Source organism: Adiantum capillus-veneris, chromosome 7, assembly GCF_014529385.1.
Source record: "Adiantum capillus-veneris isolate H3 chromosome 7, ASM1452938v2, whole genome shotgun sequence".
NCBI lineage: Eukaryota > Viridiplantae > Streptophyta > Polypodiopsida > Polypodiales > Pteridaceae > Adiantum > Adiantum capillus-veneris.
In genome coordinates, this window is record NC_140937.1 from 141,317,068 (window position 1) to 141,389,156 (window position 72,089).

At 43.9% G+C, this 72,089-nt stretch overlaps 1 protein-coding gene and 1 long non-coding RNA gene across 6 annotated transcripts; both read right to left on the reverse strand.

The window, feature by feature from the left end:
• Nucleotides 1-2,680: 2,680 nt before the first annotated feature.
• On the reverse strand, nt 2,681-3,552 carry LOC147454715 (uncharacterized). Its single transcript, XR_015188778.1, has 2 exons — nt 3,086-3,552; nt 2,681-3,016 (listed from the first exon to the last, which is right to left on the reverse strand). It is a non-coding gene; the product is annotated as an uncharacterized LOC147454715 (long non-coding RNA).
• An 11,012-nt stretch (nt 3,553-14,564) lies between these two features.
• Nucleotides 14,565-58,392, reverse strand: LOC147454716 (O-fucosyltransferase 39-like). Of its 5 annotated transcripts, XM_086516575.1 has the most exons (12): nt 58,075-58,392; nt 57,810-57,875; nt 57,633-57,716; nt 28,229-28,300; nt 27,959-28,047; nt 20,529-20,738; nt 19,268-19,636; nt 19,052-19,190; nt 15,872-15,895; nt 15,695-15,776; nt 15,464-15,485; nt 14,565-15,369 (listed from the first exon to the last, which is right to left on the reverse strand). In XM_086516575.1, the coding sequence occupies exons 1-12, from the start codon at nt 58,279-58,281 to the stop codon at nt 15,255-15,257; spliced, it is 1,479 nt and encodes a 492-aa protein (XP_086372701.1). In that variant the 5' UTR covers nt 58,282-58,392; the 3' UTR covers nt 14,565-15,254. The 5 variants fall into 5 exon arrangements, with proteins under 5 accessions (XP_086372701.1, XP_086372699.1, XP_086372698.1 ...); XM_086516573.1 differs by having other exon boundaries at nt 15,695-15,895; nt 58,075-58,389; XM_086516572.1 differs by having other exon boundaries at nt 14,565-15,485; nt 15,695-15,895; nt 19,268-19,612; nt 58,075-58,387.
• Between the last annotated feature and the right edge of the window lie 13,697 nt (nt 58,393-72,089).

The window sequence follows — 72,089 nt, forward strand, 5'->3', positions numbered from 1 at the left end:
GAAGTTTGTGAGTGGTGGTTGAAGGGTACGTTGATATAAGCAATTGTGCAATGGGCTATTGAGCAGGTATAAGATTTGCTTGAGAAGGATCTCGCTTTACACGGTTGGGAGAATGGGGCAAGTATGCATGGTATGTTCAATGCGAGTGATGATATGTCTGATGACAGCGATGATGCACTTGGGGGTGTCTTTTTTCAAGCGCAGATGGGTGCTTGGCGCAGTGAGGATATGCTATTGACAGTTTGGATATGTGGTTGGCTATATGCCTTGGTGCGGCACTATGTGACCTGATGCACGTGGATGGGCATGACCTATGCCAAGTGTTTGACCCAGGTGGTGTCCATGTTGTACATCAGGGTGCTGGGCACCCCGTTTGAGCAACAAATGCGGGTGGCAGGAGATAGGTTTTGTACATATGTGTGTGTTTTTTGGTATACAGAATGCTTGTTTGGGTGTGCATGTTTTTTAGGTGCAATAAAAATGTGTGTTGTTGAACATAAATGTTCAACTAGGAGGTGGTCAATGATGATGCAACCAATGTTGGTCCATGCTAGGAAGCAATGCTAGGTTAAGGGTGCTAGCAGGTGCATGACAAGATGCTAAAGCAGGTATCAAGACCTTGGGCAGGCAAATTGTAGCAGAGATGTATGCATGATGCGATTTTTTAGACCAAGAAGGCCCTAGAAAGTGCAAATTGGGATGGAAAGTCAAAGTATCCAAAGTGCAAGGATAATGCTCGAACATGTAGTGCTCAAAATGCTCTAGAAGCTCATCTAGACGTCTCATCAAATGGAGCCCCGGTGTGAAGGATACGGGTGTCCAATAATGGAAGGTGTTGCAGAGCCCTGACGAACAAGGCAGGTAGGGACATGTGGTCATTTGGAGTCAGCGGCGGATAGGATTAAAGAGCTCGAGTGTAGAGCATGTTGATCTTCTTGCATCATCAATCAGAGCAGCGAGAGGAAAAGTTATTATATGTGGAAGATTTGTCGGGGGTCCAGTGTATGCCCACTTGAGAACATCAAAAGACGTGCCATTTGATGGTTTTTGGAGCTTCAACCAAGTTCTAGAGGGTGGCCCATGTTACTTGAAGTTGATAGGAATTAACAGCTTGACAATCGAAGTTGCAGTGATCAAGTTATGCTAGTTGGGATTTTGACAACAGTCGCCGGCAGGGCGGCACTAAGTGATTTTCTTGGTTTTTGCGGCCCAGGTTTGTGACCTTGGCAAAATTCAAGTGTGGCATGGATTGGCAAACTTGGACTCCGGGTATGCAACTTTTGGTAGCATTTTGTAGCTTGAGAACGAGTGCATAGAGCACGGGCAACATGGGGTACAAGGGGTTAAAACCCTTGGTTATTAAATGTAAAGGCAAAAGGATGGACTTGGGGAAAAAGAGAGACGAGCTTCAAAGCTAAAGGGGAGTGAAACAAATAAACGAAATTTAGTGAGAGCTCTAAATGTTGCTTGTGCTTGGCCATTTTTAGAATGTTGAAAAAGAAAGGAAAGTTTGGGGACGGTTAAGGAGCGAACTCAGCGAAGCAAGCTTTGGAGCGAGCTTTTTTTTTTTCATCCCACCACCACTACCTCCCATTGCTGCCCTTTAGCAACCATCACCACCAACCACCCTAGCCCACCACCCACTGGTGGTTAGTGGTGCTAACTTACTACCACCATGTGCCGCCCCTACTCCTGCCACCACCGCCCATGGCCGCCCCTCTCTCCTAGTGGAGTAGCCAAGGACCTCTCTCTCTCTCTCTCTCTCTCTCTCTCTCTCTCTCTCTCTCTCTCACACACACACACACACACACACACACACACACACACACCTACTGTCTTCCCTCTGTGCATGTGTCTCTCTCTTGCCCGCCACCCCTCTCTCTTGTTGTCTCCCCTCCCACCCCCTACCCCCTCTGTGTGTGTGTGTGTGTGTGTGTGTGTGTGTGTGTGTGTGTATATACATACTTTTCTATAACGTTAAAATTCTCCTCTCTTTCTCTCTGTCTCTCTAAAAAAACCTAAAACATTAGCAATTTTGCTAGTGCCTTTAGTTTTTTTTTTTTTTTTAATCAGACCCTCATTGCTCCCCTGCTCTCCCTCTGATGATCTCTCTAACCCGTTCCCCTCTCTCTCTCTCTCTCTCTAGCCCACCTCTTTCCTCTCTCTGGACCCCACCTCTTACGTAGAGTCCGCTCTCTTCCCTAGCTCCGATCCTCCCCCCCCCCCCCCCCTCTCTCTCTCTCTCTCTCTCTCTCTCTCTCTCTCTCTCTATATATATATATATATATATATATATATATATATATGTGTGTGTGTGTGTGTGTGTGTGTGTGTGTGTGTGTGTGTCCTCCTATCTTGCTCTCCCTATCCCTCTCTCTCTCTCTGCCCCCCTCCACTTGCCACCTTTACTCCCACCACACCACCCCTCGAGTCCCTCCAACCCTAGAGAGAAATGAAACAAAATGGAATGAAATGTTGTATTAAAAATTTTCATAAGGTAAAAATGACATATGAGACCAAACTCATACAGTCTTGATGGATATAATACAATGCATGGGTACAAAGGAAAATGAGAGAGAAAGAGGGGGGAGAGGGGGGGGAGAGAGAGAGAGGGAAGGGAGGGGCCAGCGGGGGAGGGAGAGGTAGATAGATAGATTTTTTTATCGTATGAAATATGGGACCAAAGTTACATGGGACATATGGGATATGACATATGGGACCAAAGTTACATGTGATGTAGTATTTGTGTCGCTGACGAGTGATTCTTGATGGTCCAAAATTGTGGTGATGAGAGTCGCAATGGAGAGCCCACACTATGGCTGGGAGAGGAAAGTGTGTAGGTCTAGGTCATGGCTGAAAATGTGAAGGAAGTAAGTTTACATGTGACCAAAAGCTGAGCACTCTAGAAGTGTGTGGTACTCAGACTCTCGTATCAGAGCTTGGTCGGATTCCCACTTTCCTCTTCCATCCCAAGTGTTTATCCCTCCTTGAACCTTTGAAGCTTTTGAGTTTGAAGCTGCAGGAGAACCCGAGCAACTCGTCAAGCAAGATCAAATAGAAAATCGAAGCATTTGGTAGATCTCACCAATGCAGGAAAGAATCGAGACTGAGGTGGTTGCAAATTAAATCGTCAAGGAAAGGTGTGTGTTGACCGAGAAACTCTGTTGAGTGAGCAAGGGAGGAGCATTCAAGATGTTGCAAAGGAAAGCTCTGCAAACTGGGAGCCAAATTGAGTAGGTCAAGAGCTGCAAAATCGAGCAAGGCACTCGATAATACTGAGTGCGTTTCAAGCTTGGAGAAAGCGAGTTTGCAGGCTTGGAAGAAAACGAGTTGCAGCGCTACAAAATCAAAGCTCTCTGGGCGGCACTAAAGGAGCGCCATTCAAAGGCCGAGGAGCACACACATAACGTGCAGCAAAGCAAGGCAATCCGAAGGAGGAACGGGGCAATGAGGTCATGGGCAACGCTGGGTGAATGAGGGTTCTGTGATCAGGATCACAAGCACAATCACACATACACCCTTGTCTTTGCTATGGCTCGTCAAACAAGCAGCTCTCTGCAAGTACTCGCCAAGTCTATGCTCGTCAGACAAGCAAAGTGCAGTAAAATTGATTTTTTTATTAATAAAAGTGACTTACACACTTTGTGTGTGCAAGCCCTTGTTCCCATTGTTGAGCCTCACCAAGCCTTTCCCGATCCTTCGACACCCCCAACTCTTCGACTTCTTGACCGCTCACAAAGCTTAACATCAGTACCAAGCTCAACAGTGGTGCTTCACACATCGAAAGACAGCATTGGCTCAAGATCCGATCTCCACATATGCAACCATTTTTATCGGTATCCAAATCGGGCGAATTTTTTTTTAGGCTTTGGGCTCATACCACTAAGACAACATTACTTCTTCAAGTTTTTTCAAAGATGGACGTCCTTATTCTCTTCCTTCACACCAAGCAAGACGGGTTCTCTCTCGAAGCAAAGGAAAGTTCTAAATTGTTTTCTCAAACGCTTCGAAGCCTCAAGGTAAATACGCAAGATCCACATAAGGGCACTAGTTTCCCATGAAGGCGTGCTTCATGATTCTTACTCATGAAGAGTGACTTCACGAATCAAAATTATTAAGCTTACACCTGCACTATTTTGTAAATTGGGCAAGACACTGTCATAGAGAGAGTCTCTCTGCCAGTAAGACCAAGTCCCTAGCACTTGCACCATGGAAGACAAAGGAAGCATGAAATTTAATGGGGAGGGTTTCCATATTTGGCAAACTAAGCTAAGGGGATACTTAATGAAGAAAAAATTATGGGCCGCAGTAAAAACATCTCTCAGTGATCACGAAGGCACACTGGGGCTTCTACTGCACTCAATCAAGAAAAAAATGAACAGGCACTTGGCATTATAATTACTGCACTCCGTGACAATTATGTACATTTTATAGATGAGTGCATACATGCATACAAGGTATGGCGGGTTCTAGAAGAGAATTTTGCAAAACGAAGTAAAGTTAGCTTGAAACGACAACTTTACAAACTCATTATGCTTGAGGGGGAAGACATAGCCAGTTTGGTCAATAGGCTTAAAACCATGATTACACAATTGACCTACATCCAATGCGAAGTAGAAGAACACAACAAAGTTACAGTCCTCCTTAGTGCACTTCCTACCAACTACGACCACATTGTCACTATTCTTGAAGAAAAGGAGCCAACTCCAGCACTTCAAGATGTGGTAATCTTACTTCAGCAGAAGAAAGGAAGCAAAAAAATCCACCCACACCGTCAAATGGGGCTTTTATAGCAAGAGAAGGTGAATCATCCATAGATTCATATCATCTTCCAATGTCTGAAAATGCTATGACTGTGGTAAAATGGGTCATATAGCTAAAGACTGCTATATCAATAAATTTTGTAGCACTTGCGGAAAGAAGGGGCATCCTACTTCTAGGTGCTATTCAAAATTTTAAGATAGCAGCGGCAACAGTAACAACAAAGGCAGAAAGCCAGTGAGAGGAGCGACACATATAGTCCAAGAAGAAGAAACTAAGGATGAAGGGGAAGTTTCTTTTGTTACAGATGTACTTTAAAGATCCGTTTTTACTCTCTCTAGTTTAAGAGGAGGTATTTTCATCCTACGTGGATAGATCTTGTCATCCTGTGTGGATAATTGGGTTTTCACATTCACATGCCCAGTTGAAAGGTGGACATGGGAACTCCTTCGACACCTAGTTCAATTTTTTATGTGACACATAATTTATATATGTGTGTAGCCATTTGAAAAGGCACCTGGAGATATGAGCTGCCAGATACTAGCTGTGAGACCTTTTGTACATAAACCCTTCCTTTTATATATGAATCATAATGTATGTTGTAAATATGTTGTATGTACACTATGTTCTATTGAGTGTGATTCTCTCTCTTCTCTCTCTCTCTCTCTCTCTCTCTCTCTCTCGCTCTCTCTCTCTCTCTGTGTGTGTGTATAGCCATGGTTTTCCAAGCTTCAAACCACCTTGAGCTCATTGTATCAATTCACCCACCCAAGCCTTACAGTTGGCTATGGAGGGAAGAAGTAGAGAATACTTAGAGATAGGAGAAAAGGATTATGTTGTGGAGGGAAGAAAGAGAGGGAGTGCAGCTCAATCTCCTTTGCATTCAAATTGTTGATCATGAGTGTAGAGACAGAAATGTTGATGCACACAGAGGTAATGGAGTTTTCATTGCTCTTACCTCGGGCTAGAGCAGGAGAAGCATGAGATAGAGGGAATGGGAGAGAGAAAGACAATAAAGGAAGAGAGAGTGTGAGAGAGAGCATATCTGCAACCTTGGAGGATCTGCACTTTTTGTTAAAAGTAAGCAGCAAAGAATGTCCCCTCAATGATTGGGAGGGGGAAGTGACAAGAGAGAAAAGAGGGGGAAAGAGAGAGAGTTGGCTCACGTTTTGAAGAGAGAATGCAGTGAGAGAATGTGAAAAATCTATTTTTTGGCAAGGGGGCTAGAAAGTGCTTCCTTTAATGAGATCTAAGTGAGAGAGAGTGTTTTATATGTTAGAGGGAGAGGAGAGGGGTGGGAGAAATACATTTTAAAATTCATTTACCCACCTCTCTTTTAGATTACTAAATAGACTATTTTAAAATACAAAATATGAAAATGACTTTTTTTAAAATCCAAGCATAGGCCTTTTTGCCCTCTCTTTTAGGCTTGGTCAAACTTGGCTTAAGCTTTAAGCATTCACTTAAACTGCCAAATAAAGAGGTCCTCCTATACCCCATTCACTTCCTAATGTGTGAAGCATAGGCCTTTTTGCCCTCCCTTTTACACTTGGTCAAACTTGGCTTAAGCTTTAAGCATTCCCTTAAACTGCCAAATAAAGAGGCCCTCCTATACCCCGTTCACTTCCTAATGTGTGAAGTATCATGTTGTCTTTCAAAGTTTACCAAATATATATATATATGAATTAATTTATACTTTTTTATCACACGGCCATCATCCCTTGTAATCCAAGTGTGAATTTTTGTCCTTTTGAAGTGTGAAGTAATCGAGACATGATCCACATTGCCAATCCATTTCAAGATGTTTTTGAATCAACTTCCAATCCTCTTAAAGCAGATGTTTTAAAATACTTTCACCATTTTATTCAGTCATCACAAGCCAAATCATTATCTAGCCAAATCCTCATTCGGTCGGCAACTTGTATTAGACAAGTAAATGAGTTCAAAAATAACCCAACCATTGGGCCATAGTTAAGAACCTAAAGCCACAATACATATTTACAGGAGTGAAGAATACAAACCAAAGTCCTAACTATATTGACCAAGTCCTAACTTATACTTAGCCAAAATGGTTTTCAATAAACTCTTACAATCCTGTAAAAGGATGCATGTGTGTTGTATGCTTGCCAAAAGAGGCTCCAAGTAAGTGTCAAGCTGCCACGTACACATACACTAACGTAAGCACATTGACTGAAAGTGTGTTATGTGCAAAACCAATGGACTCCGCATTTCATAAGTTGCCTTGCTTGAAGGGAGAATGTCCTCAATGTGTGCTTTGTCCAAACGAAACACTTGAAAGTGCAGCCCAAATTTCTGTTGAGGTGTTTGAAGACGTTGCCTCAACCCACCCTCAAGGCAAGAAGCTTAAGGATCTTCTGGTGAAGGAAATGGGATGCAAGGATTTTACAACTTTTCTTCAAAATCATCTGACCACTTACGTCCAACAAAATTTTATTGCCCGGTGGCAATCTCAACAGTTCAAAGATTGCATTGATAGGTTTCCTAGAGATGTAGTGGTCTCTGTTATTGACTTTACGGAAAAGTACTCATTTAGGGAGCAAAATGAAATCCAGTCAATGCATTGGTACTCTTCACAAGTCACCATCTTGGTGCACATTACATACATTTGAGACGAGAAAGACCAGGTGTTAAAATATACACATTTGTATATTTATGCTGACAAAGATCATGACACGCTCTTTGTGCAACATTGCTTGCAACTGCATAGTGTTTGGCTTCAAAATCAGGGATTCAACTTCTTGAATCAGCATTGGGTGTGGTCAGATGGATGTGTTGCTCAATTCAAGTCATCTAGACCGTTCTTCTTCGTGTCAAGGTACGCCATGTTTTATTGCACCTCTGATGAAAAGTTTCCAAAAAAAAAATTCTGCCCAGCATTGAAGGTGGATCATTGTTTTAAGTTCTACGGTTTGACTGGCATTTAAATGTTGAGTTTCTTTGCCTCGGGCCACGGCAAAGGGGATCATGATGGGGCAAGGGTAGTTGTTAAGAGGGCTTTAACACATGAGCAGTTAAAGTAGGATGCATGGAACATGAAGTGTGCCAAGGATGTTGTTGGCTTCTTGAAGCATAAATTTAATGATGAAAGTGGTCACACAGGGGTGAATCGGACTTTTTGGGAGGTCCAAGCAACTAAGGTGCCAAGGGAGAAGAAGTGGAATTGCAATCGAGTTGAAGGCTCACGATCAATACACTATGTCAATGGATACTCCAAGAGTGACAAGAGTGCACTCCATTGCACACTTCTCTCTTGTTTTTGTGAATTTTGTATGTCCCAACGTTGGAGGCAATGCTTAAAAAACACACATGTTGAGAACTGGGAGTATCTAACCCTTGAGGTATTGGATGGTGACAATGCAGAAAGTGAATATTTCAGCGATGATGAAGGATCAGATCTGCCAATATATGGTGGGCACCATGACATAATTAGTGATGCTCTATGCATTGATGGTACCTTTGCCACCAATGCCAATGAAGATGGAGCTGACTTCTACCTTTTGAGGTGCTCACAGGGGAAATACAAAACAACAAGAGCCTTGATTGATTCCTGGGGAAACATACTTTCTGCAGGGAGCTATTTGGTTGAGGGGTACTATTACGAGCTAGTGGAAGGTGTCGAGCATATCTATTACATGCCTGCTAGTCAACCAAAAGTGCTTCTGGCATCACACTTGGTTAGATCGATTAAGATACCCTTGGACCTTAGAAGGAGAGCCACATAAGTTCAAACTCGCTGCAGAGGTATACAAAAATGTGTACAACAATATGCCAATAGTGATATAGGTTGATGCCCAAGTAACTTGTAGAAGTACCAGTAATTAGCTTCAAAGTACCATGCTGCTATTCCATAGGTGGTTTTTGTAGGAGCCTATCATAAGTTTCAAAACCTCTTGCAGGCCAATCCAAACAAGCACTTGTAAACGTTTTTGTCTACTTGAGTAACAAAGATAGCATTTCAATTCTAGAACACAAAGTACCAGTCTGCCAACCTAAAGTACCTTACAGGTAGTTCACAAGCACTTCTGTTAAAATATGTAGGAAACAAGCACTTCTAAAAGTTTGTCTACCGACCCAAAGTACCTTTAAGGTAGTCCTCATGTGGTTTCTGTATGTTAAGATATATATATATAACAAGCACTTGTAAAACTTTTTGTATGCCATCTCAAAGTACCTTATAGGTACTTTACAGGTCTGCCAACCCAATGTACCTTACAGGCAGTTCACAGGTGGAAATTGTCTTAAACTATGTAGAAAAGAAGGACTTGTAAAAGTTTTTGTATGCCAGCCCAAAGTACCTTATAGGTAGTCCTCACGTGGTTTCTGTACATAACAATCTGTTAAGTTTTTGTATGCCAACCCAAAGTACCTTACAGGTTGTCCACAGGTGGTTCCTGTAGGAAACTGTCTTAACTGGGAAACAGTAACAGAATCAAATAGCATTTCAATGCTAGGACACTTGAACAGTCTTAAACTACTTGAATCAAAAAAATAACACTTCAATGCTGGGACACAAAGACAACCCATCCAATCAATTGGAATATATTACATCTTCATCAATTTGACATCAAGTCATTACATGAGTTACAATGGCAATCAAAATGAAGCCAAAAAATTGGTTTCCACATGGAAAGTAGCATATAAATATACAAGGTTCTGCCATGGGTTTAGTTTAGTTACAAAAGGTACATAAAGAATCTATCATCCTAAAAAAAGCAAGGGACTTCATCGTCGCTTGCACTCTATGGGCATGAGCTGCGGCCCACATAAGTACGCATCATACGATGTCTTTTCAAACCCTTTTGCATACTTGTCGTCATCAGTAGGTTTTGATTTGCTAAATGTGTCCGCCAAGGCACGGCGATCTGTAGAATGCTACCACCCTTCTAGCCAGGCCTTTATAGGAACTGTTGTCAATTAAAAGGACATTGCAGGTATCATATTGATGCAGCTTTGCCAAAAAATTCTGAAATATCTTGAAAAATAATGGTCTTCCACCACCAAAACAGTAACTGCCCACATCACAAAACTGTTGTCCAACCCATCCACTAATATAGCTGTGAACCTGGGGAAATAATCTTTGAATTCTTGAGCCCACTCTGCTGAGCATTGCATTGCTCAATATGTAGACATTTGCCCATGTCACAACCCATGCAATAAAATCTTGTGCATCTTTTGGAACAAACAGGTACTTGCCATCCGCCTCCTCATGCTTGACAAATAATGTAGCCTCAATATCGGGGACAGATGAAGGGTCATACTTATCAGGTGTACATGTAAACCATTAAAATCTAATATGAGGGTTGGTCGGGTTGGATCATCATATGGCAAGGTGGAGATAGCTGGGGGAATGTACTTTGGGGGATCTCTGATGATGATAATTTCCTCTATGGACAGCTTGAGGGTCCCCTTTTCCTTTGGACGCTCTGTAAAAGATAGCATTCAACATTGAAAAATAAACACGGGGCAATATTTGACATAAAAGAGAGATGCCGACAAAAACATAGACACTACGCTTATGAAACATAAAAGCGACAAAAACGTAGAGGCCAACAAAAAAATTTCTTTTGCATTCAAAATCAAGAATCATAGATTCTTGTATTACAATTGAAGAGTGACAATTTCTTGCAAACTCGAGGCTTGGGGGGGTGGGAAACATTAGAAGGATTGCGGAGGGGAGTACTCTTTCTGGGAGTCTTCTTCACGGCAGGAGGTGATCTGGGTGCTTCCCTCTCTCCCATATCTCCATCTGCATGCTGAGCATGCTGCTTTGAACGTGTGGACTCCGAAGGTCTATGCTTTTTGGAAGGTCCACCTATGTCGTAAATCAACACATCAGCCCCATGCAGACATTGCATAGAAGTTGACAAGTCCAATACCATTATCACTTACCATCACCGTTTTTCTTGCGCTTCTTCGACACCTTCACCATGTCACTCAAAAAGAGGGGAGAATCTAGATCCTCATCACCAGCAACCATGCGTTGCACTGCATCCACTCCCTCTTACGCTATTGCCTCCGCATCGTCAACCATTGCATCCTCGTTTGGACTGCTTTTGCTTGGTTGTGGCTCAACTGTTGTTGTGCTTACATGGGGATCTACCTTCACAGCTGGAGTGCCCTCACTGGAGTTCACACTATGGGCTTCAGGAGTAGCTTGTAGTACAACCTTTGGCACATCATCCTGTATCGGTTTCTCTCTACTAGATTGATGCGCACATTACAGGAGATGGGAGTACCCATAGAGCTCATTTGGGGATCATGGCATTGTACAGATCAGTAGTAGGGCATGTAGGCATCTATGAGGGTCTATCTACACCGGTTCACTCCACTATTGGGGTGAAGCAGGGCTGTTTGCTCTCTCCTACTTTTTTTAGTATGTATGTGGATGAGGTTTCTAACTACATTGAGAGAGATGGTGATAGAGGTGCACCGCTGGTGGCAGGGACATGGATTCCGCTATTGTTATATGCTGATGATATTGTGTTGATCTCCGACTTTCTGGAGGGGATGCAACGCCACTTGGATGTTTTGCATAGGTTTGCCCATGAAAGTGGTTTGTCTGTCAACCTTGGCAAAACCAAGGTCGTGGTATTTAATACCACCCCACAGTGGATCAGGAGGTCAGCGCCCGCATTCACATACGGCCAGGAGACATTGGAGTATACAGATGCTTACCTTGGAGTGTTTTTTAGTGGACCAGCAGTTTCATTGAGGAGAGCGGCAGAGACTAGATTGACCACAGTCCATGCGGCATTGGGTAGATTGGAGAAGATGTGTTCACAAGTTCAATTTCAGGAGCCTCGGACGAAGCTCTGGCTCTTTGACACTCTGGTGGCTACTGCATTGCTCTATGGAGCTGCGATATGGGGGCCTTCATTGGATCATCACGTGAGGATAGGTCGCACTAATGGATGGGGGGACATGGAGAAGCCTCTGGTCTCTATGATCTCGTGCCTTATTAGAGCCAAGGCCACATGCCATTATTCGAGCAGAGCCAGTTGCCCCCCCACTAGTGGTTGAGGCACTCATACACCGCATGTGGGAACTTCCTAGAGACAGATACGTCCGCCTTGCACTTGAGTCTTGTCGACAGTTAGCCATGCAAGGAGATATCGCATGTTGGTATGGGGAGATGACATCATGGTTTCAGGGGCATGGGTTCAACATAGACAAATTGCCGACTTCCAGTCCTCACTAGATGCACCCTCTCTGACTCTTACACAGTCCGAGATCACCAGGCTCATCCGCCAGGACCTGACTCAGCTAGACACCAGAAGGACATGGATACAAACAGCACAAGAGTTGGGCACGAATCTACAGAGAGTATCTTCTCCAGCTTGCTTACAGAGGACGGTTTTGTGACGAGGCCCAGATATATGGACACCCACTTGTCTCATGGGATATGATGTGCTATTGGCCAGATACACACATCTTCACACCAGCTGTGGATCAAAACTGGGAGATACAGCGGAGTACCAACAGAGGCCAGGACATGCCCCCTGTGTGACATTGAGCCTGAGACAGAGCTACAGTACACATACCACTACCCTGTCTACTACGAGATACGAGGCCACTTCCACTGCTTGTTCAGAGATGGCTTTGGACCACTCTCCAAAGTCATGAGGTACGAGGATCAGAGATGCCTCGATTTGTTTCTACTCGAGCTGCGTAGACACAGAGAGAGCGTGATAAGAGGAGAGGCTAGCCACTCTCAGAGACACATCACAGACTTCTTTAGAGCAAATATTGGACACCCAGAGAAGCTACTACAACAACAGAGATTGTCGCCTCACACCAGAGACACGCTGATCGATTGAGCGACTGAGTTAGGGAGATCTAGACGCCCACAACTACGGAGGATTACACAACATCGAAGGAGGCTACATCAAAGGATTTGGATCACTTTGGCCCGGCATGCACGATGCCCGGTCAAACTGCTGACCATGGAGGAGATTGATGAGATCCGCCAACGCGACCTATGATGGATCTCATGTGATTTCGCTATCCAGCTAGCTGCTTAGTTCACACCTACCAGTTTAGGATTCCATAGTATTTTTATTTTGTCATTTTGTCATTTTGCTACCACATTGTAACGTTCTGGTTTCATAGGTCACTTTGGCCTTTTGAAGGCGTTAATATAACATTTCAAATCTCTCTCTCTCTCTCTCTCTCTCTCTCTCTCTCTCTCTCTCTCCGTGTACCTCGCTAGCAGATTCCAAGAACCGATGCACCGACTTGTTCCTCTCTATTTCACACAGACGCACACTCGAGCAGTGGGCATGTTGAGCCCGCGGGATTGTATGAAAGGGCGAGGTAAGAGAGAGAGAGAGAGAGAGAGAGAGAGAAGAGAGACGTTAAACTAAACGTCTTCAAAAGGCCAAAATGACCTAATAGAATCTAATACTCTTTTTTGAAAGCTGTGGAAATAGAAAATGAAGAGAAAATCTAAAATTTAGGTCATACATTGATGGGTAGGTTGGAGGATAACACAATAAACATGGAGAACAGATCATATACATCAATACACGAGGAGTGGGGGAATATGGGGTTGCGCACAATAGCTCGTCTCAAGAGATCAAGGCCCGATCAAGCATCGGCCTCCATCGCAAGGTGTCAAATGTCCTCCACGCTGAGAAGCCTCACAAGTCATGGTCGATGACAATCAATGATGATCCTAATCCACCTATGTATACGTCTTCGGTGATGTTATGATCCTCATATCTTCAGCGTCTAGCTGTACACCCACACACACAAAGAGAAGAAGAGAGTTTTAACATCGTAGGAAACTATCCCAAGAGACCTTCAAGATCTAGCCAACGAGGAGAGTCGAACTCAAGACTTGTTATTCAAAAGGGAAATGGCATAACTAATCTACCACACTTGGGTGATAGAAAGGTTATACCACACACACACACAGAGAGAGAGAGAGAGAGAGAGAGAGAGAGAGAGAGAGAGAGAGAGAGAGAGACACACGCACACAATTTTTCATAAAAAAGAGTTGCAACCATGTCATCTAAAATTGGACTTAAAAGCTTGTAATAAAACCCCAAATTGTTGTTTCATCATCTTGTTCTGCCTTTAGTTAGAAACATTTCAGGTGTTTCAATTTCATCTTGTCTCAAGGAGACAACTAGCTTTCATATGACTATCCAAGCTATTAAGCTCCCTAACAGGGTAGAGTTGCTTAGAGGGGGTCTTGAACCCCCATCATAGTCCGCCACACCTAAAAATGCATTACAGATTTTTTTTACTTTTTTAAAATCTGCTTGGCAAGCTCATGCATGCCACTTAACCTGCCTCTTTTCTTGATAGTAAGAATGATTGAGCTTGCTTCTTCCCTCACTAGCACTAAGCATGTCCCATTGTTTCTGCTTTCCGCATCAGTGTTCATTAAGCATTAAGCGTCATTTTCCCAACCATACATAATTCCTATTTACCAGTTCTCTTTAAAAGAAAATTGAGCTACTGTTTACTATATTTCTCAAAATCTAGGCAGTATTTTTCCTCTTCCTCTTGCTCTTAATCGGCATTTTTGAATTTCAAAGCAGCACGATTGTAAGCTGAGAAACACTTTTCCCAAACACTGCACTGCATTCAAGGCACATCATGTGTTTGCCTTAGTGAGATAGTCAGTCCAACCCTCGTTGATAGCAGAAAAGAACAAGGTTACTGAAAAGCAGGTTTTCCTATGTGACCACTTTCAACATAAAACTTTATGTAACTTACATCGTTTTACTAAATGTACCATTGAATTCAAATAATAATGCAGTCAAAGCAAGACATATCAGTTGTATTCCCTTGTCATTGATTAGATAGACAGCCATTCACAAGTGAAGACATGGGAACAGGGCAAGGGAGAGGCGGACAAGCAACGGCAACAAAGCTGACCGGACGACGCTGGTGGCGCTCTGCTGAGGCCATGTCCCCAGGGGTTTTTCAGTAACAGAAATCATCTCTCAACGTTTGCAAAAGTAAACATAACTTGAGTCTTTGCAAAAACAAGTAATAGTGATTAAACTCGGATCCTTGCAAAAACAAGTAATCGTGCTTGAAGTCGCCTTTTTGTAAGTTACACATCCTATTTGTATTGAGATCGTATACTGTTAGAGTATTCGACTCCCTCCCTCCAGATGTCAGCATCGTTGAGTCCCTTCTTCTATCTTGGGGACATGAAGCAGGGTTTCAAAATTGATGACCTCCTTCCTACTTCACTTATTTGACAAGGCATGTCTTTGCTGCCGATACAATGATTAGTTTCCTCTCCACAAACCACAACTTCTGTGAGTGTTAAAAAAACAAGTGTCAACTTTGGGTTTGTTGGTCTTATTCTAAACCATGTCAACCTGGATGGCTACAATTTCATAAGCTCAGGACAGTAACCTATGCCTTCTAAAGAACCTACAAACCAAAATGTATTTCCTGTTATGTCGATGTTAGGTAGTAGTTGCTACATGGGCATGTACCACTCCCTGTTAAATGCTGCTCTTCGTAAGTTCTCGGCACATGCAATCTGGAGCAGGATATCTATAACTTGAATACCTCTCTTTTCGAGGAGATGGTGCTCCCTGTCGATCTTTGTGGATGAACCTGGCACGTTCAGAGAATGCATCCCAAGTTAGTGATGTGTTTGAGAACAGTGCAAACAGACCCGCTTTATCTGGATGAATGGATTTCTTTGGACCTTTGAAGGTTCTTTGACCAGTCTGCACAGAAGATATGTTTATTCCATCAACAACTTGTTCAGATTACCGAGTTGCAACCATACATCGGCAACATATACAGACTTCTACCCTATTGGAGCCATACATACATTCAAATCAGAACTAGAAGATGCAATAATGGAACGTAAATTTTCCACCTAAAAACCGCCATCATTCAATTGATATGTTTATGCAAGAGTAAAATCACTTACCAGCACATTTGGGAAATTTCCTGCAGAATTGGATAAAAACGCATCGCTCTGTAAAAGAACCATGAAGTCCAAGGCAGCCAATCTATGGGAAAAGGGTAGAAACCATTGCAACTCCATCTTTGAAGCTAAAGAAACCTTTGTTTCAAGATACGGAAACATATCTCGTAAAAGCTTTACCCTGGCTTCCCCTCCATAAGAATTCTGTAGACAAACGAGGCACGTCAAGCAGAGTGGCAATCAATCACTGTTTCAGTTCTTTCTGTAGATTCTAAAAGACAACATTTTCCCCTCACACAGCCCTTTTGGAAGGCCGCCAATATCTACTCAGAAAAAACCTCTGCATCATTGAAAACAACTTGGCGTCGCTGATTTCTTCCTTTCTACCCTCCCTTTGCTTAACTGATTAAACAAGGCGCACTCAGGTACCTTGTCACGTCAGTCAGTCTAGGACTAGTATTTGTTGTCACATACAGGCTGAAATCGCTGATCAATGATGTGTGCAAGCAGCCGCATGTCTTGCCCAGTGTGTTCTTGCAGTACTTTTGGTGAATGTCCAATTGAGGGTCACTTGGCACTACTATTTCAGGACTTTCCCTCAACCTAACCTAGTATCTAAGAGACCCTAGGGTCCCATTCCTAGGGAAAACTAAAAGAGACTAACTAGTAGCAGTCAGAAAGAGTAGCAGTTTGGACAAGTGGTATTCAGCCAGGTGCTAAAAGGGCGCCCTCCCTGGCCAGCTTCTCTGGCATTTCTGCCAGATTCTTGCAGATGTGCTACAGGCACATGAGCGATTCATTTCAATTGTGGAGTGTGGAGAATGCAAAGGCATACAGCGTGCTGAGAAGGTGACTACTATGAAAGCATAGATGCAGTGGGATAGGAAAGTCAAAGCTATTTAAGTTATGCCTATCCAAAGGGACATTATTTCCCGGCATAATCCATCGCTCCCCCTGGCAAGCTTCTCTGGCATTTCTGCATCAATTCTTGCAGATTTGCTACAGGCAGTATTGGGTGACTCCCACTGCCCTAATGCGGAAAACCCTACCTCATCAGCCCCACCTGCGCTGTGGGATCTTCGTCTTGACTGGTCCTTCCATCACCTAAAGCAAGCCATCTAATAGTCAGCAGAAGGCCGAATAGATGAGCTCTTGAATCAGCCAAAAGGGGGGGTCCAGTAGGCCTGCTGCTCTGCATCAGCCCTAAACCTGCAAACATTTGCGGCCCTTACAAGTTATCTTAGAAAAACCAGACCATTAGCGTTTTTGTATAACACAAGGTCACCTAGCTACACCTGGGACTGGAACTCCGCCACTCCGGGCCTGGTCTCAAGTCTGAAGTTCTCTTTAAGTTCAAGTAAGGTTGTGCTAAAGCTCATTCCAGTTGTTCTTTCTGATCGGCACGTGGTGCCCTTCCGGTTACATTGGTGTACACCTTGGACCCAAGGTATTACAGGACCATCATGATTGACCACACAATGGCCAAGCTCTGCAAAGCAATATTTGAGGCAAAGCACAACTCATATGCAAAGACGGAGGGACTCATAGCCCCCGGCCAAGCAGCTTTCAGACGAGCCTTCTCTACTATAGATCATATCTTCATTCTGTGATGCCTCATTGATGGAGCAAAAGCGCGGAAGAAGAGACTGCACTGCTGCTTTGTGGACTTCCACAAAGTGTTTGATAAAGTTCCGCATGGCTCTTTCAGCACCACTTCACAAATGACTTGGCTATATATGCTTCAAATGAGCACATGACAAGGAGAGTACGATGTCCCAGAGTCTCTTGAAACTATAAAAGCACAGTTTTCTTTCCATCTTTCACAGATCGATCCTACAGAAAAAAAGCAGCTTTGCAGCCCCCCTCCTCCTTAAAGTGATTCAGGCCATCACCTCCTACTGCAGAGCCTCTTCCAGGCTAGTCAAAGGCTCTCTCTTGCCATCAACACACAAAGCACATGCTCTATTCACACACACAGTCACAGATTGAGAAAAGACACAAGCACAAGTATGAATGCGGGAGGCTTACACATGTGAGCGGCTTACACATGTGAGCTTGCCTGAATCATAAAGCATGTCTGCATTTGCATGCACATGCACACGAGATGCAAAACACCACCATAGCATAAGTACACGCCACAGTAGAGTCAAGCACATCTTTCTCCAAATAGAGAGACGCAAGGTGACACAAAAATTCAACTGAGAAATGTCATAAAATCTAATATCTAATATCTAACCAACCCAAATGATTTTCTCATATTAAATTGATCACTTAATGTGGGAGAATAAACGGGAACGTGTTAAGATATAGACATGTGCTTATAGATCTATCTCAACACGGGGCCAATAGTAAAAGGGCCCAAATGAGAAATGGTCTATCAAAGAGCAAGGCTAACAAATGGAGCATAAGACCTTAGGATTAGCTTCATTGAAGACCTCCAATAATGTGTTTAAAAGGCCTTTGACCTTAGGTAAGCTAGGGCTGAGCTTGAGGCGTGGGAACCCGACCCAACTCGAGGTGCTTGTCATGCTTGATGACTAAGGTGCTTAAGGTGCTTGATGATTGAGGTGCTTGAGGTGCTTAATAATTGAGATGCTTGAGGTGCTTGACATGCTTGAGATGCTAGGGTTGCACTTGAGGTGAGAACCCAGCCCAAGCTTAAAGTGCTTATGAGCCAAGCTTGTGGTGGGAACTGGGCCTACGCATGAGGGCTTGAGGTGTCAAAAAGTCAAAGATTCAATCCCTACAAGGAGGGGGCGAGCCCTACATGAGGGGGGATGAGAGAGAACACCCACACACTCACACAAGGCATGCATGATACAAAGAAAGCAAAAGGGACACTTGTCAAGTTCCTCCTCATGTTGCCCTCATGGTGTGCCTGAAGCCTACTGGTTGGCCACCCAAGGGGTCCAATAATAATTTAGGAGATTTAATTAAATGATTTAGCATTTATCTAGCCCTCTCTCTCAAAGGGGAAAGGAGGACACTTGTCTCAAGGCTACCCTTGCTGCTTGTAATGCCTCCTGCTTGTTATTGGCTAGGCCTGGAGGGGTCCAATGAGCTTCAAGCATGAGCTACAAGGGGGGGTCGACCCAAGCAAGCTAGGGGGTTGCTTAGGGGGTATACTCACCCACACACACTCACAAACACTCTCATTGTGTGCTATGCAAAGTGCAAGAGCTCCCTCTCCTTCTCCAAGCAAGTAGAGGTTGAGAGCCTACAATTATGTTCACCCGCTATGCTCACAAAGTCATTTCTCAAAAGTACTCTCATTCATTTCCCCTACTCTCAAATTAAATAGGCCAATTCCATTACAAAAACCATCATGAAGGAGAGACCTGTACGTGTAGAATATCTGACCTTTCCTGCAACATAAATAGGAGTGACATTTTTGAATCCCAAGCCTGCAAGTAACAAGCCCACTTCTTCAGGTGTCAAAGGGCAGCTTCCATTTCTCCTCAGGTATTCTGCACTAAATTGGGCCTTGGGCACAAAAGTCCTAAAAATGGAAACCGATTGGAAATAAGCTTAAAGTACACTCAAGGTGCCAGTTGACCAAATCAATTAAATCTTTACTTGAAAGTTTTGCGGCGGTAAGATGCAAGAGCTTGTCGCTCCGCTAGTCCTCCACCATAGTAGCATGCTGAGTGTGCAATCATGTCCTTCTCAAACCTCAAATGAAGCCCAAGGAAATGGCCATGCAAATTGTTTACTAATGTTTGTGTTCCATTAACATATGGTGAGAAAAACTTTGCACCTCTATCCTTCTGCAGCAGTTTAGCCTTCAACTGTAAGCGCTTGACCAACTTGCGGGCAAGGTCAACAATGGGCCTCACAAACCTGAGCGAATAGAAATTGGTCTTGCAACGCAGCTGTGTAGCCTCACTGGGAAGCCCCTCAAAAGCCAACTTGTGGTGATATCTATCAAGAACAACCACACCATGGCTGTCCAACACAATCAGGAAAAGGAAATTTATTTTTTTGCAGTAATGCAGAAAATGCCTCCAGTTTGAGGTCTGATAATATAGCTTGATGATAAACACAAAACAGCTTCTTAACCAAATTCAAACTACAACACGCATTGCTTTTGCAACTAAACAAACGATGACCACGAACAAACCTACTTGCAAAAACAAAAACTCGTAAAAACACTAAGCCAAGAAATATTGGTTGAATCCTCAAAACAGAGAAATGAACATCTGAATTGCACCAAACAATTAACATGGCTAGATGCCACAATATAACTGCATGTAATCCTTATGCTCTTGGGCGAAGAATATCTAACCAATAAACTTAAAAGCAAAGAGACATGTTCAGACACAATACTCATTCGAGAAGTTGGACATGAGTCTACAGCATTGTAGATTTGCAAAGTAATGCTGAACCAAACATAAAAATAAACATCACTCCACAAACATACCCTTCATGGACGCCAACGTGGAGAGGGTACATGATCCCTTCAGACACTCAAAATGCAATGCAAGAATTTGGGACTGATCTGAACCAATATGTCGACCACTAATGCACCCTAACCCTCTTTGTCAGCAGTCAAGCCTTCAAGGAAACTTCATTTGAAAGATGACCTCAAAGAGGACAAGGATTGCAATGGATTGCTAGTGGGACAGTGAATATTGCATAGAAGTAAAGATGAGACTAGTAAGGATGTACATATTATATATGCATTCCATGACAGTATTACAATAACCCTAGCAGGCTGCAGAACTACGAAGAGACAGATCCTACCAATTCCAAGGAAGACCAATGAATTTTCCCTTTGAACATATTTGAGTTACATTGTAGTTACTAGTACCTTTCAAATGTGAGTTAAATTGTGTACCTTTCAAATGCTGGTAGAAGATTCTCAAAGTACCATTCTTTCCTTGCATGCTTTGGAATGAAGAAGAAACAATTTGGTCGTTCCAAACACCTCCTCTCATAATATTCTGGAGTACTCCAACTAAGCTCTGGAGGTAGTTGATAAACTACATGAACTTCTTTCTTTATAGTTGAAAGGAAATGGTCCAAGTCATATATATCCTCAAATACACTGTTTCAAGGCACAAAATCTCTCTCTCTCTCTCTCTCTCTCTCTCTCTCTCTCTCTCTCTCTCTCTCTCTCTCTCTCTCTCTCTCTCTCTCTCTCTCTCTCTCTCTCTCTCTCTCTCTCTCTCTCTACAGAGGAGCCAGGCCGCCCTCTAGACGAGCTCACTCAGATCTTGACAGATACACTACATGCTGCAGCAGTCGAGGCATACCCTCACACCCAGCCTGAGTCCAGACACCACACTGGGAGTATGCCCCAGAACAGCTGGTATGATGATGAGTGCAGAGAGCTGCGAGCTACACTTCAGAGGGAGGTACTTTTAGGGATTATCACACACAGACAGTCGCAGGTTCTCTATCGACGCCTAGTACGGCGAAAGAAGAGAGCATATCTTGCTCAGCTCGAGGAGGAGTTATATCAGCTTTTCTTGAGCCAGGACTCAGGGGAGGCGTGGAGGCATTTTCACGAGTATTCTTCTACACTTGCCATTACATCTACAGAGACTTGGGGTACATAGGCAACCTCTCTCTACTCGATCCCAGGGCAGCAGTCCTTACCTGATCCCCCAGAGCCTTGTCCACAGACTTGCACTTTCTTCACTGCTGAGATGGTAAAGAAAGCCCTTGACAGGATGAAGACTGGGAGAGCTTATGACCATGATGGTTTGGTGGCCGAACACTTTATACATGCTAGAGATATGCTTGCAGAGCTGATTGCAGTGATGTTCAACCGAGCCATGTGTGAGGGATTTCCTAGCACTCGGAGCTTATCCACTATTGTGCCTATCTTCAAGGCAGGAGACCCTATGGAGCCAGGGAACTACCGTACCATCATGATTGGACACACTTTAGCTAGGTTGTATGCATCTATTATCGAGCATCACCTCAGTAGATGGGCAGAGAGACAGGGCATACGGGCTTCAGGACAGGCTGGCTTCAGGAAGGGACTCTCTACTCTTGATCATATACTGACGCTCAGAGCTATCATTGAGGAGGGTAGAGCGCACAGCAGGAGGATCTACTGTAGCTTTGTGGATTTCCGCAAAGCCTTTGACACGGTCCCTAGAGCCAGGTTGGTGCACAGATTACATGAGCTGGGTGTGCCCACAGAGCTGATCTGGGGGATTATGGCCCTGTACAGGACAGTCGTGGGACAGGTACGCACTCCAGAGGGTATGTCTGGTCTAGTTCACTCCACCATTGGGGTGAAACAGGGATGCCCACTTTCCCCCACTCTCTTTGGGATGTACATTGATGAGGTTTCAGACTACATAGAGAGGGACGGTGGAAGCGGAGCACAGTTGGCGCCGGGCGGGCACATGGATTTCCTTGCTGTTATATGCGGATTTGATTTCTGATTCTCCAGAGGGGATGCAGCATCATCTGGATGCTTTACATAATTTTGCTCACGATAGTGGTATGTCTGTAAACCTTAGCAAGACTAAGGTTATGGTGTTTAACACCACACCACAGTGGGTCAGACGGTCAGCTCCTGCATTTACTTATGGCCATCAGCCAGTGGAGTATACAGATGCATACACATACCTGGGGGTGGTCTTTAGCGGCCCAGGGTTTTATTTGAGGAGAGCAACAGAGATGAGACTGACAAGAGCACATACAGCTTTGGGGAGATTAGAGAGGATGTGTTCACAGATCCAATTTCGAGAACCTCATACAAAGCTTTGGCTCTTCGATACCTTAGTGACCTCAGCCATACTATATGGAGTTCAGATATGGGGCCCTTCTGTGGCTCATAGCAGTCGCCCTAGTAGTACTAATGGGTGGAGATGCATGGAGAGACCTCTGGTTTCCATGATTTCGCGGATGATTAGAGCCAAAGCCTCAGTACCACATGAGATTATCCGCGCAGAGCTGGCTGCCCCCCCGTTGGTGGTAGAGGCACTAACTAGATCAGTCTCCTTTTTACGTAGCATCTGGGAGCTCCCCAGAGACAGGTATGCACGTTTAGCACTGGAGTCTTCTCGGCAGCTGGCTTCACAGGGAGATACAGCATGTTGGTATGCACAGATGACCTCTTGGTTCCAGATTCATGGTTTTAGCATAGACAGGCTACCACCCTTCCAGTATTCGCTGGATGCACCCTCCTTGTCCCTTACTCGGACAAAGGTTAGCAGACTCATCAGACAGGATGTGACTCAGCTGGATACCAGGAGGACTTGGATAGAGCCGACCCATGAGCTAGGCACGAAGATGTCTTTCTATAGGGAGCATCTTCTCTAGCTCACAGAGGACGGTTTTGTGACTAGACCTAGCTACATGGACACACACCTATCATATGGCTTACGATGTGCCATTGGTCAGATACGCACATCTTCTCATCAGCTGGAGATTGAGGTGGGTAGATTTAGCAGAGTACCAGCAAAGGCCAGGATATGTCAGTTATGCCACTTGGAGCCAGAGACAGAGTTGCACTATATATGCCATTGCCCAGTTTACTATGAGATACGAGGCCGTTTTCATTGCCTCTTTAGGGATGGTTTTGGGCCACTATCTCGAGTTATGAGGTACCAGGATCAGAGATGCCTTGGGCTATTCTTGCTAGAGCTGCGCAGACACAGAGAGAGCCTCTTGAGGAGATCAGATAGGGGGAGACAGTCCCAGAGGGAGATCATTGATTTCTTTCGTGTGGAGACGCCAGTCAGAGGAGCAGGATCCAGAGCAGCCTCCAAGTCCAGGACCTACCTGCACTAGAGGTATACTGATTGACAGGGCCATGGAGCTTGGGAGATCTAGACGCCCGCGATTGCGAGGATCATCACTGCATCGACGGAGGATTCATCAGAGGATCAAGATCATTCTAGCACGATATGGGAGACGCCCAGCCAGAGTGCTTACTATGGAGGACATTGATGAGATTCGCCAGCGGCCGATGCTGGACCTCTTGGGACCCTGATGTGCAGATGCTCCCTCACCCTCAGTTTCTTCATGTGCATGAGTTTGTATCATTGGATTATTGTACTGGCTAGAGAGTCTCTAGTCAATGCCCCCCCCCCCCCCCCCCTAGCTTGTCACTACAGCTTTCAGTCTAGTTTTTCTTTCATAGTTTTTTCATCTTTTCAGTTCTACAGACAGTGTATCAAATACACCATTTTGTAACCGTGATGGTCTCATAGATCATTTTGGCCTTTTGTAGACGTAAATATATCATTTCATTTCTCTCTCCACGCTCATCCGACTGGACGTGGCTCAGCTAGACATCAGGAGGACATGGATACAGCCAGCACAGGAGCTAGGCACGAAGATGGCTTTCTACAAAGAGCATCTTCTCCAGCTTACAGAGGACGGTTTTGTGACGAGGCCCAGATACATGGACACTCACTTGTCTCATGGGATACGATGTGCAATTGGCCAGATATGCACATCTTCACACCAGCTGCGGATCGAGACTGGGAGATACAGTGGAGTACCAGCAGACCAAGACATGCCCCCTGTGTGGCATGGAGCCAGAGACAAAGTTGCACTACACATGCCACTGCCCCGTCTACTACGAGATACGAGGCCGCTTCCACTGCTTGTTTAGAGAGGGCTTTGGACCACTCTCCGGAGTCATGCAGTACGAGGATCAGAGATGCTTGGGTTTGTTTCTACTCGAGCTGCGCCGACACAGAGAGAGCCTGACGAGAGGAGAGGCTAGCCAGTCTCAGAGACACATCACAGACTTCTTTAGAGCAGACACTGGACACCCGAAGGAGCTACTACCACAGCAGAGCTCGTCGCCTCACACTAGAGGCACAATGATCGATCGGGCGACCGAGCTGGGGAGATCCAAACGCCCACGACTGCGGAGGACTACACAGCACCAACGGAGGCTGCATCAGAGGATTCGGATCACTTTGGCCCGACATGCACGACGCCCGGTCAGACTACTGACCATGGAGGAGATTGATGAGATCCGCCAGCGGCCAATGCTGGATCTCTTGTGATTTAGCTACCCCAGCTAGCTGCTCTGCCCCGTTCACACCCAGGATTCCATTCCATAGTATATTTGTTTTGTCATTTTGGTACTCTGACTTTGTATCAGATCCACCACATTGTAACTTTTCGGTCTCATAGGTCACTTTGGCCTTTTGAAGACATTAATATAACATTTCATTTCATTTCATCTCTCTCTCTCTCTCTCTCTCTCTCTCTCTCTCTCTCTCTCTCTCTCTCTCTCTCTCTCTCTCTCGTTTTGCATATCATTGTTGTACTTCCTAAGCATATAGTTTTTTCACATCCACAAGAAATAGAGCTCCCATCCCCTTCTTATAAATGCACATGTACTCACTCCACCTCTGATGAGAATATTGTAGCCACCACTAGCAATTTGTATTATCGTTTTCCAACACTTTTATCCTTTTTTGGATACGTTAATAAAGCTCTCTCTCTCTCTCTCTCTCTCTCTCTCTCTCTCTCTCTCTCTCTCTCTCTCTCTCTCTCTCTCTCTCTCTCTCTCTCTCAAAAGGAGGAGGGCTTGGTTTTGTATTACGTAATCAAATTATAGGCCCAAAGGCATTACATCAGCCTGTAGGCACACAAAATATAACAGATCTGATAGTGACAAAACCCCTCTGGCATTCAACAACCACAAACCTAACAAGAAAGGTATCAGTGCTACAGAGTTACAAAAGAAGGGAGATACTACGAAAGCTAGGAACATGAGATTATGGGAAGAAACTAGAAAAAAGCTGAAGCAAAAACACTGAACAGGCCATCGTGACGAAGAATCTTCGATATCCAACTCTACGCCTCCAAGGCCATGTACAACGGCGCATCCCAGCAAAAGAAACATGACTACTGCAAGATTACTCTACACCAAAAATCCAAGAAAGAGAGAGCCTCTAGCAATCACCTGAATTGATCAGCAAGACTACGGCCCTCTTCAACCTGCAAAAGCAAAACCTAAAAGAGGACAAGTTGAAGAAGAGGCTGAAATCCCCACCACGTAGCCAATCCACACCCTAAAACACCGTGATCTAACTACCCAGAAACATAAAAAAAACAGGCAACAAATAGACAGACAACAGCCTTTACATATTCCAAATCGACCTTGGGAGAGTATCTCAATGGAGGGCATAAGCCATAAAGATCACTTGCAGAGAAGGATCAAAACTTCTTTTCGAGCTGCCGTTTTTCTCATAGGCAATGCCATGCACTGGTGGATGTCTATAGCTACCAAGCCGCACACTCCAAGGACTTGGCAAGTTTTCAAGAAAATTTTTGCCCGAGGTTATATGGTTTCTGGTAGTGGTGAATGTCTATAGCTATCAAGCCACACACTCCAAGGATTTGGCAAGTTTTCAAGAAATTTTTGTCCGAAATCATATGGTTTCTGGCAACTTCTGGCATACTGGGGTATCCTAAAATGCTTGCCACGGAAACCCTTGCAGATTACTACTTGAAATTTCTCGACATCTCTCATCAGGTGTCTCTTTCCAAGCTAAAAACCTTGGAGGTTTAGTGTGATTGCCAGGTCTTGGGACTACCATCACCGCCATAGGAACATTGCTTGTCAAGGCTTGTTTCGACTATTCAAGAGTTTATGGACCATGCCGCGGACGGCTACAACCTTATGGAAGGAATCTGACCCTAATGTTGGTGCTGGTTTCAGGATGGAAAGCCAATCGTCTTTTCGAGCTCGCTTGATGTCGAGATTGCTTTTTAAGTTTGAGTTCTATTTGAGAACTTGTTTAATGATCCTGCTTGGATTCTGTTTGAAATGGATGGTATTTGTTTTGAACCTGTCTTGGTGCTGATTTGAATTGTTTGACTCTGGTTTTAATATTGGTTTCAATGATTGGTGATTTTACCCACACGTGGAGTACTGAGAAGTGATGTTTGAGAATGCTTGTTCATACTCATGGCTTGGACCCTTGTGGTTATTTGCGGAGGGAGTATTGAATGTTTGAAAAGTGTTGTTTTTACTCATAGCCCGGGACGTTGTGATTATTTACGGGGGGAGTTTTAAGAAGTCTAAGCAGTGGTTACTCTCACCACCTCCAAACGACGCAAGATGCGGTCTGGGGGGCGTTTGGTTGTAAAAGGCCTTTGTATCTCCCGACCCGGACCTTTTTAGGTTATGCGGGAGGGATGAGGCAGTAGTTGAACAGCTTATGGCCCGGACCTGGATAGTTATTTGCGGGGGAGCGTTCATCGCGACTTTATGTTTTTATGTCTTGTAACATGCATATGTGAGCATTTGTGTTGCATTGTGATGTGCCAACCACTGAATATTCCTTATTGGATGAGATACTTTTGGGAAACCAACGACCCAAGAGGGGCCTAAACTTAAAAAGAACAAGGGATTTTAGCCCCACGCAACTTAACGAGCATCAGCCAAGGGGCCTAACCCTAAAAACTCAAAAGCTTGAACTCTGGCTGGCAGGTCCGCAAATCGCGTTGACTGTTGATGTGGTTGGGGGTGTATGGACTAATGACGTGGCATGACTGTACGGAACTTCCAGAGTTTGCACTACAATGCTAACGTGGCAAGCATACTGATTTTCGTAGTCTGCGCTGGTAGATTTTGCAGCTTTTATGCGAAGCTTTTGGAGAGTAGAGCTTTTGAGGATAAGTGCTTTTGGGATCTGAGGCTTTTGGGTTGTGCTTTTGGGCATCCCTTGCAGTATTTATAAGTATCCCTAGGTCACTCTCTGAGAGCATCTGGACATAAGAGTCTCGGAGAGAGTTGGACCCTTGGGAGTTGTACTTTGCGAGCATAATAATAAAGAAATACCGGAAGGGCGCCAATCTTTGGTGCCGGTGCATCCTTGGCTCGGAACTCAATTGTGCCGTGCCGTGCCATGTCGACTCTCCTTCTCTCTCTCTGTATCTCCTTAAAGTTCAGTGATTTTGCAATTTCAGTTCGTGTGTTACTATTGATTTCTCCAAGCTTGTAACACTGTAATAAGCACAGCAAAAGCAATCTCATTTCTATCTGTACAACCTGAAGGTAAAACAACATCCCAAGGATCCTTATCAGGCTCTGGACACGCAGGCAGCATAGCTGTTGAAGAAGAAGAAGCCTACAAAGGTGATCCTGTAAGACAGGGTCTTACACAAACAAGCAACCGATGCTAAAGCTCCTACGATGAAACATAAGCAAGCACACACCAAGAAAGAATATCCATTCAAGATAGGCCCAATAACCGATCATTATATATCGAGCATGAGTAACTAACAAACAATAAGAATACCATATTGTTGTGCTCCAACAAGCCGCACCTCGGATCCTTCCAGACAATGGATTCTTGAAAATAAGGAATAACCAAAGAGGCGTTTAGCAGCCACGCCACAGTTACTGCATTACACACCTGCATTCAACAATTCAACCACAGTTTGAGAGAGATTTTTGAGAGAGCATTTATATCTTATTCATGAAAAGACTAATCCAGTCCACAGGTTATGCTTAAATGTTGGATATTCTGATAAAGATAATTCTTCATACACACATGCAAGATGGGAGGTACCCAAGAGGCAAAAGAGAGGAATTACACATATATGGAGCTGAAATAAACCTCCAGTACAAAAGACTTGTAGGTAACGTTGCTGATCCCTATGCTTTGCCTGACAGCCAGAAATAACTATTTCAGGCATAGCTTCGACATCATTCAAGAGAACCAGCCAAAGACTTTCAGAAAACTGTTTTTCACCTGGTTTCAAAACCATCCTTTCAACACATAAAAATATATATAATCCAAAACAATTTCACTGAAAATAGACCGATACATGAAAAATATATAAAGCCGTGAAGCAATGGTCTTTTTTGATATAGGTACTCACAAGAGTCTTGCATTCAGTGAAAACACATGACCTTGACAACAGTCCTCTGCAACAGCATGTAGAGAATTACATTTAGATAATTCAAAAAGTTTAAACTTGAAAATCAAAAGGGGGGGAAAAAGGACCATGACTGACACCAAAAAACAGAAATCTAAGACGATTCGATGAAAAAGAGAAGTGGCATAACAGTAAAAACCTAACCTTCATTTGCAAGATATTGAACACAAACCAAAACCACAAGATAAGTAAAGAATACACTTCTGCTTTCGTCGTAGACTGAGACGTACAAACTTGAAATTGCACCACCAGTGAATGTAAAGACCTAACCTGTCCTCGACCGTCTCTTGTCTGCGTTCCTTGTAGAATCTGCATCCATGTAGCCAACTATCATGCGTCTTCGCCTCCAAAGCAAATGCACAACTCTTTCTTACCATTCAAGTATCTCATCACACCCTTCACTGCCTCCCAATGGTTCTTGCCAAGGTTCACCATAGCTTTGCTCACAACTCCCATTGCAAATGCAATGTTTGGACGAGTCCCAATCAAGGCGTACATCAAGGAACCAACTACAAAGACATAAGGAATCTTGGCCAACTTAGCACTTTCCTCGTGAAATTCCGGACAATCCTCTTGGCTCAGTTTCACATATAGAGGCGATGAGGTAGATAAGGACTCCCCCCCCTCCCCCCTGTCTCACAAGCTGCTAACGTGTCAAGCCACTGACGAACGGAGCCAACCTACACATCCCGGCCGAGGGGCCTAAACCCTAAGAAGCAGCAGCAAATAGAAGAAGCAGAAGTAGAAGTGGGGACCCGTCTGATGGGGCCCAAGTGACCTAAAAAACATTTAAATAAAGAAGGACCAACGCACACACAGAAGAATAGCGTGAACTGATGACGTGGCAACAATTGTACGGACCACCCGCAAAATGCACTTACATGCTGATGTGGCACCTGTACGGATCTCCGCGTTTTACACTGATGATGTGGCACTTGTACAGATTTTCGTAAAACGCATTGGCAACTATTGGACCAGATGCTTTTGAGTTTGAAAATTTTCATGTAAACTGCTTTTCATAGGCCAAAGGGCCTTTAAATATGTGCAGAGGGCTCAGTCTCTGGCACGCTTCCGGGTGAAGGTGCAGAGCGCGAGTACCGACATTATACTGAGTTCAAGCAATATAAAGAAATATTGAAAGAAGCACCAACGTTTGGGGCCAGTGCTCTCTTGGGGTGGAACTCCGCCACTCCCCGTCTCGTGTCGTGCATCTCTTTCAGTTCAGATGTTATTTGAAGTGCTTAAAGTTGTTAGGTCTATTCTTTTCCATGGGCATGTGGTGCCCGTCCTCGTGACAGTGACGTATCAAAGCTTCAAGCGTGTTTTGTAAAAACATATCGGTCCTATCAAAGAGGAGACGGAGCAAGATGGCGCTTCCAGTTTTACAAGACGGGCACCACGTGCCAATAGAAAAGAACAGACTGAACAGACTTTTAGCACTTCAATAACAACTGAACTGAGAGAGAGAGAGAGAGAGAGAGAGAGAGAGAGAGAGAGACAACACGCGACACGGAGTGGCGGAATTCCACCCCAGAGAGTATTGGCCCAAACCTTGGCGCCCCTCTCAGTATTTCTTTATATTGCATCAACACAGTACAAGCCGGTACTCTAGACTCTGCACCTTCTCCAAGAAACGTGCCGGAGAATGAGCCCTAACCTCATATTTAGAGGCCCTTGGCCTGAAAAGCAGTTACAGTGAAAAGCCTTCAAAACTCAAAAGCTTCTGGTCCAAAAAGCAATGCCAAAAGCTGCCAGCGTCATTTTCGAAAATCTACCACGTCATCAGCAGCTACGCAATTTTCGGAAATCAATTGCTGCTTCTGCTTCTTCTAGGGTTTAGGCCCCTCGACCGGTAGCTCCGTTCTTCAGTAGGCTGACATGTCAGCAGTTTGTTACATCTCCCCTTCTTGAAAGAGAGTAATAGTCCGCGATTACAACATATCTGCAAAACAACTCAAGTTAGCTCAAAAAAAAATTCCGAGGGTCATTCCGAGGGACAATTAGTTTGCTCTTTTTGTTAAGGAGTTAGCTTCTCCTTTCGGCTCTTTTGATCAAGGAGTTAGCTTCTCCTTTCGTCCAAATCGGAACTCTTGATATTCCGGCGTAGTAAAATTAGCCATCACACCTAGACCGTAATGATCCACCACGGGTGTCTTGATGCACTAAAATTACATACCCAGGCAATCTCATTCAATTAGGAATATTCAATGGTTGGCACATCACAATGCAACACAAATGCTCACATATGCATGTTACAAGACATAGAAACATAAAGCCGCCGATGAACACTCCCTCCGCAAATAACCATCCAGGTCCGGGCCATGAGCTGTTCAACGACTCCCTCATCACTCCTCCCGCAAATAACCTAAAAAGGTCCGAGCCATAAGATATAGAGGCCTTTTACAACCAAACGCCCCCCAGACCGCAACTTGCGTCGTTTGGAGGTGTTGAGAGTAACCCAGACTTCTTAATACTCCCCCGTAAATAACCACACAGGTTCGGGCCATGAGTAACAACAACAATACTCCCCCCGTAAATAACCACAAGGGTCCGGGCCATGAGTAAAAACAACACTTTTCAATCATTCAATACTCCCCCCGCAAATAACCACAAGGGTCCGGGCCATGAGTATGAACAAGCATTCTCAAACATAATTTCTCACCCTCCACCCGCGAGTAAAATCACCAATCAATGAAACCAGTATTAAAACCAGAGTCAAATATTTCAAATCGGTACCAACACAATTTCAACACACATACCATCCATTTCAAACAAATTCCAAACAGGATCATCAAACAAGTTCTCAAACATATTTCAAACTTAAACAGCAATCTCGACATCAGTTGAGCTCGAAAAGTCGACTGGCTTTCCATCCTGAAATTTGCACCAAAAATTCTCGACTTGGAGTGTCCAAGTCTGTTACAGTGGTATCAAGCGCGGCCAATTTCTCTCCTAACGGAAATCCAATCCTTTTTACGCAACACTTATGGCTTCAGACAGAGATCGGTCGACTTCCTCTGCATCCAGGGATGCGGGAAGAGATCACGAAGAGGATTCTGGCCCGCCTCGGCCTACTCAGGTGGAGCTCGAAGAGATGGAGCGTCGATGATTGATCGATGATGCAACAAAGATGATGCTAAATTTTGCGAAAGGACCCGAAATTTGCAAAATTTATGAGCCAGACCTTCTTTGACGAGGTGCATTCACATTGGTGGCAAACCACAGAACCACCCCTCAAACCAGCACTAAAGAAACCTCCTACTCCAAGAATGTATACAGAGCAAGAATTAGAAGAGGTGGTTGATGCACGGATTTCTCAGCTTTTTGACGCGCAAAACAAAGCAAAAAAGCACGACAAAAAGCAGAAGAAAGGAACTGACTTCCCAGGTTATTTGGGTCGTCGGTCTACATTTGCATCGGCAAGAAAGCAGAAGAAGCGTGTTCGATTTGAAGGAGTACCCAATTCTTCTTCTTCTTCTGAGAGTTCTTCTAGCTCCTCTGACTTGAGCGAAGAAGACAGAAAAGACAAAAAGAAAAGCTTCGGAAAGGGCAAGAAAAAGGCAAAGAAGTCTAAATCTCGCACAGTTGTTGACAATACTACAGAGGGACTCGTCTTCGGATAGTTTGGACTCTGACGACAGCAACTTTTACGCAAAGAAGAAGAATTTCTATAAAGCCAACCAATATGACTTTCTCGAAGATAAAAGCAAGAAAATCAGAGAGTTCAAAGAAGGTGGACAGTCAATTAAATTTGACACGTTTTCTGGTTATAGAGATGCTTCGAAGGCTTTGGCCTTCATACAACAGTTTGACTTCTTTGGCACTCCCTTTGGCACTCCCAAGGCTTCGAAGGCTTTGGCCTTCCCCAAGATTCAGAGGGCTACCTCTTACTTCAAGGGAAATGCTCGAACTTGGTGGTCCATGCTTTTATTGAACAAGACAGCGCCAGTTAAATGGCTGAAATTTAAAAGGCTTTTTATTTCTTCTTGGCTGACTCGAGAGTACGAACGCAACATATGAACTGCTTGGAACCATCTTTGGATGACCAAGAAGGATACTTTGGACGCATATTGCGACAGATTCTCGAGCTCTTTGCTACCAGTCTCTTCATTTAAGAAGATCTCGTTCAAAGAACAAATTGAGCGGTTTACCTTGAGTCTTCCTACAGAGATCCGAGATCACTGCTTAGAGCAAAATTCAGGTTCCATTCAGGAACTGATGAGTCATGCGAAACGGGGTTTTGCCATTCATTCAGGCAGTTTGACCTACCCCACATATGAAATTATCACGCAAAGGACCGAGCAGACTTCGAACAATGAAAGTAGAAAGAAGAAAAGCAACCCAGAAAAGAAAGAAAAGGATGCATGACCCAAACTCACTCCTCGAGAGAGAGCTCTCTACATCAAGGAGGGGAAGTTCTTTGGATGCGGACAAACTAGGCACACCTCTGCGAAGTGCCCTAAAAGGACACCGAAAGAACAGAGCGACAAGGATGAAGACAAGACAGATAGTTCGAAAGCAGCTGAGGTACGTGGACGACAAGGCAAGATGAAAGCAGGATTGGTTCCAGATTGCATGGGTATTGCCCAAGCACGATTTATGAGAGTACACAACTTTGCCGAGCTTGGGGCAAAGTGAGAGACTAAGTGTAACAGACTTGGACACTCCCAGTCAAGAATCAATCGCGACAGCACCAAATAACCACTTCAAAACAATTCATAGATCACAATAGATTTGCATTGGCCCGGCGGAGTTCCGTGCCTAGAGATATTGGCCCCAAAGACTGGCGCCCCTTTCGGTATTTCTTTTTATATTAATCAATCATCAAAGTACAAGAGAGCGGTTAGGGTTTCACTCTCAGACTCTGCGTCCAGATGCTCTGAGAAGTGAGGCCCTCACCACTAATTTAAAGGTTACAAGGGATGCCCAAAAGCAGAGCCCCAAAGGCTTCAAATCAAAAGCAATTGCTCTCTCTCTCTCACAGAGAGTCAAAACATGAAAGCAAAAGCATTCTCTCTCTCTTTCTTATATTATAGAGAAAGAGCAAAATATGCGTCGCTCATCATTTTCAAATTTTTTATTAAAAAAAATAAAAAATTAATAGCCTCCGCAATTTCCCGAAATTAGGATTTTTGGCAAAAAAATTAACGTTTGCAGGAATTTTAGGGTTTCTGGCAGAAATTAGGGTTTTTGTTATTCGTAGCCACGTCATCACTTTGTGACATACCCCTATCTTGAAATCATTGTAATCGACCGCGATTACGCCTGCAAAACCGACAAAAGCAATAAACCGTCTTAGCAGACACTGACTGTTAGTACCTACGTACTAGGAACACACATCTAGCACATGTACAAAATCGACAGTCACATCACACGACATCACAGGACATCACCAGACATCACATGACATTCAACATTCATTCGGATCTTAGACCATGATTTATCGGCAATGTAGCTAGCAATCACATCTAGGTCCAATCGGGACCTCATCGATGTCCGATTGACTAACCGCTATTGCAACCATGTCTATTCAAGATCAAGTAGACCAAAATGCTGCAGTCATTTCATCTATCAGTTCCTGCACTCACAAGAAGTCAAGAACAAATCAGTATCATAATCAAGAATTCCATTTCATAAAGTCATCCAGCAGAATACTGTCAGCTCTCAATATCCCTGAAGCTCAAAGAGACATCAGTGACTTTAGTATCAAAATCGAGGCATCTGTTGACAAAGGAGTGGAGTGACTCCCCTCTTGTGCATCCCACTGCACCAGATCTCCGGCCAAGCTGAATTCTGGGTTCCATTTGGAGTAGAGTACGCTAAACCAAAACATCGAGGTAAAGTTTCACAATCCGAGGAGTATCTGCTAGGTCCTCCTCCTCCATCCACTTCGCATCAAATGCAGGAAAGTTCTTGAACTTAACCAAGAACCCGCCTTCGGACTTTACCTTTCTTCGTATCATTATGTGCCAAAATCTGTTCAAGAACAAGGATCTCCTCGTTTTCTTCCACTTTGGGTTCCTCATCAAGCACATCACCCTTCACAGGTTTCAAGAGATTCACATGCAATGCATTGTGAATCCTCCAAGTATCTGGCAATTTCAATCGGAAGAAGACATCATTTATCTTGTCAGTGATCTGGAAAGGTCCATAGTATTGCATACTAAGCTTTGGAAAAAGCCTCTCCTTGCCCTTTTTCTTTCGTAGGCGTGGCTTCTCAAAACGTAAGAGCACCCAATCATCCTCCTTCAATTTCAAGTCGCGACGATGGCGATCCGCTGCCTTTTTCTGTCGTTCTTGAGACTCCTACAAAGTCTCGCGAACCTTGGCAATAGCCGTATCCAAATCTCGCGAATATTCATTCGCTTCAAATATCTAATCTTTCGTGCTCAGGAAGGATGGAACCTTCGCAGCACTTTCAACAATCTCACATGGCGTCTTCCCCGTCGAAGAGTGTATCGTGTTATTGTAGGCAAATTCCACCAAAGGTAAGCTCTTTTCCCATTGAGTTTTCTGATCCGAGATACAAGACTTCAATAAATCTAAAACCACTGAATTGGCAATCTCAGATTGCCCGTCAGTCTGCAAGTGGAACGATGACGAGAATTGCAACCGAGTGTCAATGTTCTCCCAAATTGCCTTCCAAAACAAACTCATAAATCTGGGGTCTTTGTCGGAGACAATCGTCTCAAAAGTGCCATGTAATCGGAAAATCATCGTGATCATTCTGTGTAATCGAGAGATCAAAAATGAAATCCATTTCAATACTTTCCCAGGGGCGGGTGGTATGGGTAAAGGGTGTAACAATCCCTGTGCCTTATGCCTGTCAAACTTGACCTTCTGGGATACTGCGCACAACTCTTCCACATCCTTTTTGAGTCTCGGCCAAAAGAAGTATCTCTCTACCCCCTTCATGGTGGTAGCAATGCCGCGGTGACCCGTAAAAGGTGGACAGTGGCATTCAATTATAAGTTCAACTTATAACCTTTTTCCTCAACGGCTGTGTAACGCACAACATAGTCTTTCTCATCAAGTAGCCTTCCCAAAGGAAGTATCCAGCTACTGTCTCCCCATCCCGTATCCGTGTGAAAATTTCTGCAAAATCTATATCTGTGGCATACTAATCGACCATATTCTCAAAACTCCTATGATGTATCGCGGAAATAGCCAGAACCGACGGTTTCCGAGACAAAGCATCTGCCACCACATTCTTCTGTCCCTGCACATGGACAATCTGGAAGTGGAACTGTGACAAGATTTTGTGTGCCTTTTTAGGGCACTTCGCGGAGATATGTCCATGTGCTGTCACAAAGTGATGACGTGGCTATGGACAACAGAAACCCTAATTTCTGCCAAAAACCCTAAAATTCCTGCAAACCCTAATTTTTGCCACTCCCTCTGCATCTAAAGAGGCGAGCAGGGATCACAACGAAGATACCGGCAGAGAGTATGGCCCGCCTTGGCCTACTTAGGCAGAGCGGCGAGAGATGGAGCGTCGCCAGTTGATCGACAATGCAACAAAGATGATGCTCAATTTTGCCAAGGACCCGAAGATGGCAAAATATATGAACCAAACCTCTTTGGAAGAGGTACAGACGGAGTGGCAGAGAACCACAACACCACTCCCGAAACCCGCTCTCAAGAAACCTTCTGCCTCCAAGAAAATATACGGAGAAGGAACTGGAGAACGTGGTTGATGCACGGATTGCTCAGCTTTTTGACGCGCAAAAGAAAGCCAAAAAGCACGGCAAAAAGCAGAAGAAAAGCACTGACTTTCCAGGTTATTTGGGTCGTCAGTCGACTTTTGACAAGGCAAAGAAACAGCAGAAACGTGTTCGATTTTAAGGAGTACCCAGTTCTTCTTCTTCTGACAGTTCTTCTAGCTCCTCGGATTCAAGCGAAGAAGACAGAAAAGGTAAAAAGCGAAGCAAGAAACAAAGCTTCGCAAAGGGCAAGAAAAAGGCAAAGAAGGCTACATCTCGCCCAGAGACTTACAGTTCTACTGAGGACTCGTCCACAGACAGCTCAGATTCCGATGACGGAAAGTTTTATGCGAACAAGAAGAATTTTTACAAAGCCAACCAGTATGACTTTCTCGAAGATAAAAGCAAGAAAGTCCGAGAGTTTAAGGAAGGTGGCCACTCGATCAAGTTTGATACTTTTCAGGATACTCAGATGCTTCGAAGGCTTTGTCTTTTATACAACAGTTTGCCATCGCTTTCACGCGAGGACGCTATTCAGAGCACTCCAAGATTCGGAGAGCTACCTCTTACCTTAAGGGAAATGCTCGTACTTGGTGGTCCACGCTTCTTTAACAAGAGTGCGCCAGTTGAATGGCTAAAATTTAAGAAGCTTTTTATTTCTTCTTGGTTGACGCAAGAATATGCACGAGATGTACGAGCTGCTTGGAACCATTTCGGATGACCAAGAAAGATACAATCAATGCTTATTGTGAAAGATTCTGGAGCTCTTTTCTACCCGCCTCTTCATTCAAGAAGATCTCGCTCAGAGAACAGCTTGAGCGGTTTACCTTGGGTCTACCTACAAAGATCCGAGATCACTACTTGGAACAGAAGTCAGCTTCTATTCAGGAGTTGATGAGTCATGCGAAGCGGGCCTTTACCATTCACTCTAGCAGTCTGACCTACCCCACAGATGAGGCCATGACACAACGAGCCGAACAAACTTCTGGGAATGAAAGTAGAAAGAAAAAGAGCAACCCAAAGAAAAAGGATGCACGACCCAAGCTTACTCCTGAGGAGAGAGCTCGCTTCATCAGAGAGGGGAAGTGCTTTGGATGCGGGGAACATGGACATATCTCCGCGAAGTGCCCTAAAAAGACACAGAAAGAACAAAATGATAAAGACGACGACAAGCCTGAGAGTTCGAGAGCAGCTGAGGAATGTGGCAGAACAGGCAGATAGAAAAGCAGAACTGGTACCACATGGCGTAGGACCTGCACCGAATCTAATGAATGAAAGTACAAACTTTGCCGCTTTTGGGGCAAAGCGAAGGATCAGGAAGCTCTTTTGAAGGAGCCAATGCCAACTTCTTTTCACTTGGAATTGGCGGCTTCATTTGGAATTACGCCCGACAGACTGACGCCACAGGCGGAGGTAGTTCGACTGGCACCCGGATGGGATGTTGCCATTACACCGAGCATTGGCAAACTTTGTTTGCAATGACAGGGGTGTTCAAGGCACGCGAGTGACGTTCTACTTAGGATCCCTTGGTACCACAAGAACTACGCCGTGGTTAACTACCGGGCCGAGAAAGCGACTTTGATAAATGAAGGACTTAGAGATTGTACTTGATGAACTTCAGTTTCTTACTCATTCTTTTGGGAGAGAACTGAACGATGGATAAAGGTTGAATATGTTTTGACCTGATCAAAAGAACGCCAAGATTTTTCTCCACACTCATGCCGATTGCTTTTCAGAGGGCCTGAAGATCAAACCATTTATCTGATACCTGGAAGCATGCCACCGAATCGGCCACCTTACCGTGTGAGCCGAGTACAGAATGAAAAGATTATGAACCCAGTGAAAGACCTCTTGGAAAAGGGTCTTGTCCAGCCTAGCACTTCACCGTATTGCACTCGAGTGTTGTTGGTTTTGAAGAAAGACGGATCTTGGAGAATGTGCATCGATTATAGCACTCTCAACGAAATCACCATCAAGAACAGATTTCCGATTCCTAGGATCGATGATATACTCGACAGGTTACAGGGATCCTCTTGCTTTAGCAAGATTGACTTTGAAGAGTGGATATCATCAAATCAAGATAGCACCAGGAGATGTCTACAAGACAGCTTTTCGGACGACTTTTGGGTTACTTGAGATTTTGGTGATGCCTTTTGGCTTAACCAATGCTCCTGCGACATTTAACCGGATGATGTACAGGATTTTTCAAGAGTACAAGCTATTTGTTGGCACTTTCTTTGACGACATCATTGTTTTCTCCAAGAATCAGGCAGAACACTGAGATCATCTGCTTCAAGTCTTTCACGAATTACGAGATCACACGTTAGTGATTAATGCAAAGAAAAGTGAATTTTTCCTACCAGAGATACACTTTTTGGGACACATTGTGTCAGCAGCAGAGTGCAAATGGATCCAGCCAAGATAGAGACTATCCGTGATTGGGCCGACTTGAAGAATGTCCATGAAGTTAGAAGCTTCTTGGGACTGTGTTCGTACTACAAGCGGTTCATACGAAAGTTTGCAGAGGTTGCTTCCCCTTTGCATATCTTGAGACAGAAAGCAGTACCTTTTTCGTGGGGACCGACAGAGGTGACTGCCTTTCAGACATTGAAAGAGAAATTGACTACGAGACCTATTTTGACTTTGCCGGACTTGTAGAAGTCATTCGAAGTATATTGTGATACTTATGGTCGTAGTCTGGATGCGGTCTTGATGCAAGAAGGCCATGTCATAGCTTACGAGAGCCGTTTGTTCTCTAGGCCGGAGATGACAGCACAAATCTATGAGAAAGAGCTTTTGGCGGTTATCAATGCTCTTACTCAGTGGCGGCATTACCTACTCAGAGCGGATTTTACTGTCTTTACAGACCATCAGGGTTTGCGCTACTTCTTCTCATAGAAGCAGCTTTCGGAAAAGCAGATGCAGTGGGCGAACATCTTGTCACAGTTCCACTTCCAGATTGTCCATGTGCAGGGACAGAAGAATGTGGTGGCAAATGCTTTGTCTCGGAAACCGTTGGTTCTGGCTATTTCCACGATACATCATAGGAGCTTCGAGGATATGGTCGATCAATATGCCACAGATACAGATTTTGCAGATATTTTCACACGGATACAGGATGGGGAGACAGTAGCGGGATACTCCCTTCGAGAAGGCTACTTGATGAAAAAGACTATGCTGTGCGTTACACAACCGTTGAGGGAGAAGGTTATGACTGATTGCCACTGTCCACCTTTACGGGTCACCGCGCCATTGCTACCACCATGAAAAGGGTAGAGAGATATTTCTTTTGGCTGTGACTCAAAAAGGACGTGGAAGAGTTGTGCGCAGTATGCCAGAACGTCAAGTTTGACAAGCATAAGACACAGAGATTGTTACACCCTTTTACCCATACCCACCCGCCCCTGGGAAAGTATTGAAATGAATTTCATTTTTGATCTCCCGATTACACAGAATGATCACGATGATTTTCCAATTACATGGCACGCCTAAGACGATTGTCTTCGACAGAGACCCCAAATTTATGAGTTTGTTTTGGAAGGCAATTTTGGGGAACATTGGCACGCGGTTGCAGTTCTCGTCATCGTTCCACTTGCAGACTGACGGGCAATCTGAGATTGCCAATTCAATGGTTTTAGATTTATTGAAGTCTTGTATCTCGGATCAGAAAACTCAATGGGAAAAGAACTTACATTTGGTGGAATTTGCCTACAATAACACGATACACTCTTCGACGGGGAAGATGCCATGTGAGATTCTTGAAAGTGCTGCGAAGGTTCCATCCTTTCTGAGCACGAAAGATTAGATATTTGAAGCGGATGAATATTCGTGAGATTTGGATACGGCTATTGCCAAGGTTCGCGAGACTTTGTAGGAGTCTAAAGAACGACAAAAAAAGGCAATGGATCGCCATCGTCGCGACTTGAAATTGAAGGAGGATGATTGGGTGCTCTTACGTTTTGAGAAGGCACGCCTACGAAAGAAAAAGGGAAAGGAGAGGCTTTTTCCAAAGCTTAGTATGCGATACTACGGACCTTTCCAGATCACTGACAAGATAAATGGTCTCCTTCCGATTGAAACTGCCAGATACTTGGAGGATTCACAATGCATTGCATGTGAGTCTCATGAAACTTGTTAAGGGTGATGTGCCTGATGATGGGGAGCCTGATGAGCAACCCGAAGTGGAAGAAAAGGAGGAGATCCTTGTTCCTGAACAGATTTTGGCACCTAACGATACGAAGAAAGGTAAAGTCCGAAGGCGGTTCTTGGTTAAGTTCAAGAACTTTCCTGCATTTGATGCGAAGTGGATGGAGGAGGAGGACCTAGCAGATACTCCTCGGATTGTGAAACTTTACCTCGATGTTTTGGTTTAGCATAGCTACGGAACCCAGAATTCAGCTTGGCCCGAGATCTGGTGCAGTGGGATGCACAAGAGGGGAGTCACTCCGCTCCCTTGTCAACAGATGCCTCGATTTTGATACTAAAGTCACTGATGTCTCTTTGAGCTTCAGGGATACTAAGAGCTGACAGTATTCTGCTGGATGACTTTATGAAATGGAATTCCTGATAATGATACTGATTTGTCTTTGACTTCTTGTGAGCGCAGGAACTGATAGACGAAATGACTGTAGCATTTTGGTCTGATTGATCTCGAATAGACATGGTTGCAATAGGGGTTAGTCAATCGAACATCGATGAGGTCCCGATTGGACCTAGATGTGATTGCTAGCTACATTGCAGATAAATCATGGTCTAAGATCCGAATGAATGTTGAATGTCATGTGATGTCTGGTGATGTCCTATGATGTCGTGTGATGTGACTGTCGATTTCGTACATGTGCTAGATGTGTGTTCCTAGTACGTAGGTACTAACAGTCAGTGTCTGCTAAGACGGTTTATGGCTTTTGTCAGTTTTGCAAACGTAATCGCGGTCGATTACAATGCTTTCAAGAGGGGGGTATGTCACAAAGTGATGACGCGGCTACAGACAGCAGAAACCCTAATTTCTTCCAAAAACCCTAAAATTCCTGCAAACCCTAATTTTTGCCAAAAACCCTAATTTTTGAAAATCGTGGAGGCTGAAATAAAAAATTTAAAAAATTAAAAGATGAGCGACGCGAATTTCGCTTTTGAAGAGAATGCTTTTTTTTAACAAAAAAAAGAAGAACTTGAGAGAGAAGAGCTTTTGAGCTCTTATGCTTTTTATTTTAAAAGCTTTTGGGGCTCTGCTTTTGGGCATCCCTTGTACCTTTAAATATGTGGAGAGCGCTTCACTTCTCAGAGCATCTGAACGCAGAGTCTGAGAGTGAAACCCTAGCCACTCTCTTGTACTTTGAACTGATTAATATAAAAAGAAATACCGAAAGGGGCGCCAGTCTTTGGGGCCAATATCTCTAGGCACGGAACTCTGCCGGGCAAGTGCAAATATATTGTGATCTGTGAATTGTTTTGAAGTGGTTATTTGGTGCTGTCGCGATTGATTTTTGAATTGGAGTGTCCAAGTCTGTTACTGCCCCGCATCCAAAGCACTTCCCCTCTCTGATGAAGCGAGCTCTCTCCTCAGGAGTAAGCTTGGGTCGTGCATCCTTTTTCTCTGGGTTGCTCTTTTTCTTTCTACTTTCATTCCCAGAAGTCTGTTCGGCTCGTTGTGTCATGGCCTCATCTGTGGGGTAGGTCAGACTGCCAGAGTGAATGGCAAAGGCCCGCTTCGCATGACTCATCAACTCCTGAATAGCAGCTGACTTCTATTCCAAGCAGTGATCTCGGATCTCTGTAAGTAGACCCCAGGTAAACCGCTTAATCTGTTCTTTGAACGAGATCTTCTTGAATGAAGAGGCGGGTAGAAAAGAGCTCCAAAATCTTTCACAGTAAGCGTTGATTGTATCTTTCTTGGTCATCCGAAGATGGTTCCAAGCAGCTCGTATATCTCATTCATATTCTTGCGTCAACCAAGAAGAAATAAAAAGCTTCTTAAATTTCAGCCATTTAATTGGCGCAGTCTTGTTTAAAAGAAGCGTGGACCACCAAGTACGAGCAATCCTCTTAAAGTAAGAGGCAACTCTCCGAATCTTGGAGTGCTCAAAATAGCGTCCTCCCGGGAAAGCGATGTCAAACTGTTGTATAAAAGACAAAGCCTTCGAAGCATCTGAGTATCCTGAAAAAGTATCAAACTTGATCGAGTGGCCAACTTCCTTAAACTCTCGGACTTTCTTGCTTTTATCTTCGAGAAAGTCATACTGGTTGGCTTTGTAAAAATTCTTCTTGTTCGCATAAAAGTTTCCATTGTCAGAGTCTGAATTGTCCGTAGACGAGTCCTCTGTAGAACTGTCACTCACTGGGCAAGACTTAGACTTCCTTGCCTTTTTCTTGCCCTTTCCGAAGCGTTGTTTCTCGCTTCGCTTTTTGCTTTTCCTGTCTTCTTTGCTCGAGTCTAAAGAGCTAGAAGAGCTGTCACAAGAAGAAGAAGAAGAACTGGGTAGGTCTTCAAACTTGACGTGCTTCTTCAATTTCCTTGCCTTGTCAAATGTCGACCGACGACCCAAATATCCCGGGAAGTCAGTGCCTTTCTTCTGCTTTTTGCCGTGCTTTTTGCCTTTCTTTTGCATGTCGAAAAGCTGAGCAATCCGTGCATCAACCACGTTCTCCAGTTCCTTCTCCGTATATTTCTTGGAGGCAGAAGGTCTCTTGAGAGCGGGTTTCGGGAGTGGTGTTGTGGTTCTCTGCCACTTTATCTGTACCTCTTCCAAAGAGGTCTGTTTCATATATTTTGCCATCTTCGGGTCCTTGGCAAAATTGAGCATCATCTTTGTTGCATCGCCAATCAATTGACGACGCTCCATCTCTCTTTGCTCCGCCTCAGTAGGCCGAGGCGGGCCATACTCTCTGTCTGAATCTTCGTTGTGATCCCAGCCAACATCTCCAGATGCAGAGGGAGTCGACTGATCATTGCCTGAAGCCATGGGTGCCGCAGAAAAAAAAAAGTCGGAGATCGGATTTCCCGTAGAAGAGAAATCGGCCGTGCTCTGATACCACTGTAACAGACTTGGACACTCCAAGTCAAGAATCAATCGTGACAACACCAAATAACCACTTCAAAAGTGTTCACAGATCACAATAGATTTGCACTAGCCCGGCGGAGTTCCGTGCCTAGAGATATTGGCCCCAAAGACTGGCGCCCCTTTCGGTATTTCTTTTTGTATTAATCAATCATCAAGTACAAGAGAGCGGTTAGGGTTTCACTCTCAGACTCTGCGTCCAGATGCTTTGAGAAGTGAGGCCCTCACCACTAATGTAAAGGTTACAAGGGATGTCCAAAAGCAGAGCCCCAAAAGCTTCAAATCAAAAGCAATTGCTCTCTCTCTCACACAGAGAGTCAAAACTTGAAAGCAAAAGCATTCTCTCTCTCTTTCTCATATTGTAGAGAAAAAGCAAAATTTGCATCGCTCATCATTTTCAAAAAAAAAAAAATCTCTTTTTTTTTAATAGCCTCCGCGATTTCCGGAAATTAGGGTTTTTGGCAAAAATTAGGGTTTGCAGAAATTTTAGGGTTTTTGGCAGAAATTAGGGTTTCTACTGTCCGTAGCCACGTCATCACTTTGTGACACTAAGAAGCCCTGATTTTCTTTGATGGAGGAGCCAAGGCCAACTTCATTTCACCTAAATTGGTGGCACGACTCGAGATCACACCCGATCGGATGGGACCGCTAGCATTGTCATGGGTATTTGGGGCATGAGGATGTAACAGACTTGGACACTCCAAGTCAAGAATCTACCACGACAGCACCAAATAACCACTTCAGAACAATTCAAAGTTCACAATTTATTCGACACTGGCCCGGCGGAGTTCCGTGCCTAGAGATATTGGCCCCAAAGATTGGGGGCCCTTTCGGTATTTCTTTTTTTTTTAATTTGAGTTCAAAGTACAAGAGTGCTAAGTGCAAGAATCGGTAGATGAAATGACTGCAGCATTTCAGTCTAAAAGATCTCGATAGTCGTGATTGCAATATGGATTAGTTAATCGCGCATCTATGAGGTCCTGAGTGGATCTAGATGCAATTGCTAAATACATTGCCGATTAATCATGGTATGAGATTTGGAATGAATTTGAATGTGATTTTGTCCTGTGATGTGATTGTCGATTGGTACAAGTGCTAGATGTGTGTTCTCAGTGCGTCGGTACTAACAGTCAGTGTCTGCTAAGACAATTTATGACTTATGTCTGTTTTGCAAGCGTAATCGAGGGCGATTACAATACTTTCAAGAGAGGGTTTTGTCACAAACTGGTGACGTGGCTCGCCTTTTCTATGGCAGACACACACACCATTAGGGGGTTTTGTCACAAACTGGTGACGTGGCTGGCCTTTTCTATGGCAGACACACACACCCTCCCTGGCTGGCGGCACTGTCACAAACTGTTGACGTGTCAAAGCCCTGAAGAATGGAGCCAACTTGCAGATGCCGGTCGAGGGGCCTAAATCCTAAGAAGAACAAGTAACAGAAGAAGAAGTCCTACCAACTTATGGGGGCCCCGTCCGATGGGGCCCCAAGTGACATAAAGGATTAAAATAAAGCAGGAACCACACACAGAGAAAGAATAGCGTAGCAGCTGGTGACGTGGCAGCTGTACGGAAAACCTTGAAATTGCACTAACATGATGATGTGGCAGACTGTACGAATATCCACGTTTTGCGCTAACTGTTGTACGGAATTCCGTGATTTACGTTGGCAGCTTTTTGGCATTGCTTTTGGACCAGAAGCTTTTGAGTTTTGAAGGCTTTTCACTGTAACTGCTTTTCAGGCCAAGGGCCTTTAAATATGAGGTTAGGGCTCATTCTCTGGCATGCTTTTTGGAGAAGGTGCAGAGTCTGGAGTACCGGCTTGTACTTTGTTGAAGCAATATAAAGAAATACCGAAAGGGGCGCCAAGGTTTGGGGCCAATACTCCCTGGTGTGGAATTCCGCCAATCCGTGTCGCGTGTCGTCTCTCTCTCTCAGTTCAATTGTTATTGAAGTGCTAAAAGTCTGTTCAGTCTGTTCTTTTCTATTGGCACATGGTGCCCGTCTTGTGACAGGCACTGCACGTGGCAACAGTGTACGGAAATCAATGATTTGCGAAACCTATTCTTGATGGTATTGTTATTCAACGCACGGTAATCAATACACATGCGCCATGAGCCATCCTTCTTTTGCACTAGGAGCACTGGGGAGCAAAAGGGTGAAGAACTAGGCTGAATCAGCCCCTTCTCTAATAACTCCTCAACCTGGCCCATAATCTCTTTCTGCTACACCGCACTAACCCCGTAGGGAGGTCTATTTGGTTGGGCTACACCCTGGCACCAAATCTATCCGATGGTCCTCAGGTCTCTCTGGCGGCAATTACGACGGTAATGAATCAGAAAAACAGTCACTAAACTTTTACAAAAATGCTGACCTTTCTTTATCTAACACAGATAAATTTGACTGATCACTATCTGAGACATCACGTGCAAAAATCAAGTACACAGAAAGATGATTTTTTATTACAGAAGTGATAGCAGAAGCAGATACAATAGGGACTGACTCTCCTTTTAGCTTTACATCCAAGATGTGAGTTTTGCCCCTATGCTGTACAATGATCCTTTTGTTGTAGGCATCCAAGACTCCATGCACTCGGAACATCCATGGGATCTCCAACAAGGCATCACATCCTTCCAGCGGCATTAGTACTCTTCTATGTCCACATACGACTGAATATGCAGACGCAGCTTTCCAATAATGGAAGCAACACACTCTAAGTGGCCAACACATGCCAACCGTGCCTGTGTTGTGTACCCCATCTCTTCAGCTCTGATGCCCAGCTTCATAGCTAGCTCTGGTGAGATAAAGTTGGCTTTGGCACCTGGATCAAAGAAGATGAGTGCCGTCTCATCCCTAACTTTACCCCATGTCCTGCATAGTGTCACAAAGTGATGACGTGGCGGACAGCAGAAACCCTAAAATTCCTACAAACCCTAATTTTTGCCAAAAACCCTAAATTCCGGAAATCGCGGAGGCGGATTTTTATTTTTTTTAAAAAAAATTTTATTTTTTTTTTGGAAAATGATGAGCGACGCGAATTTTGCTTTTGCTTTTTTTTTATAAAAAAAAAAGAGAAAAGACTCTCTAATAGAGAGAGAGAACTGATGCTTTTGATTTTAAAAGCTTTTGGGGCTCTGCTTTTGGGCATCCCTTGTAACCTTTAAATTAGTGGTGAGGGCCTCACTTCTCAGAGCATCTGGACGCAGAGTCTGAGAGTGAAACCCTAACCGCTCTCTTGTACTTTGATGATTGATTAATACAAAAAGAAATACCGAAAGGGGCGCCAGTCTTTGGGGCCAATATCTCTAGGCACGGAACTCCGCCGGGCCAGTGCAAATCTATTGTGATCTGTGAATTGTTTTGAAGTGGTTATTTGGTGCTGTCGCGGTTGATTCTTGACTTGGAGTGTCCAAGTTTGTTACAGTGGTATCAGAGCACGGCCGATTTCTCTTCTACGGGAAATCCGATCCCCGAATTTTTTTTCCGCGGCACCTATGGCTTCAGGCAATGATCAGTCGACTCCCTCTGCATCTGGAGATGCGGGCTGGGATCACAACGAAGATTCAGACAGAGAGTATGGCCCGCCTCGGCCTACTCAGGCGCAGCAAACAGAGATGGAGTGTCGTCAATTGATTGGCGATGCAACAAAGATGATGCGTAATTTTTGCCAAGGACCCGAAGATGGCAAAATATATGAACCAGACCTCTTTGGAAGAGGTACAGATGGAGTGGCAGAGAACCACAACACCACTCCCGAAACCCGCTCTCAAGAAACCTTCTACCTCCAAGAAATATACGGAGAAGGAACTGGAGAACGTGGTTGATGCACGGATTGCTCAGCTTTTCGACGTGCAAAAGAAAGGCAAAAAGCACGGCAAAAAGCAGGGCAAAAAGCAGAACAAAGGTACTGACTTCCCGGGATATTTGGGTCGTCAGTCGACATTCGACAAAGCAAAGAAACGGAAGAAGCGTGTTCGATTTGAAGGAGTACCCAGTTCTTCTTCTTCTTCTTCTGACAGTTCTTCTAGCTCCTCGGATTAGAGCGAAGAAGACAGAAAAAAAAGCAAAAAGCGAAGCAAGACACAAAGCTTCGGAACGGGCAAGAAAAAGGCAAAGAAGGCTACATCTCGCCCAGAGACTGACAGTTCTACTGAGGACTCGTCTACAGACAGCTCAGATTCCGATCACGGGAAAGTTTTATGCGAACAAGAAGAATTTTTACAAAGCCAACCAGTATGACTTTCTCGAAGATAACAGCAAGAAAGTCCGAGAGTTTAAGGAAGGTGGCCACTCGATCAAGTTTGATACTTTTCAGGATACTCAGATGCTTCGAAGGCTTTGTCTTTTATACAGCAGTTTGACATCGCTTTCGCGGGAGGACGCTATTCAGAGCACTCCAAGATTCGGAGAGCTGCCTCTTACTCTGAGGGGAATGCTCGTACTTGGTGGTCCACGCTTCTATTAAGCAAGACTGTGCCAGTTACATGGCTGAAATTCAAGAGGCTTTTTATTTCTTCTTGGTTGACTCAAGAGTTTGAGCGAGATATACGAGCTGCTTGGAACCATCTCCGGATGACCAAGAGCGATACAGTGAATTCTTATTGTGAAAGATTCTGGAGCTCTTTTCTACCCGCCTCTTCATTCAAGAAGATCTCGTTCAGAGAACAAATTGAGCGGTTTACCTTGGGTCTACCTACAGAGATCCGAGATCACTGCTTGGAACAGAAGTCAGCTTCTATTCAGGAGTTGATGAGTCATGCGAAGCGGGGCTTTGCCATTCACACTGGCAGTCTGACCTACCCCACAGATGAGGCCATGACACAACGAGCCAAACAGACTTCTGGGAATGAAAGTAGAATGAAAAAGAGCAACCCAGAGAAAAAAAAGGATGCACGACCCAAGCTTACTCCTGAGGAGAGAGGTCGCTTCATCAGAGAGGGGAAGTGCTTTGGATGCGGGGAACATGGACATATTTCCGCAAAGTGCCCTGATAAGGCACAGAAAGAACAGAATGATAAAGACGACGACAGGTCTGAGAGTTCGAGAGCAGCTGAGGAATGTGGCAGAAAAGGCAGATAGAAAAGCAGAACTGGTACCACATGGCGTGGGACTTGCACCGAATCAAATGAATGAAAGTACAAACTTTGCCGTTTTTTTTTGGGGCAAAGTGAAGGATCAAGAAGCTCTTTTGAAGGAGCCAAGGCCAACTTCTTTTCGCTTGGAATTGGCGGCTCGATTTGGAACTGCGCCCGACAGACTGACGCCACTGGCGGAGGTAGTTCGACTGGCACCCGGATGGGATGTTGCCATTACACCGAGCATTGGCAAACTTCGTTTGCAATGACAGGGGTGTTCAGGGCACGTGAGTGACGTTCTACTCGGGATCCCTTGGTACCACAAGAACTACGCCGTGGTTGACTACCGGGCCGAGAAAGCGACTTTGATAAATGAAGGGCTTAGAGATTGTACTTGATGAACTTCAGTTTTCTTACTCATTCTTTTGGGAGAACTGAACCATGGATAAAAGTTGAATATGTTTTGACCTGAAGAAAAGAACGCCAAGATTTTTTTTCTCCACGCTCATGCCGATTGCTTTTGAGAGGGCCTGAAGATCATACCATTGATCTGATATCTGGAAGCACACCACCGAATCGGCCACCTTATTGTGTGAGCCGAGTACAGAATGAAAAGATTATGAACTCAGTGAAAGACCTCTTGGAAAAGGGTCTTGTCCAGCCTAGTACTTCACCGTATTGCTCTCCAGTGTTGTTGGTTTTGAAGAAAGACGGATCTTGGAGAATGTGCATCGATTATAGCACTCTCAACGAAATCACCATCAAGAACAGATTTCCGATTCCTAGGATCGATGATATACTCGACAGGTTACAGGGATCCTCGTGCTTTAGCAGGATTGACTTGAAGAGTGGATATCATCAGATCAGGATAGCGCCAGGAGATGTCTACAAGACAGCTTTTCGGACGACTTTTGGGTTATTTGAGTTTTTGGTGATGCCTTTTGGCTTAACCAATGCTCCTGCGACATTTAACCGGATGATGGACAGGATTTTTCGAGAGTACAGGCTATTTGTTGGCACTTTCTTTGACGACATCATTGTTTTCTCGAAGAATGAGGCAGAACACAGAGATCATCTGCTTCAAGTCTTTTAGGCATTACGAGATCACACGCTAGTGATTAATGCAAAGAAAAGTGAATTTTTTTCTACCATGGATACACTTTTTGGGACACATTGTGTCAGCAACACAACAGGAGTGCAAATGGACCCGGCCAAGATAGAGACTATCCGTGATTGGCCCGATTTGAGGAATGTCCATGAAGTTAGAAGCTTCTTGGGACTATGTTCATACTACAGGCGGTTCATACGAAAGTTTGCAGAGGTTGCTTCCCCTTTGCATATCTTGACACAGAAAGGAGTACCTTTTTCGTGGGGACCCACAGAGGTGACTGCCTTTGAGACATTGAAAGAGAAATTGACTACGGGACCTATTTTGACTTTGCCGGACTTGCAGAAGTCATTCGAAGTATATTGTGATGCTTGTGGTCGTAGTCTGGGTACGGTCTTGATGCAAGAAGGCCATGTCATAGCTTACGAGAGCCGTTTGTTCTCTAGGCCGGAGATGACAGCACAGATCTATGGGAAAGAGCTTTTGGCGGTTATCCACGCTCTTACTCAGTGGCAGCATTACCTACTCGGAGCGGATTTTATTGTCTTTACAGACCATCAGAGTTTGCGCTACTTCTTGTCACAGAAGCAGCTTTCGGAAAAGCAGATGCGGTGGGCGAACATCTTGTCACAGTTTCACTTCCAGATTGTCCATGTGCAGGGACAGAAGAATGTGGTGGCAGATGCTTTGTCTCGGAAACCGTTGGTTCTGGCTATTTCCGCGATACATCATAGGAGCTTCGAGGATATGGTCGATCAGTGTGCCACAGATACAGATTTTGCAGATATTTTCACACGGATACGGGATGGGGAGACAGTAGCTGGATACTCCCTTCGAGAAGGCTACTTGATGAAAAAGACTATGTTGTGCGTTACACAGCCGTTGAGGGAAAAGGTTATGACTGATTGCCACTGTCCACCTTTTACGGGTCACCGCAGCATTGCTACCACCATGAAAGGGGTAGAGAGAGATTTCTTTTGGCGGAGACTGAAGAAGGATGTGGAAGAGTTTGTGCGCAGTTGCTTGGTATGCTAGTAGGTCAAGTTTGACAGGCATAAGGCACAGGGATTGTTACAGCCTTTACCCATACCCACCCACCCGCCCCTGGGAAAATATTGAAATGGATTTCATTTTTTTTTATCTCCCGAGAATACAGAATGATCACGATGATTTTCCGATTACATGGCACGCCTGAGACGATTGTCTCCGACAGAGACCCCAGATTTATGAGTTTGTTTTGGAAGGCAATTTGGGAGAACATTGGCACGCGGTTGCAGTTCTCGTCATCGTTCCACTTGCAGACTGACGGGCAATCTGAGATTGCCAATTCAGTGATTTTAGATTTATTGAAGTCTTGTATCTCGGATCAGAAGACTCAATGGGAAAAGAACTTACCTTTGGTGGAATTTGCCTACAATAACACGATACACTCTTCGACGGGGAAGACGCCATGTGAGATTGTTGAAACTGCTGCGAAGGTTCCATCCTTCCAGAGCACGAAAGATTAGAAATTTGAAGCGGATGAATATTCGCGAGATTTGGATACGGCTTTTGCCAAGGTTCACGAGACTTTACAGAAGTCTCAAGAACGACAGAAAAAGGCAGCGGATCGCCATCGTCGCGACTGGAAACTGAAGGAGGATGATTGGGTGCTCTTACTTTTGAGAAGGCACGCCTAAGAAAAAAAAAGGGGAAAGGAGAGGCTTTTTCCAAAGCTTAGTATGTGATACTACGGACCTTTCCAGATTACTGACAAGATAAATGATGTCTCCTTCCGATTGGACCTGCCAGATACTTGGAGGATTCATAATGCATTGCATGTGAGTCTCTTGAACCCTGTTAAGGGTGATGTGCCTGATGATGGGGAGCCTGATGAGCAACCCGAAGTGGAAGAAAACGAGGAGATCCTTGTTCCTGAACAGATTTTGGCACATAATGATACGAAGAAAGGTAAAGTCCGAAGGCGGTTCTTGGTTAAGTTCAAGAACTTTCCTGCATTTGATGCGAAGTGGATGGAGGAGGAGGACCTAGCAGATACTCCTCGGATTGTGAAACTTTACCTCGATGTTTTGGTTTAGCATAGTCTACTCCAAACGGAACCCAGAAACTCAGCTTGGCCGAAGATCTCGTGCAGTGGGATGCACAAGAGGGGAGTCACTCCACTCCTTTGTCAATAGATGCCTCGATTTTGATACTAAAGTCACTGATGTCTCTTTGAGCTTCAGGGATACTGAGAGCTGACAGTATTCTGCTGGATGACTTTATGAAATGGAATTCCTGATTATGATACTGATTTGTTCTTGACTTCTTGTGAGTACAGGAACTGATAGACGAAATGACTGCAGCATTTTGGTCTGATTGATCTCGAATAGACATGGTTGCAATAGGGGTTAGTCAATCGAACATCGATGAGGTCCCGATTGGACCTAGATGTGATTGCTAGCTACATTGCCGATAAATCATGGTCTAAGATCCGAATGAATGTTGAATGTCATGTGATGTCCTGTGATGTCTGGTGATGTCCTGTGATGTCATGTGATGTGACTGTCGATTTTGTACATGTGCTAGATGTGTGTTCCTAGTACGTAGGTACTAACAGTCAGTGTCTGCTAAGACGGTTTATGGCTTTTGTCGGTTTTGCAGGCGTAATCGCGGTCGATTACAATGCTTTCAAGAGGGGGGTATGTCACAAAGTGATGACGTGGCGGACAGCAGAAACCCTAATTTCTGCCAGAAACCCTAAAATTCCTGCAAACCCTAATTTTTGCCAAAAACCCTAAATTCCGGAAATCGCGGAGGCGGATTTTTTTATTTTTTTTATTTTTTTTTTAAAAATTTGGAAAATGATGACCGACGCGAATTTTGCTTTTGCTTTTTTTTTAAAAAAAAAAAAGAGAAAAGACTCTCTAAGAGAGAGAGAGAACTGATGCTTTTGATTTTAAAAGCTTTTGGGGCTCTGCTTTTGGGCATCCCTTGTAACCTTTAAATTAGTGGTGAGGGCCTCACTTCTCAGAGCATCTGGACGCAGAGTCTGAGAGTGAAACCCTAACCGCTCTCTTGTACTTTGATGATTGATTAATACAAAAAGAAATACCGAAAGGGGCGCCAGTCTTTGGGGCCAATATCTCTAGGCACGGAACTCCGCCGGGCCAGTGCAAATCTATTGTGATCTGTGAATTGTTTTGAAGTGGTTATTTGGTGCTGTCGCGGTTGATTCTTGACTTGGAGTGTCCAAGTTTGTTACACATAGCTCACTGACTTCTTTCGCATGACTCATCAACTCCTGAATAGAAGCTGACTTCTATTCCAAGCAATGATCTCGGATCTCTGTAGGTAGACCCAAGGTAAACCGCTCAATCTGTTCTCTGAACAAGATCTTCTTGAATGAAGAGGCGGGTAGAAAAGAGCTCCAGAATCTTTCACAATAAGAATTCACTGTATCGCTCTTGGTCATCCGGAGATGGTTCCAAGCAGCTCGTATATCTCGCTCAAACTCTTGAGTCAACCAAGAAGAAATAAAAAGCCTCTTGAATTTCAGCCATGTAACTGGCACAGGCTTGCTTAATAAAAGTGTGGACCACCAAGTACGAGCATTCGCCTTAAAGTAGGAGGCAGCTCTCCGAATCTTGGAGTGCTCTGAATAGCGTCCTCCCGTGAAAGCGATGTCAAACTGCTGTATAAAAGACAAAGCCTTCGAAGCATCTGAGTATCTTGAAAAGTATCAAACTTGATCGAGTGGCCACCTTTCTTAAACTCTCGGACTTTCTTGCTTTTATCTTCGAGAAAGTCATACTGGTTGGCTTTGTAAAAATTCTTCTTGTTCGCATAAAACTTTCCGTCATCGAAATCTGAGCTGTCTGTAGACGAGTCCTCAGTAGAACTGTCAGTCTCTGGGCGAGATTTAGCCTTCTTTGCCTTTCTCTTGCCCTTTCCAAAGCGTTGCTTCTTGCTTCGCTTTTTACCTTGTCTGTCTTCTTCGCTCGAATCCGAGGAGCTAGAAGAACTGTCAGAAGAAGAAGAAGAAGAACTGGGTAGGTCTTCAAACTTGACGCGCTTCTTCATTTTCTTTGCCTTGTCAAATGTCGATCGACGACCCAAATATCCCGGGAAGTCAGTGCCTTTCTTCTGCTTTTTGCCGTGCTTTTTGGCTTTCTTTTGCGTGTCAAAAAGCTGAGCAATCCGTGCATCAACCACGTTCTCCAATTCCTTCTCCGTATATTTCTTGGAGGCAGAAGGTTTCTTGAGAGCGGGTTTCGGGAGTGGTGTTGTGGTTCTCTGCCACTCCATCTGTACCTCTTCCAAAGAGGTCTGGTTCATATATTTTTCCATCTTCGGATCCTTGGCAAAATTGAGCATCATCTTTGTTGCATCACCGATCAACTGGCAACGCTCTATCTCTCGCCGCTCCACCTAAGTAGGCCAAGGCGGGCCATACTCTGTGCCTGAATCTTCGTTGTGATCCCAGCCCGCATCTCCAGATGCAGAGGGAGTCGACTGATCATTGCCTGAAGCCATAGGTGCCGCAGAAAAAAAATTCGGGGATCGGATTTCCCGTAGAAGAGAAATCGGCCGTGCTCTGATACCACTGTAACAGACTTGGACACTCCAAGTCAAGAATCAACCGCGACAGCACCAAATAACCACTTCAAAACAATTCACAGATCACAATAGATTTGCACTGGCCCGGCGGAGTTCCGTGCCTAGAGATATTGGCCCCAAAGACTGGCGTCCCTTTCGGTATTTCTTTTTATATTAATCAATCATCAAAGTACAAGAGAGCGGTTAGGGTTTCACTCTCAGACTCTGCGTCCAGATGCTCTGAGAAGTGAGGCCCTCACCACTAATTTAAAGGTTACAAGGGATGCCCAAAAGCTTCAAATCAAAAGCAATTGCTCTCTCTCTCTCTCTCACAAAGAGTCAAAACATGAAAGCAAAAGCATTCTCTCTCTCTTTCTCATTTAGGTAGAGAAAAAGCGAAATTTGGGTCGCTCATCATTTTCCAAAAAAAAAATAATAATAATAATAATCCGCCTCCGCGATTTCCGGAAATTAGGGTTTTTGGCAGAAATTAGGGTTTCTGCTGTCCGCCACGTCATCACTTTGTGACAGAGGAACCCTCTTCCACAATGCCCTTTCCTTTGTCGGCCAAAGTGTAATCCTGCGTTCTTGTACTCTGTGTCTTTACCCAAAACAACTGAGGCTTGCTCTTTGAGGAAAAAGTGATTGATATCCCGGCAATGAAACCTTGAAACCGGCCCGTGGGGCGGTAGGCGTTGGTTTTCACCCAAAATTCTTTACTTTAAACACACACACACAGAGCGTGCAAAGGAACCCTGTGACGGGAATTAACACTTAAGCACACACACAGCTTGGAAGCTAGAATGCCCAGAGCAAATGTCGACAACCTGTAGCCCCCAAAATTGGCGCCCCTTTCGATATTTCTTTATTCTTTGAGAGGGTAAATTACACTGGGAATCCTTTACCTGTATCCCTCTAGATACTACCTGATTTGACCAAATTTCGGTAGCATAACAATCCCAAAACTTGCGCGAAACCAATTCCCCTGCTAGAACTCACTTCCACTGGCATATACCCTCTGATTCGAGCCCAAAAACAGTAAATTCAGCTCGCTGTATTTACTGGTTTTTGCCCTGTTTTCAGCCCCAAACAATCCCCCAACTGTCCTCTGCCAGTGGGGCACGATTCCCAAGGGTTCTGGCGTCCGTATGGCTGAAAAACAGTCAATTTCTGCGCATACACAGTGCTGAATTTGCACTTGTACAATGAGGTTATGACCCTCACCGGTGCCTGCTTTGAAGTAGCAGCTAGCTACCCTGTTCCTGCTCAAGGAGGCTCTTGCCTCAGCACAAAAGCATGAACCCACACACCTGTACATCAGTCAAATGAAGAGCCCTCTTGTGGGGCATCACATAACTGCATGTAGGGGGGAGAGAGAGCAGTGTGTAGCGTGCAGGGCATCACTCCTAGCACCACACTGTACATGAGAGGGAAAGAAAGCACTCCATAGCTCTTAACATGTGACAAAAACCAAAATGAGGCCTCTCCCAACATAAAATTCAGCGCCCATTTTTTTGTAAGAGGCAAGTCCATGAGAATCTGCCACTTGGCGCATTTACAAGCATTTTCTCGTTTCGGGTTTTCCGCTTAAAAATCTCCCGACTGGTTGCCCAGTTGACTTCGCGGCAGAGTTGTAAAATGTTCCCCTAGTCATACCGGAGGTAATGACGCCAACACATTTCACGGCCCAAAATAGCAGTTCCCTAAATTTTAGGAAATGATTCCGTTGGGCTGCCACTGGTCATCTGACCATCTATCCTCATTGGGACCGCATCTAAAAGCGCAATGTGGCCCAACTGTCGGATACTTTTTGTTGGTAGTCCCACCTTGACTTTGTGCCTTTACTGAGTTCACTTCCTAGTATCCACCAACTTGCTAAGTGCGACGTGGGAGACCTACATGATCTTGCTCGCAGCCTAGACATCCTCTTACTATACGAATTCCAGTGCCGACCACTTCCCATCTGCGGGTGAAACTACCGTTCACATTGGCCATACAATGTCCAACCGTTTGCTACTTCAAAAAGAGGGTTTCAAAAATAAAACAAAAATCATTGGAAAGAAACCAACAACTAAGGTTACCAGTTGCCACGTCCTCGTGACATAGTTAACAGCTGCCACGTCCTCTTGACACTATGTCTGTTTTGCAAGCGTAATCGAGGGCAATTACAATTCTTTCAAGAGGGGGATATGTCACAAAGTGATGACATGGCATGGCATGAAGGACACTGAGCGGGGCAAAAGGGCCAAATTTCTAGCGAAAGAGGCAAAAGAAGTTTTACCAACTTGCAGATCTTGGCCGAGTGGCCAAGGGGTTAGTTTTAAAAACCTAACCCATCCCAACTTATGGAACCCGATCGAGAGGCCTAAACCCTTTTAAATAAAGCAGGGATCCCAAATGCATAAAAAGTGATGACGAGGAGGGCTATACGGAAATTTGGGATTTGCACTGCTGACATGGCGAGCCGTACAGATTTTCGCAAGTTGCGCTTGGCCCGTGGGGTGCCATTGATAACTAAGTAAAGGTAGATCCACTTTTTATTAGCTCAAACTGAATAAATTTGGTGATTACCATACCCAAATTCAATAAGACAAACGCCCAAAAAGAAAAAAAATCAAAATGAAAATCTAGTCTCAAGACGTCTCTTTACAACAATTACCAGCAAATACATAATTTGGAACAAGAAAGCCCTCTTAGTGGCCTTGAGTATCTAGAAAACTTAATCATTCAAGTAATGCACATTTACAATCTAGAAAAGATTTAACTCAACTTAATGGGTAAAAACTTTGCATTGTTTTCTCCATTAATAATGATAAGAAAGCACAAAGTAAAGAGTAACACATAGAATAAGCCTTCGTAAAGCTTGATAACACTACATTAGCCACATTTGTGGGGGAGTTAATGCAAAGTTCTTACTTCTAAAAAATGAGACTTCAAAAACCGCACACATACTAGTGCTAAAAAGTACACAAAGAAAAAAAAATTTATCGCACCCCTTTAATTCCCAGCATGATACATTTAAATATACTAAACTTTGTGTGCTTACATCTCTCAAATAAACTGTCAGTTGCACGAGCACGGCCATAAATGGAACACGCTACGACCACTCGTGCACATGCTTGCTCAAGTTTACCGACAAGCGTCCGGAGTTTACAGCGCTGCTAAGAAAAAGACCCAGGACTTCCTACATCGAGCATCAGCTCCGAACATTGTCTACCTAGGTCCTAGATGAGCAGCCCATGCTCTAGGTAACACATGCACAGAAATATTCATACCACTGGTACAAAGCCTTTTTGAGAATCCGCTTCACTTAAATTGTAACAAAACAGGAACGAAATAGCAAAACTAATGTAGATTTCGTGTACACAACGAAAGATTTCACAGTACAAAAATGAGAAAGGCTTACCAAAAAAAGACTTCAGAAAATTATAGACTACAACAACAATTCTAGAAGAAATTTAACTTTGAAGAGCAGTCAATCACTGAAACAGAAGTTCTAGAAGAATTATACATTTTCACACAATGGCAGATCTAACTTACAAGAGTATTTACACTCGTGTCCAGACAGGGCTTCCATCCATATGATTTTGGGGGATCCCATAGCCCAGGAGGCTCTGTGTCATTCTGAATCAGGTTGGACAATGAGGGTGGATAGAGACAATTACGAAAAGCATAAAATTTGAATTCTAAGGGCAGAAGTTTATAAGATGATTCCACCTCTATAAGCCAGTCATTCCTTTCACGAATCAAGTGTAAGTGCACAGATCCAGGAGGTATGTACTCCTGCCAAATTTTGGAAGGCATGAAACACATAGTAAACAAACAAACAAATAACTCTCTCTCTCTCTCTCTCTCTCTCTCTCTCTCTCTCTCTCTCTCTCTCTCTCTACACATGCACGCACTCGTGCACACACATTCGTTTGCACTGGGAACAAACTGAGCGCTCTGTCTGTCTGTGTGTGTCACTAAATAAACATCTTACAGAAAAGAGTTGATCAATCCACATGCTTTTGACAGATACGACAGGAGCTTCGCTGAGTTCATAAGCAGAGAAGCTGGCGATGGCGAGTCCCAATAACCAGAAAAAGGAAGACGACCGGAACAGGGTCGATGGAGGAGCAGGAGAAGCAATTTCTTCAGCATCAGGAGCCCATTCTCTGATGGCCTTGAAGCTTCTGCTTCTTCCCATCACTAGAGCTCCAATTCAAGCTCGCTCTCTCCCCCTCTTTCACAATGAGAGAGAGAGAGAGAGAGAGAGAGAGAGTCTGCGTTTAATTCAAAAATTTCGATCGCTCTTCAATAGAGCAAATTCAGAAAATAATTTGGTGGCCTTTTGTATTTTGAACGATGTTTTAAGCAGAATCTGCGAAAATTCCAAAGGAAAGGGAAACAATTCCAAAGGCATAGGATGAGCAGGGGCCACAGGCATGACAGGCAACCGATCGCGTGGGAAAGTAGGGGCAGAAGAAAAAGCTTTTTTTTTTTTAATGTTAAGGCCATGGACACGTCGAACGGCGACGTGACTTTGAGGGATGCCTAGCACGACTCAAATAAGGCTGGCGAGAGTTCACCTCCTAGGCGTCTGTGATACCCCTTCATCCGCGCTGTGGTGTGAGGAGGTAGAGGGGAGGAATCTGCGAAGAATTCGACCAATGTATGAAAGAGTTGCTAGTATGTATGTTAACCACAATTGTGAAAAATCCCATTAATAAGAATCTTGCAAGATCCCCCTTGTGATGGTATGGAAAGGTGAGTCGAGGTAGCGGGTAGGGAAAGCTTGAGGTGTGGGTGGTGCGCGATGGGAGCAGGAGCAAGAGCGTTGAACAATGAAGACGGCAACGATAGCAAGAGCGGGAGACATTGGCAAAGAGCACACAAGCCAAGCTAAGGTGTGGGAGGGGCCAAGGGTGTTCCTTTTTTTGTGCAAAAAAAATGCCATTGGAAACGGTGTCTGAAGCGAACCTAAGTGGCTACGCGAAGCGAGGAAGAATAGAGGCATTCAAACATGTTTGCTCACGTTCGAGCACTGGATTCGGCTTTGAGAGAGCCTCTTGGGTTTTAGAGTTCCTCTTGGAAACTCAAGAGCTAGGGGAATCTACGGAGAGTCCACTAAGTAGAGCCAGTAGGTGATATGGACTCGTTTCGAACACCCATTTAAATCATGGGAGGTCTTTAGGCCACGTTCAACTAAGCATGCCCCATCAAAATTGTTCCACCTTGGCGAACATACCTCACCGCACCTTGATATTGTGCAATTCACATTGCTAAATGAAGGAATTGGTAAAAGTACCTTTGCATGCAGATGCAGTTGGGTCGTTGATTGGCTGGTTCTCGGGTATGAGTCAATATGCCATGCATGCATTGGCTTTCTTGAACCACCCTCGTTATCAATTGCATAAGGTTGAGCGACAAATGTGGTTGGTCTATCTAAGCTTAGGCTCGGTTCAGACGAGGCGGCGGTAGAGAAAGGGGAAGTGGCGTGCGTTCTTCCTGGCAAAAACATTGCAAAGCTTCTCCAGGCCCACCAGCGATGGAGCGAGCCCCCCCCCCCCCCCCGGCCCCACACAAGAAACCCATTGTTGGGCTGCTTTTCACCGCAAAATGCGGTGTGCTCGTCTTGATCTCGGGCCTGCAACATCGCAACCACAGGATCAACCGTTGAGCACGTTCGTGCCATTACAATATTACTACCGCTACCGTTCTGTGTGAACAGCACAAGCGGAGGCATTGCGAGCTGCAAGGTTGTGCCGCCGCCCGGTCTAAACCAAACCTTAGCTTGAGCATTATGAACCCAACTTTAAATACTTTAGTTGTGTTATGATATTGTCCGGTTTTCACTTTCGCTTTGCATGTGGTTAGCATCAACATGTGTAGAGGATAGTTGGACTCTCTAATAGTTAATTACTATGTTGTCAATAGTTTTGATAAATTAGTCGTTGACTGATTGTGAGCTTAGCATTCGTTTGTAGTTTATCTCCATTTAGAAAAGCCGCATGTGATCGTTCTCTCATTTTGTTTTCTTCCAACAAGGGGAAAACCCCTTGTAGAGACCCCACATTCGCTAACCTCCTCTCCTTAAACCTCTCTCCGGATGCCTCCGCCTGTCTTTCATTAACTCACCTACACACCCATTACCCCTTTTCTTTTACTTTCTTGGATTCATTTACTTTTTTTATAAAAAAATCTTGATTCTTTATATTTATCCCTTTTTTTTTCTCTCTCTCACAACATACACACTCATATGCACCACTTTTCTCTCTCTCTCTCTCTCTCTCTCTCATATATTCACCACTTTTAATTACTCTTTAGCTTTATCTCTTTTGTTTCATTCCATTCTCTTCTCATCTCTGTATACCCTCTATTTTTTTTAAACTTAATTTTTGTTTTGTTTTTCTTTCTCTATAACCTTCCTATAAGCCAAGTGTGGTAGATTGGTTATGCCATTTGCCTCTTGAATAACACATCTTGAGTTTAACTCTCTTTGTCTGATAGATCTTTAAGGCCTTTTAGGATAGTTTTCTCTTTATAACTCTCCTTGTCGGATAGATCTTTTAGGTCTTTTAGGATAGTTTCTTCTCTATAACTCTCTTTGTCAGATAGATCTTTTAGGTCTTTTAGGATAGTTTTTTCTCTATAACTCTCCTTGTCGGATAGATCTTTAAGGTCTTTTAGGATAGTTTCTTATGACGTTAAAATTCTCTTTTTTTCGTGTGTGGATGTGTGTGTGTGTGTGTGTGTGTGTGTGTGTGTGCACGTGCACTAATAAAAAGAGAAAAATGATATATAACTTTTTTATCATCCAAGTGCGGTAGATTGGCTATGCCATTTCCCTCTTGCATAAGAGGTCTTGAGTTCAACTCTCTTTGTGAGATAGATCTTTAAGGTCTCTTGGGATAGTTTCCTACGATGTAAAATCTCTCTCTCTCTCTCTCTCTCTCTCTCTCTCTCCAGCACTAAAGGGCACGAGAGATTTATTGAAGCCCAAGCGGTGGGATCCACAGCAACGAAATCAAGACACGACGATTGAGACGTGCGCAACCGTAGAATGTCGGGATAAACTAAGACACGAAAAGATAAACTTGGACAAACAGGAGGGGCTGTCCAAGTTTATTTATCATTATTTGGTTTGCCCATATATCAACTTCCCCGTCACGGACATAGCGGTTAGAGCATTGAGCTCTCATGATAGCGGCGAGGATTCGAATCTCTGTGCCTGCGATCGACGTCCATTTTTTTTCACCATCCATTCATCTCGAGATTCTCCCTTTGGATCCCCACCACGGATCCCATCTCTTTTCTCCCGTGCCCTTTAGTGCTGAGGCTCCCCCCACCCCCCAAAAAAAAAGAATAATTAAAAATTAAAATCCATATGATTTGACTCTTGAGGCTTGTCAATTTCACATCGAAAGGCTCGTTCCAATCCCATGACTTCCAAAGTTCCAAACTTTTAGCATGATAGGTTAAAATATATATTGTACTATACTATATGAAAAGGTACTATACTAAACTTTTGTCACCTCTACCATATTACTAATCGCTATCTCCTAGTGGCTCTACTTTTGAAAAAAAATTAGTCTAGATGGTTCCTTTAGAGAATGGCGTAGGATATTACACCCAATATCGAGTGAGAGAGAGAAAATAATCAAGTAAAAAGGTTTTCTTTTATAGGTAAACTAATATAGACAATCGCCTCTCTTTTTTTTTCTCTCTCCCTTTTTCTCGCGTGTACATGAGTTTCTCTCAATTTTGGAGTTTAACTTTCATGTCGTAGATTTCGACACGTGTAAAAGGCTCCCCCTTCTGTCATATTATGTTAATTTAGAATGAAACTACTCATTTCATCTCTTATACCTGGTAATTCTTATTGGGTCTACACACTGTCATTAAGCAGAATCTTACCAGATCTCCTCACCCCGGCCAAGAAAAAGACATAAAATAGTGCCTCTCTCTCTCCTCTCTCTTTCATCTCTCCTCTGTCTTCCCGCGTGTGCTCAGCATCTCCATCGCAAGTGACGACAGACCCCTCCCCCCTCTGGGCCTGCTTCTGAATAGGATCTCCTCTAGCTTTTCTGCACGAAACAGCTTCAACCTACCTTGCGACCCTCGTGCTCGCACTTTCGTACGTATGATAGTGTGATAGTGAAGAGGCACCCTCCGTCCCCTGTTCCCACGTCCCTCTAATCCACTATGCGTTCTCCCCAAGCCCTCAACACTTGCGCACCAGAGCGTGCAGACAAATGAGATGAAGACACAAAAAATGGAGCCCATTTGTCGCAGCTATCATGGACCGCGACCTCCGTCATCGTGTTAATGATGTCTATTGGAATCCGCAGAACACCGCTCCTCGTCCCTGGTTCGCTCCCCTTCCCCTTCGCTTGCTATGCATGCGTTCTAGGTAAGCTCCTGACTCACAAGCTCTGGAGCTAAATCCTCACTGCAACCCTCCCTACGCCTTCACTTTTGTCTCCGCCAGATGCGCTTCCAACTGTCGCAACAATGCAACAACACCCTGCATTGCCTCCCGCAACACCCGCATTTCTCCTTTGGCTCTTTGAAGCGCGAGAAAGGAAAATAATTAACAGAGAGAAGAAGAAGAAGAAGGGAGTTTTAACGTCGTACAAAATGATCCTTTGAGACCTTAAAGATCTAGACGACGAGCACACACACACACACACACACACAGTTCCATTCAAATTGAAGCCCACTAAGCAACAATCGTGTGTACCATCGAAAAAATATTTGCCTCGCAAGTCATGCCTCTGCCTCCTTTTTTTCGTGTCACCTATCTACCCAATAGAGCATATTTGGAGATTCTTCCTAATTATCCCCTTTTGCAAAATTGGGGAGGCCTACTTTGTTTGACTTTTGTAGTTCCTTTCAACAAATCTTCAATTAAAATGAATTAGGGCACCTTCATGTTTGAATTTCCATATCCTTCAATAGGTTTTGATCTTTCATCTCCTTCACACACTTGATTTTCCACCTCTTTAAATCTATTAATTTTCCATATGATTTTTTGGACTACATAAGTAGTCCTTAGTAAAGGGTTGGATTTTGGGTGCATCTCTATACCATTGGATAAAGCTTGCAGATTAGTGCCACATGGCAAGATAATGATATCAAACTTTTTCTAAATTATTTACTTTAGGCCCTTGTGAGAGGGTGTTGACATTTGTGTACTCTCTTTTTAAAGAGCGGCATTGAATATTGTGCGAAACATTAGTTTTTATACTATTTGTAATTTAAATAGTTAATTGCTACACTTTTTTCCAAAAAAACATAATATTTTATTGTGATACCACATGTTTTAAAATACTAGTGTCACTTTCTATTTTTCTCTCTCACTAAGAAGCCTCTTATTATGTAAATTTTTTTTTCCCCACAATCACAATGACATGCTTATAATGTAATTTTTCTCGATAGCCTTGTGTAGACCATAGTGAATTTTCACCTCTTTCTTTTTTTGGCAAAACCCACAATATGTGGTTGATGTATTAAAGCCAAGAAATTTACAATAAAGTCCGTGCTCCACACGACACGGAACCAACACAGTTTTGACAGTCATACCTAACATCAACCACCAAAGGTTGCCATCAATCCAACTCAGTTGCCCTCAAGACGCGGACAAAACCCGATCATAAACCAACACCAACCAAAAAGAAACCACATGAACATTGTTAACAGGGGAGCCATCCCATCGACATAAGCAGAGACATCAGAAAGATAACCTGTTTTAGAGCCCCCGACCACCACAAGAGGACCAATTGTTGCCACAAGCTCGCCCTCCGCCAAGGAAACATCTAAAACAAGGAACCCGAGACGATAATGCCTCAAAAGGGTGGAGCCCACAGGTCTCCATCACCATAAGGAAAAGAACCACCAAAGCAGAACATGTTGTTTTTGGCGAGCCACGCCACCACCACAAGGGCAAAGAACCCACCCAAGCCCTTCCGGACGGAGCCACCACGGGGCGACCATCTTCCACTTGACCACTGTTGGAATTAGGGTTGCAGCAAGACACACCCAGCTTGGAGAAGACGAAGGAAGCTCAAGGCACACAACAAAGAGGTATTACTTAGCGTGCAATGGAAAGATTGATAGACCTAGAATGATGGGCATATATACAATGCACGGGGGGAAAACCTCCTAGTGAGGAAAAAATGCCCCGCCTCTCCTCAGTGTGTTCACACACATCCCTACCACATGTATATGGTAACAAATCCCCCCTAGGAGTGATGTGGTGAATGAGAGCTGGTACCTAGAGTATAGGGAAGTGACATGCCCTATGAGGACATGATCAGTCAACAAACGGGAGTAAGCCCTAATTGTCCTATGAAAGCTTTTCGGAAATCTTAGCCTCTCCCTAACACAGTGGTAATGCACCTCAATGTGCTTTGTGCGAGCATGAAAAATTGGGTTCCTCGCAATAGCCAATGCGCTCTGACTGTCAGTGTAGATAGTGTTCGCAGTGTCCTATCCAACATCCAAATTAGCCATAAGGCGTCTAAGCCATACACACTCAACAATAACTGTGAAGACTGCCCTATACTCAGCCTCACAACTAGAAGTGGCCACAGTAGGTTGATTTTTGCTCAACCATGATATGCATGAGCTGCCAAGCATGAAACAAAGACCACTTGTGGACACTCGTGTGTCAAAAACAACCATCCCAATCTGAGTCCGAAAAAGCATGTAAGTCTAGTGTCAATGATACCCCCTTGGGATAAAACAAGCCAAGATGTAAAGTGCCACTCAAGTAGCAAAAAACCCTCTTAACAACCTGCCAATGCTTAGACCCTGGGCTATGCATAAATCTGTTGACCTGTGAGACTGCAAATTGAATATCCGGCCTCGTGTTGCATACATAAATGAGGCATCCAACAACAGTTTGGTAAAGAGTGACATCTGCAGGATCACCAGCATCATGAAGAATCAATTTCAAACCGGTTTCCATGAGAGTGGCAATAGGTTTGCAATCCTCAAGTCCAAATTTACATAGCAATGCCTCTATGTAGCTTTTCTGACACAAGGCAATACCACCATCACACTGCATAAGGTGTATACCTAAGTAATGATGCAACAATCTTTCATCTTGAAAGTAGCATTCAAATCAACCTTAAATTCAACAATATGTCTCTCACTTGGTCCAGTGATCATCAAATCATCCACATAAAGAACCACAATGAGAAGTACATCACCCTCACGCTTTACATACAATGTGCTTTCTATTGAACTGCTACGAATGCCTTGTTTGACCAAATGAGTTTTAGCCTTCTTATACCAAGCACGAGGAGATTGCTTCAACCCATACAAAGCTTTCTTACATCTGCACACTTTATCATCTTGTCCTTTCTTGACAAAAGCACGAGGCTGAGTTACATAAATCTATTTTTATCTGCCTACTGGTGAGGTTTGGGCTGGTGATTGGTAGTTCTTTATAAATGAATGTTACTGAGGGTATATACACTTCTTAGTGTTAGTTGGTTTATGTCACTATATTTAGTGTTTATTAATTTGTCACTGATTATTGATTGACTGAGTGATAGTTATTGCAAAATGAAATCTTTTTCATATTTTATAACACGTTAGAATGGCCATACTACAATGAAATGTATTTTTTTTTCCAGCATTCAATGCTCACGAGGGCGTTCGCAGTTAAGGAGGGGAGCCAATTATTTTTCAAAGTGTAGCTACCAAGCTGTGGAGTTGCAGCAATTCAAGAAGTTCATTTCCAGTGTTGAAGATATTTTCTTATTCGTCAAGGATGACTTCAAGTTTTGGTGGGGGAGGAATGTAGACCTCGATAAAATATGTCACCATTGAAGAAAGCAGTAACAATGTCAGATTGATGTACATCCCAACCAAAATGAGCTACCAATGCACATAGAAAACGTATAGTCGTCATACGATAAGTGGGAACAAAAGTCTTTTCATAATTTATGCCTTTCTTTTGTGCATAACCCTTTGCAGCAAGTCGAGCCTTAAAGTGATCAATCTCACCATCCGGTTTGCGTTTCAACTTGTAATCCCACTTCGTACCAATGGCCTTTTTGCCAGGAGACAAATCACATAAAGTCCATGTGTCATTTTCTGTAAGTGCATCATATTCAGATGCATGGCAGCCATCCAATTTTTTGAATTCTGTGCTTCATCAAAAGATAGAGGTTCCTCAACATCATGTAAGCTAGACACATCCAAATCATAAGAATCTGATGCATAAGATTCATGGCAAGAACCTGAAAGAGTACGACTAGACAAAGGTGCATCCAATTTATTCTCACGCAAAGTATGCACCAGCCATTTAGGCATACCTCTAGCCTGCTCATTCTCAGCCCTTTCCTCATCAAGTATATCTGCATCAGTAATAGGCTGATATATAACATTTTCAGAAACCCCCATAGGTTGTACATTTGCCTCATTTGAATTTACATTTGAACTTCCACCACTGAAAAGAGGCAACAAAGTGTCACAAATGTCTTGTGAGCTGACATTACTGTCTTTAGTACATGATAGCAAGGGCTAAACAGAATCTTTCACAAACACAACATCCCGTGAGACCAAGATATAATCGACAAACAATACTTTGACAACCTTATCATCCAATTTTATCATCCAGATTGTTTAGATTGCTAAACAGAATCTTTCACGAACACAACATCCCGTGAGACCAAGATGTAACCTTTTCTTTCAGCCCTATAACCAACAAAAATACATTTGACAGTCTTATCATCCAATCTTATGCGTTGTGTTTGTGGCACCAAAGCATATGCCAAATAGCCAAAAACACGCATGTGCTCAATAGAAGGCTTTCTATCATGCCATGGTTCGTATGGAGTAGTAGACTGCAAAGCTTTTGTAGGACACCTTTTAAGTACATAAGTGGCACACATGATGGTCTCAAGCCAAAACGAATGCGGCAAAGCTTGACTTTTGACCATACATCGTGCCATTTCCATAAGTGACCTGTTTCTCCTCTCAGCAACACCATTTTGCTGAGACATATAAGGCACTGTACATTGGTGTTTTATCCCATGACTAGCCAAAAATACATTAAATTCATGAGACATATACTCCCCCCCTCGACCAGAACGAAGGGTGTCCATAGTACATTTCGAGACATTTTTTGGCGAGTGCCACCAGGCCCACAAATGTGCAGGGAGGGCTCATAGATCTTGGTCTCCGCAAATTTCTTATTTGGGCTCACTCCCTTACAGTCTTCTATGGTTTGTGCTATAGAGCATGTGTTATTCTTGCTGCGTTTCTCCTCTTTATAGGCAGTTTTCGCATCAGGTGCAACATTTGCCATGGCTGACAACAACACAGATGTGCTCAAGATGTTTCTGCTGAGGATAGATTGTATGGGGATGATTACCCTATGTGGGCTTATATGATGCAACATGTTCTTGTGTCAAAAGGGGTTTGGAATATTGTACGGGGCATTGATGTACGTCCTGGTTCTAAGGATGTAGGCGATGTTGAGGATGTTACAGGTTTTGGTGGCAGGATTGGTGCTGCCATAGCTATTTTGCCTACGGATGAGCAAGCGTGTTGGGATGTAAAATATGTGCAGGCTCATGCATTGATCGTGTTGTCTGTGAAGCGCACTATTACTCCTCATATTCATTCACTAAAATTTGCAAAACAGGCTTCGGATAAGTTGGTTGGTCTTTATACAAGTTGCAATGAGGCTAAAATTGCATTGTTGCATAAAGAGCTGAAGTAGAAGATTATGCGGGAGGAAGATGAGATGGACACTTTCCTTGCTGGTGTCAAGGATATCAATGAGTAGCAACTTATCTCTACAGGAAAAATATGCAGACTGTTCTTGATGCTTTGCCTGATTCTTACCAGAATTTTGCTAGTACTTGGAGACTTATGGCCCAAGGAAATCCTGAAGCTGTCCAGTTTGATGCATTATGCACATTGTTGTTGCAAGAGTCACTTCCAAAAAAAAAAGCGCTAAATAGCGTGCAATTGGCATTTGTGGCACCAAAGCATAAGCCAAACAACCAAAAATGTGCATGTGCTCAATAAAAGGTTTTCTATCATGCCATGCTTTATAAGGAGTCATAAACTACAAAGCTTTCATAGGACACTTGTTAAGTACATAAGTGGCACACATGATGGCCTTAATCCAAAACAAAAGCGGCAAAACTTGACTTTTGACTATACATCGTGCCATTTTTGTAAGTGACTTGTTTTTCCTTTTAACAACACCATTTTGTTGAGGTGTAGCCAGAAATGCATTAAATTCAAGAGACATATACTCCCTCCCTCGATCAGAACGAAGGGTGCCCATGCATTGTACATTTGAGACATTTTCAGCCATAGCCATAAATTGTTTGAAGCACATAAACACTTTCAGCTCCTCTTTAAGTGGATTCACCTATGCATGCCTGGAGTAATCATCAATGAAAGTCGCGAAGTAAAGGTAATTGCCCAAGGACGGAGTTTGCATGGGTCCACAAAAATCACTATGCACAAGTTGTAACTTGCATGTGGCCCTAACTAAACCATCTTTGGAAACTTTGAACGCTGCATCTTACCCAAAATACAACCTTCCCAAACATGTTTGAAAGGTGCTTTAAGAGGAGGCAAAGAAGCAACCATATCAGGTTTTACCAAAAGCAATAAATAGAAACATTTAGATGCCCAAAACTTGCATGCCAAAGTTTTGCATCTGAACTAGCCTTAGAACCACAACTGCATTTGCAAAATTCTGCCCACACTTGTCATATAAAGTGAGCTTATATAGCCCACGACATAAAATGACTAATGCGACAATCTCATCACCAAAACTCAGATCATGAAATGTACATTTGTCGTCCACAGATTTTATAACAAAACCAAGTCTAGCAAGTGTTGATACAAACAAAAGATTCTTCTTGATCCAAGGTACATACAATGCATTAACAAGTGTGAAGGAACTACCATTCGCAGCAGTAAGCACAATATTTCCAACTCCCTCAACCGGATAAGAGGCACAAGTGACAGTATTCCCTTCAGGGACATGCTCAAGAGAGGTAACAAATCACAATGTGAGGTAATGTGCTTTGTAGCACCGCTGTCAAAATACCGCACATGTGAATCTACAACAACTAACATGCATGCATCATGGACATCAAAACCACAAGTACATTGTGCACTGAAAGCCCACTCTACATCTACATCAGCATCACAATCTCCTTTCGCAGAAGACTCTACAATAGCTACACTTGTTTTGGACCCTGAAACTTTAGCCTCTCCACCAATGCCTACATAAGATTGCTTCTAAATCCTTGGACTCTATAAAAAATGAGCACCCAAGGCACTCCAAAATGGTAACAAATGTCATAAAAAACAAAGTGGGCTACAACCTTTGCATTTACCTCGTTCACAGCTTTGGCCTCGACCCACCTGGTGAGGTAGTCAACGGCTACCACAACATACTTCTTACCACTTGTAGACCTAGGGAGTGGACAAATGGCATCCAAACCCCATTTCTCAAAAGCATTTTGAGAGATGGTGGCTCTTTGCAATTCGGCTACCAAATGCCTCTCTCCCATAGTGTGACACTCGTGGGAGGTCTTGCACTAACAATGCACATCCCTTACTACTAAAGGCCACCAAAAACCTGCTCTCAATACTCAAAACAACACCTGATATTTTCCTTGGTGGCCACTCTCCTCATGACATTGCTCTAGCACCAAGCTAATTTCTTCCTTGTAGAGCACTCTCCTCAGCACCCCGTCTCTACCATAGGTCATTAGGCCTTTGCCTACCAGTGTAAGCTTGAGAGCTTTCTGTAGTATCCTTATCTTTTGCAGCTTAGACAGACTTCAAGACATTTCCTTGTACTAAAAAAATCCTCTATCTCCTTCAATGATTCCCTACCTACATAAGTGGTTGGGGCCACATATAGGTCTTCAATATGCACATGTACCCTACTACTTGCTAGCTGGTTTACCTCCTGGATTTGCTCTTTCTTAACATGCTTAAATTGGATCTCTTCAAAGAACTTCAGTAACTTCTTCATAGGAAAGAACAAATGCTTCAAAGAATATCACTTTACCTGCTTGGCCCAACAATTGCTTGATGACCAATAACGCATATCCTTTCACCACCAACATGGAAATGCCAAACTCAACGCATTGCTTCAAACCTAGATGGAGGGTGAGGTACTCTGCTTCATTGTTGCTGTGGATATCCTCCAAATCATAGGCCTTTGAGAAGATCACTTTTCCATGTGGATTTTGTATCACCACACCTCCTCCTCCTTTTTGTATCACCCTCATGTATGCAACATCGAACCACATAGGAAAATCTCCCACCAAGGCGGGCTCCTATTGGGTTCATCTCGTACCACCCTTGGGTAAATCGGTATATCAACGACCTTGTTGACCAAAATGTCCACTAAATGGAATCAACTAGTGTGGCCAATCTTGATCTCAAACTCAAACTCATGTAATTCTATCACCCACTTCATGATTTGCTTCCCTGGCTTCAAGTGTAACACCATTTTAGACAACAAATTGTTAGCCATCAACACATAAAATTCTGCAAGCAAAAACCAATGCCATAACCCATTTCTCCGCTTCGGTGTAGGTTGCCTCTCCAAGACGTATTACCACGCTTTCAAAGTAGATAGGCTTATATCTCCTTCCGACTTTCTATAGCAACACCGCTCCAATGGCTTTTGTAGCTAATATCATTGCGACATAGAAATAATCCTCTTGGTTGGGAGGACACACTGTTGACAACTGACACAAGATCTCTTTCTTCTTGTCAAAATCTTCTTGAGATTCTTTATCCCATTCAAAGCCATAACCTGATGAGCTCTCTTTTGAAGGGGATACACATATTGCGACATCACCCAAAAAAGCGTGACAAATACTTTAGCTTATGCACAAATGAGGCCAAACCTTGTGCACTTGAGGGAGGCTCCATCAAGACTAGAGCCTTGACCTTCTTTGGATCCACTTCAATCCCATTTATTTTTCGACACTAGATGATTGAGCAACTACGCTCGAGGCTGTGCTAACTTACACTTGGGATTCAATTGACCTCCTTCTTCATCAAGCCTCTGAAAACATAGCCGCAACTTTGACAAATTATCCACCCTTGAGCTATAGCACTTAATTTCATCCATGAAAACCCTAATGAACCTGCCCAAGTAGGAACCAAATACGCTATTCATACAATCTTGAAAAGTAGCATATGCGTTTACCAACCCAAATGGCATCCTGCGGTGGCGGTAGGCAAAACATCCCCATGGAGAGATAAACATCGTCCTCAGCTGGTCTTCAAATTTGAAAGTATCTTAAACATCCATTCATGATGGAGTACCTCTCATGGCCCACTACCTGATTTAAGATCTCATTCTGAAGTGGAAATGGATAATGGTTCCTCTTGGTCACCGCATTCAATGGCTTGTAGTCGATGCACGCCCACCATTTACTATTCTTATTAAGGGCAATAACTAATGGGGAAACCCACTTTGACTCCTTCACGGGGTATATGATACCTGCATCTAACAATTAATTAATATCTTGCCAAAGAGCTTCCTTTTGAATCTCCCCTAACCTCCTTAGCTTGTGTGCTTTTGATTTGTACCCTTCCTTGAGAGCTATCTTATGCTCTACACCCTTGGCCCCTTGCAGATCCTTGTACTTTTTTGCAAAGAGATTGGAAAAGAGGCACACAACTGGACATAGCCTCCTTTCTCTTGCTTGTTCAAGTCTTCACTCAACATATTGGCTACCTCTTCCACACCTATGCCATGAACTTGCGGTTGCATCTCTTCTTTCAGATGAGAACCTTCTACGGTGACACCAAATAAATCGGCATCTATCTTTAGCATATCATCCTCGCTTTCCTCTTCCTCTGTATCTATATAGCCTTCATCATAATCTATCTTGGTCTTGTACTCATAGCTTGTCGTATCATCCTCATCTCTTGCCACCATAGGGTGGAAACAACTCTCTTTAGTCTTCAAATCTGGCATCATATGTCTTCCTC

What these genes read in the sequence shown, in the direction of transcription:
- LOC147454716 (XM_086516571.1), bottom strand. Translation starts at nt 58,281, where the DNA reads ATGGGAAGAAGCAGAAGCTTCAAGGCCATCAGAGAATGGGCTCCTGAT. An exon ending in GGAATGACTGGCTTATAGAG is followed by an intron (nt 57,717 to 57,809) that starts GTGGAATCATCT and finishes AACCTGATTCAG; the next exon opens with AATGACACAGAGCCTCCTGG. An exon ending in ACACGAGTGTAAATACTCTT is followed by an intron (nt 28,301 to 57,632) that starts GTAAGTTAGATC and finishes TCTGGCTGTCAG; the next exon opens with GCAAAGCATAGGGATCAGCA.